Here is a 72,089-nt window from a genome sequence, read left to right on the forward strand (position 1 = left end):
ACAAACGCCTTCCTTTTTTTTTTAAAGTAAACGAGAACGTTTTGAGTTGACCATCCTCTATTCCGCCACTCTCCCGTTTCTCCACGTGCCGGTAGTCTCCTTTCTTTTTCCTCCGTTGCGGTTTCCCAGGTTACCGAGACGTGGCTCTGCGCTACCATATGGGTAACCGGTCGGTGCTGCTCCTCGCCTTTTTCCGACGGCCGCGCGCTGAATTTATCCGTCGTGGAATTGACATAGTTCCTAGAGTAACCGATCATTCACACTGGAAGCGGATCCGCGTTCGCAAAGCGGTTGCGAACGCGGTCGCGTGCAAATGTACTGGATCTTTATACAACCACGTTCGCAACCGCTTTGCGAACGCGGATCCGCTTCCAGTGTGAATGAGCGGTAAAGGAGGCTATGCCACCGCCTACGTGGACAGCCGATCACAGCGATTCGCGGTAAAAACCAAGAGCTGCCACTATCCGCAATAATTTACGTTAAGGTGTAACTTCGCCAAAAAAGATAAATTAAAAAAACATTGATCTATTAAAACAGCCCTATTTGAGTTGATCAACACCAGAAAATGACTTCATAAGAGTGTTTCTGGTTTCGGCTATTTTTTCAGTGTTTTTTGTTTTATATTTTAGTTAATCGATCGTTTCGTAATAGGACTATGCTCACTGACACCTTATAGGACACGCGAGGCCTGGCTCATTATGTCCACGCTTCTTGTATCGTAATTGATTCATCGGCGTTCCTATCGGCAAATGCAGCAATCTCATTGGCTGCGGAGCGGTAATGAGATGGTTGGCCAAGCCCTTTGCTTCTTTAACTCTCAGTGAACATAAAGAAAACAATATTTTTTGGTGTTGTTTTTCTAGACGGCAATATAATTCGGAATGTGCCTGTGGAATCGTTGTTTTACTCTATTGGCTTATTTAATAAATAAAAATATAGGAAGTGGTAAGAAGGCGTAAAACGAGTTTGACTTTGCGGAACAATGTTAATACAAAAATTAATTACTTTTTTCAAAATCCATTTCACATTCGCACTCCTCAAACATACTGTTTTGTGTCCGAAATAAAAAAAAAAACTGAACATTGGATTACTTTTTATCGATAGCTTGACAAAAGAGTGTCGTTGTGTCCCTGACCGGAAGTGTCATAACTTCCTTCACGATTATCGTACGGAGCAGAACATTCTTAGCTGCAATCTTTATCATAACTACCCTACTACACTGTTAATTTCAACCGTTTTAAGCCCCGGGTTTTGATAGCTGAGCTTTCTGGGTGGTCCTTAAGCCTTAAAACTATATCGTAGCATTCAACGTAGGAGCATGAAAAAAAAATCTTGGCGATATTAGTGGCAGGGAATATAGTGTTCAAACTTCAAAGAGATACGGCACTCACCGGTGGAATTCCCTCCGGTTAAAACAAAGCCCGAATGCATGACACTTTCCGTTTCCTTTCGCCGTTATTTATCTAGACCTATTTTATTCGCTTACATCCAATCCTGGATTCCCATGAGTTCGACGAACGACTGCTCAGCCCCGTAGCACAATCTGGGGCCGTCGCAGCACGGTTCAACTCCCAAGACAGCCTGAATCCCACCGAGTTCCTTCCCGTCGACATCGTCCTATGCAAATTCCCATTGTCTGGCATTCGAGCATCCGTGAATCAAACCAACCGAAACCCGAAGACGGGACTATTCGGATGCCGGCAGCACGCGGCTCTGTCCTCTGGCTCAAGCCGCGTCGAAATGGGATTGATATGCAGAGCAGGCCTTTACTCCGGCCTCTGCATGGTGCGAGGCACCTAGAGGGGCCGCCCTCTCGCTCGGCACCTCATCTTCCCCCGCCGCTGTGGCAATCGAGAAACTAGTGTCTTTCCGGCGGAAAAAAAGGATTTCGTACCCCTTCAGTAGGCAGAATAAGCCGGCACGGCCTCCGAAATTATTTTGTTCATATTTAGTTCTTCGCTATCGTCACGCATCTTCGAGCGCATTCAATCTTGCAGCGTTGTGGGTGTGAAGCGTTCGGAAAGCCGATTATAGCTGTCTATAGATCTTTCCAGAAAAGGGCTGCTGGCTGGTTTCATTTTCAGTGTTCGTGCGTATCGCGCGTGATTTGCTCGCTTTCCGAAGCGACGCACACGCGCGTGCTGAGCTGTGGAGATCGCACGCTGAGCTGTGGATTTGTAAGCATTGGAAAGATCTATACATCATTACAATGTTTACAAAGCCATAGCCCAGCGTGGCATCTGCACAGACCAGCTCGCGCGTGTTCTTTGCATCGGAAAGCGAGCAAATCCCGCGACATACGCACGAACGCAGAAAATAGACCGATCTCACCAGCCAGTTTGACTACGCCACCACTGCCGCAGTGCATCGAGGGAAGTTTAGTCTTTCTGTACGTGCGACAACCCCGCTGTAGCTCTGCGCGAGTGGAGCACGCGACGGCACGAGCCCTCGCATGCACGGCCGTCTGCCTCCTGTGGACTAAAGCTATGGCGGTGTCACGCATGTGCCGAACGCTCAGTGAGGTCGGTCTATTGAAACGGCCTGGAGTTGTGTCTTGAAAAGTTCTATGCGGGCAGCAACTGAGGGAGAGGGGGAGATGAGAACGCTCGAGGACGTCTGACCACCGAACACTTCATGTGGGAATGATTCGGACGCGTTTGAGGAGCGAGGAGAGACAAAGGCTCGGGGACAACTTTTCTCGGCATCTCCGAGGAGGCAAGGAGAGCGCGCGCGCGGCTTTAATCGGCGCTCGAAAGAAAGAGGGCACGCGTGCTCGTACCTTTCACTGCACTGCCAAAAAAAAGAAAACTTGTCCCCGGTATAGCTTTGCTTGTACTTACTAGTGCGTTTACCCATTAATGGGCATCTTGTACTTTTTGGTGGTAATTGACCTTTTTCCAGTAAGGAGTGCCTCATGACGGTTTCGCCGCCAACTACAAATGGAGGGCAACCGGACTCGCCTTCTCCCATAGGAACAGATTAGTGTCGCAAGAAAACAGTGCCCCCCAAGAATGGCGAAAGGGCGGTCAAGGTCAAGGGAAAAGGGTGTGCGCGTGCGCAGACGCTTACTGGAAAAAGGTTCATTGCTGGGGAGCCTTTAGCATCAAAAGTACAATATGTTGTAGATGCTCGTGAAGACGATTCACCGACTTGTTCGTAGGCCTCAGCGTCGAATGCGGTCTCCTCGAAGATATGGCAACGGCCTCTATTAGCGCCGAGATGTTTCAGTTTTGCTCTCCTATGGTTCCCTCTCGTGACGTCATTACCTTGCAAACAACAAGTGCGATGATGTTCATAATGAGCATGGTGGAAGCTTGCAATCATTGCGCTCTCCAGAGCACAACTGCCAACACAGTCAAAATGAAGTTCTTACATTACTCGTATTTCCGTCGACGAGAAATCCTTTGTTGACGTCGTAGTCAGCACTCGACCAATCGTGGCGTGCCGACCACTGCGACATTTTCGATTGCTTACGTCGCCAATAAAGAGTGGGATGTCCGCTCTGTTTCTGCTCGCACATCTATAGAGTGAAATCTTCGTGTTTTCCACTGAGTGTGTTCTATCAATAGCTTGTAAACGCTTGGTAACTCGTAGTGCGATGTGCATCTAAGCACTACGAGCAGTCGATGGAGCGAGCGGATCCCTAATGTCCGATCCTGAATTATGCTGCAGTACTTGAGCAATTATCACTACCGGCAAGAATGGGTTCCAAAATGCTTTTTTGGCGCTTCGGAACACAAGGGGTGGGGCACGCCAATCAAAAAATATCAAAGAGGACGGAAGAAAAAAAAACGCGGAATTACGGGGCAACCAAGCGCACGCCGTCATTTCTTGAGGTCGGGACGAAACAACAGCACGAGGGCGCATTTGGCGGGCATACAAACGCACGAATTTCGCAAAGAGGAGACGGCTTTTCACGCCGCATTACTACGTGAATACTACGTATAACTTTTCATCACGGTTCACGGTATACATTCCCCGAACAAACAGGTCGTTTAGCCTTTTCTATTGCTTGCTTTTGGCCTGGCGGTGGGCAAACGATCCCAAGCCCGAACATCTCGGCCTCGTTGGAAGGGCACTTAACGTGTTGACTGCACCTGAGGTACCGAGCTCGCCGCTGTTTCGTAACTTTCATTTGCTTGTTTTGTGATTGCTCAAATATTGAATCTGCAAACAGAGTATTATATATGATTTCTTTCCTTCGCACCGCTGCGACATTATTGAATGAAATTCTGCACCAAGTAAAAAAAGAAAAAGATAAAAACGACAAGCCTCCTGCAATTGATAGTGCCGCAAGCGCAGGTTCATATTACAACATAAAGTGACAGCGCAAGAAATATAGAGTGCCTAGATACAAGAGAGAGAGAGACCAACTTAAACCATGAAGAGTGTCTGCAATTTAGTGGCGGACGCTTTGGTTGCTAGTGCGCATGCGCTGCGTTATCGCGTGGCGCGGAGGAATGCGAGTGCAAAGGCGGGGACGCTCGCAGACGACCCAACGCTTTCGTCTGCTCCTCGCAGTCGTATTGCAGATAAACCACGTGACCCTGATCTAGCAATTGGAAGCACTCCGAAATCTCGGCGAACTAGAATAAATGCATTGTGGGATCCCACGCGGGTTGTTTGCGCTCATTTCCTTGAAAATTTCTTGGAAACTATAAGTAACGCTTAAGTGGGGAGAACAAGAGGACAAGCTTTGGAAATAATCCTTTGTCCGCGGATGAATACAAATGAGACGGCACCGCGGGAACAACGTCCAAGGCTCGAATGAGCGGGCACAGTCGCAAACGTCTTTCCGCCCACCAACACTGCGAACCTCAATCTTAAGAAATAAAGAAGCAAATAAATCGACTGAATGAGCGGAGCTAGCGACATAATCTTCTTGTGTTCTAGATTTCTATACGTTCTTTTTTTTTATTTTAAAGCTACACGTATACATGTGTGTGGATGCTTGTCGTTCAGCATTTCGGTTGCGCGATGCTTTCTTTGGGCGTTCATTACTCTGACGATGCTGCCCCGTTAACAATCGCAATATAGAATTCCTCGGAAACGCGCGGATAAAGAGTTTTCTCTTATGTGTGGGCTCTGGTTTGTGACAGCATGGGCGGTTTCTTTTTTGTTGTGTTGTTTAAGCACCGAACGAAAGAAGCAAAGAATGGCGAGTTGAGTTGCTTACTTTCGACTGCGATCATTTCCCCTCTTCCCCTTCCCACGAATGAATAACCCGCAAAAATATTTCTCGCTAACCCTTTCGCATGCACTTTTCTGAGTAATATCTTCTTTTTTTCTTTTTTTTTTTTAAGTGAGTGCCATGACGTTGATAATGTGGACTCCGGTTTCCGGTACCACAACGCTCATAGTTTCTTAACAATGCCAATTTATAAAATAACATATTTATGTTGCCGTTCATTATTTAATTTCGAAAGTAGCGTATTCGTAACCATTCGCAAGAACAGTATAATCAGGCACCGTGCAGCCTACGTCGGCTTGCTAAAAACCGCGGCTTAGCTTACACCACGGTGTAACATACACTCGTTGCTTCTGCTCGATGAAAGAAACACTGCCAAGCCTGGGGCGCGCGAGCGCTTACGTCTCGACTTGACGCGCCACTCCGCTCGTGCGCTAACTTCGGTAGTGCTTTCTTTTACACGGGATTAGCGAAAACGCTCATTCTATAGCAATCCGGCTCTGATTATAGTGTCTGGGCCGAGTTTTCAACCGGTGTTTTTACCGCGTCCAAAATAAAAAGTGCACCCTCGATTTCCGTTTGGCGACACGTCATTGAAGTTGCTCGCCGGCCGCGGCCCTGGCGGTGTTGCAGCAACGGTGATGGGCGCGGCGGACTCCCGTTCTGCTGCATGTCGCTCTCCAACTTGACAGACCACGAAACCTTCGGCACCCAGGAGTTGGGACGCCGCGACTACAGCAACACTCCCGTTCGCTCGTACTCTTTGCCGGGAATCCTATAGCACCAACCACCAGGATCGCGACATCCGACATCATGACAGGCCGGCTTCTATGACGCCATCTGAGGGAAACGGCGCTAAACACACCAGTCAAAGATGCGTCCCGTGCAACCTTTGACCAGTGGGATTTTTTTTTTTTTTTTCAGCACTGAATATTAGACGTTTGGACGTATAGATTTATGTTTCGTTGCGAGTTCCAGCGGAGCAAACAATTTTCATACATTGAGCGGGCCTGTGATGCACCCGCGGTCGTGATGTGCGTATACGCCTTTCAAAGCCAATATGCCCATGACTGTACCCCAAAGGCTCTGATTGAAAGGATTCGTGGGTAAAAGCAAAAGTTAGCTGTCTGTGTCTCTATCCCAGAGTCTCCCTCCAATCAGAGCGAACATGCTAGCGTCGTCCGCTCCTCGAACGGGGTGCGGCATTCGAAAGCCGAACGGGGACCGTATGCGTACGGCGTTCGAACGCGAGACACTGCGTGAGAAGCAAACGACGCTTTTGATCGTTCTGCTTGGAGGGTGTGGGTGAGACCAAGGCCAGCTAACTCTCGACTCTACCCTCTAATTCCTTCAATCGGAGCTCTACACTTTGACGTCACCGCACGCTCTCATCTCCTCCTCCTCTCCTTCAGTCTCTTTCCTTATACAGGGTGTCACCAAAAACAATTTACGGGGTTTCTTTCACCGGAAAAAATGAACTAATGTTCGCCGAACGCTCATTCTCCACCCAAAGTGTAGCGTTATCCGTCCGAACCAGACGTCAAAGTTTCAGAACTAACCGTTACCTTACCTAAAAGTTAAAAAAGGTTTTCTGAAAACTCTTAGTGGTAAAATGGCTGCCGACGGAGCTCATACTCGTACAAGCCGAATGGTGCCAGTTACCAAAAGCGAGCAAAACGGGGCCCCATTTTCCCCTTTGAAGTTTTCAGAAAATCGCTTATAACGTTTGCCTAAGATAACGGCTAGTTCTGAGACTTTGGGTCTGGTTCGAACCGTTAGCGCTACATTTAGACTGAAAATGGGCTTTCGGAAACGCGTAGTTTGTTTGCTGCAAGAATACACTGCACTTTTTTATTATGGGGGAGGGGGGGGGGGGGGGGGGTAGAAGACAGTCTGTGAAATTATTTGTTCAAAGGTAACAAACAAAACTTACCTTGGTCTTAATGTACCTGAGCCCCAATGAAAATGTGAAAAGGAGAACAAATACTGACATGTTAACGTGTATGCTGTAAAAGCGTCCCATTTATTGCACGTGATAGCGTCCCTTTAACGCAGATGACAATTGCCCGTTTGCTGCCGCAGTAGAAAACACCCTTGGCCGCGCTAACATGCGGAAGAGAAAAGTAGATAGGAGGAGGTTTCCTGAAGCGAAAGACGCATATCGATTTCTTTCTTTGTTACGCGTTAACAATACGACTGCTCATGACAACCAAATCGCGAACATAAAGAGCACGCTGTTGGAGCGCTTCTTGTTGTGCCTATGTACACAGCGTGTACTATGCATACTCTATCCTTCTTGCCTGTTGTTGTGTCCTTCGTATTTTTTTTTCTTATTTGGTGAGCTTCGTATATCATTCAAGTACCATTAAATAAAAAAGAAGATTCGAGTCGTGAGTACCAACTCTATCTACATTTATCGGGGAGCACAGACGCGCTCAAAGCCTTGAACCTCGGTTGCGGGAAATCATGCGAAGGCTTCGTAAAGAGTCGAAAAGGAAGGGTCGAAAGCATAAGGGAAATCCCGCGAAGGCTTCGAAGGAGTCGAAAGTGGCGACGGCAGTCTTGGATGTCGGGTGTGAAGAGTGAGGAAACGTTGTCACAATTCTGTCCGATATCGAGTTTACGCATCTGTTGTTTCGTTGCTAAACGAAGCTCGATTAGCTGTCGGTTCGACGAGCACGGGTGACGTCTACCACGAGCAGGTTGAGCCAACTGGTGTTTTCTGACAACCTGGACAACCTACGAGTGCATCGATTCGTTCTGTGGCATACATCTACGTCATTTTTTTCTATTAATTTTTTTCCGATATATGTCGCGAGCCTCGTTCCCTTTCTGTCGGTTATTTTTCGGGTCCCGGCAACGCCACCTATACTCGTATTCGCATTAAGAACCGTGGTATAAAAAAAAGTGCACGCGGCTTCCCGCGTAGGACTGCAGATTTCTCTTTTATGTCGCCTCCTAAACAATATGTAGGTGCATTATAAATTAGTTTTATGTTATTTTATCAAAACTTACACATTCCAAAGTTCAAAAGCATGCGTCGTTTCTTCCACCCGCGAGAATAAAACCGTGTAATAACTATACTTTCCGTGGCGCATGAACAACGAGCAAAACTTACTTTTTTTTCTTGATGTGACAACGAGTCTAGAATAGTCCAAGCCTGCCCACTAGAACTTTGACGCCATCAAAGTGAGAATGAATGAAGACATCGGAACGGACACGAGTGCTACGTCAGTGTTCGGCTGGGATTCGTGTCCAATCAACGTGTCCAGAGACGCTCCGCATCAGGCTCGTGTCCAATCGCCGAGTTGGCGCCATAAGGCTGTGATGACGTTCCATGTAAAACAAAAGGAGAGCGCTCGCAGGCCTTGTTTCTGGCCAGTCATTCTATGTGGAATTTCCTCGGTAGATTTGGAGCGATCCAAAGGCGCTCCACGCTCGCTCCTTTCTCTTCTCGCATGCAGCGAAGCGCTGATGTAGCGCTGCTCGCGTGTCGCCAGCTACTTATCGTCTGCCTTGAGCAACAGTTTTGACGGAGCGATACAAAGCTGGTGAACGCTCCCGTCAGCACGCGCTTATCGCGAGGTCAGCGCTATGCTTTTATAGCACGCCGCCGCTGCATGTGTAAAACGGGCATTTATTGGCGACGTGAGCTATCGAAAGCGTCGCTGTGGTCGGCCCACCACAATTGGTCGAATGCTGACTATGACGTCAGCAAAGGATGTCTCATCGACGGAAATAAGAGGAATGTAAGAACTTTAATTTTGACGGTGTTGGCAGTGTTGCTTTGAGATCGCTATGATTTCAGGCTTCCACCATGCTAATTACAAACACCATCGAACTTGTTGTTCACAAGGTAATGACGTCACGAAAGGTAACCGAACGAGGGCGCCACCGAAACATCTCGCCGCTAATAGTGCGGTATAGGGTGTTTCTATTGACGTCATTATGTCCACCATTTCGTTGAGATGAGCTGCGTGGAACGTGCCGAAGAGAAGCGTTTTCGAGGAACTCACCTGACACCGTCAAATATGTACTTTTCACCGCGCTGATGTCGGACAACAACATGTCGGACTGAAGACACAGGAAAACGGCCTCTATGCGAGCGCGCTTTGCCTGCCCAAGAAGGCGCCGACAAATAAGCGCTCCAAAACCGCTCCAAGTCCAACAAAGGAATTCCCCATTTGCATGGCGGACAATGCCCGCGAGAGCGAGCGCTGTTTGATCGACGGGTGAATCGAAACCCTGTCAACAATAAAGCCATTAGAGAAGTATATTTAGTTGCTCTGTTTCGTACGCATCTGTTCTAGGGGACTTGTGGAGGCAGCCTAGGCAGCAACCAGACGAGTCGGAGTTACACTGCAAACAGTTTATTTTCGAAGCAGGAAAAGAGAAGAAGCAAGCAAACAAAGAGTAAAGCGCGCACAGCCGAGCGCATGCCCTTGGCGCGTGCCGTTCGCCATGGCGTCGCAGTTGTTCGCAGAGTGATGCCACAGATGGCTAGAGTAGAAGGGCCAACACGAAGAGAAGAAAGTAAAATGGTAACTGAAATGAACATAACAGGACTAAAGGATTCACTGTCAGCATCAAGCGGTTTCGTCCGTCGAGCATTGAACCCAATATTCTCTATGTTAGAGATCCCGCGCTAAAACGTTATGCAACAACGCACCTTGATGGAATTTCGCCATGTCGAGGCTATTTTTCCCACAACATGTGAGATAGGAAATTAAATTTTATTTAACAAGAACCTCGATCTCACTCTTAAAATCTGTTTCTTTTGACCCAATTTAATGGAAGTACGAAAAATATATTGCAGTTTTCTTTTGGGTTTGTTTTGATTTCCGCGCCAAAAGAACTCGTCCTGAATCTTCCAAATATATGATTCCATATTTTGCAGCAGGGCTAGCTCCAAACTTTTTGACTCGGGGACCGGATTTGAAATATTTCGCGGTCTCGCGGGCCGGAATATAAATAAGTAAATCAAAACTCAAGAAAAACTAAATGAACAAACCTAAAGAGGGGTTCGAGTACCAAAATTTAAGATGGGGTGAAAACATATCTGAGACTTTGTTTTGAAATTCAATATTTAGTTAATTGTGACATTGTACAATAATTGTGAGCCGTGAAACCCACCGGACATAAATAAAAGTGCAACGGGCTACAGGGCAGAAGGCTAATGAGAATCGTACAACTGGCCATGACACAATGCAATAGTTCTGACGCATGACACTAAGTATGGATGCATGAGAACGGAAAGGAATTTTAACATTGTTACAAAGTCATGAAAAAGGATACTGGTGTTGGCAACGTGCAATATACGTACGCGGAGCCTCGTTGATACGTTCCCGGTATTCGAGTTTTCCCGGCTTTTACGTTCAGAAGCGCCGGTCCGAGCTCCCATAGGAACGCATGTATTAATTTCCCGCTTAGTGCGTTTGGTTTCCCGATTCTTACGTCGAAAATTCGCCGACATAGCGCCCTCGGCGCCGGCCGATTCACACGACAGACCGATTCGCGGACGGATTGATCACGTGACGACACTTCCGGGGATTGTCCGCCTCCCAAGCACATTAACACGAAGGAGGAGACGAGGTACAGCGACGATTGGCCAGTGGTACGCTCTTGGACGACAGTGGTACCGTCGCCCAAGAGCTAGTGCGATGTTAATTCGTCGCTACGCTCGCGGCGCTACCGGATTAATACGAAAAAGTTTCGTTGCATGCTGCTCTTACTTGCCGCGCGGTTCAGAACACCGTGAGATATTTAGCGCGAAGCGCCACTACTAACCCAAGGCGTAACACAAGTGTGCACGTCCTGCTAGAGGGGGGTCGGAGTAGAAGCGACGGAGTCCTGTGCGGCCCATGTCCTCGTCTTCCACGCACTGGCGCACAACTCTTCAATACACTATAGGTGCAGAAAGGTCTTGCCCAACCTCGTTGCGTGTTGAGGAGCCTAGACTCGTCAAGCACGAAGTCTGGGCGGAAAGTTCGTGGAGCGCGCCAATTGGACTTCAGCGACAACAGCGCGGTGTCATCGTCAAAAGAGTCCAATCGGCGCGATCCGTAAACTTCGGCCCCAACTTTGTGCTAGGTCTTGCCGAATGAGAGGCTGGATCGATGAACAGAACAGAGTGCGGCGTGTCAGACGAGTTTTGAGAGCAGCTTCTTGACACGGACGAGGAGTACCGGAACCTGCAGAGCATCAGCCGCGAGCAGTTCCTGCAGCTTTCTTCGCACGTGCAATCAAGAACCGCATGACAAAACGAACTAGCAAACGGACGGAACGTAAAAAAGGAAACAATGCACCGTATTTGTTTGCATCACTTGTCAAAAAAAGAAAACCGTGTTGTTTGTTGCCACACAAAACGCTTTTTGAGCCAACCCCGCCAACGATACGCGCAAAGTGCGGACTGAAAAGTCAGAGTGCTTTTTTACTCATGCATTTTTTTTTTACTTCAAACATATTTTTTCATGTAACCTTTTTTTTAACGAGTAACACAAAGGTGCTGCATCATTCCGCTTCTTTCTGTTTTTGTTAGTTTGCTGGTTGGTGTTGTCGCGGGGTTCTTGGTTCCACACATGAGAGAAGCTGGAAGAACTTCTCCCGGCTGGCGCACTGGAGGTTCTGGTCCTCCTCCGGGTCCGTGTGAAGAAACTTCTATCAAAACTCGTTCACCCCCGAGGCTAGGGTGCAGTGGGAGCTACGTGCCCGCCGGATCAATCAGCCGCCTCCCTCTTATCTCCTGACCCGGCTCTCTGCACGTGGGTAGGGGCGGGGGCGTGATGACGTCGCGAAAGAGAGGCGTATGACCGGCCCAACGACGACGTAGCTCCCACCGCAGTCTCATCTTAGGGCTGAACAGGCCGCGATCTCTCCTGCACATGCACTACAGCCTGTAATTCAGGAAGACCTCTTTTGAGGCTTTGATGTACTGAAGTATTGCGCACGACTGCGCGGGGCCGACCCGACGAGGGCATTGGCGAACGCCCCTCCGCAAACCCAGGACTCGGTCGCTTGCCCGCGGTTCAGTCACCCAAAGCACCAGGTAGAAGAGCTTTTACTCAACGTATTCGAGTTCACGCAAACGAATGTTTACAAACTCTTTCTGGGCGTATTTTAGGTCACGCCTACGAACTTTTACAGTACGTTTATTTCAGTTTACGCCTACCAATGATGTTTACAAACTTTTTCTGAGCCAATTTGAATCAAGTCCTACGAATGTTTGCGTGAAATAAATTGTTTCGTGACAGTTGCTTGTGTCCCACATCTAGCGCCCTTCGGATGGCGTTCTCGTTTCTTACGTGTTCCCAGATCTCTGGAAGAAACGTAAATCAACGAGGGTGTTGTTACCGTATAGCTCAGCAGTATCAGCTACGAATCAGAACGGATAATGTATGCGTTTGCTGAGCGTCGCCGCGCCGTTACTTTTCGTGCTCTCATTCTTGCGTCGGTAGCAGCGAAAAGGTTGGAAACTGCCGCGGGCCGAGTTTCATTGGGAGAACTGCAGGCACATCAGAAGGCCTCCGCAGGCCAGGTACTGGAGATTCCTGTTCTACACCTTCGAAGCAAGATGCAACGTGTTTAGATGAGGGTAAGCTGTTCCTGTGAATTATTGATTCCGGACGACGGAAATACGAAGGTCCACTCTCATTAGTGCGGATAACAGCGATAGCTTTCGACCAACAAAAAAATATCGAGCCCATTTTATTGACAACCAGAACAATCAGCAGTGCCGCCTACTCCCGAGTGAATTTTTTCGTAATCCGCTGCCGGCTCTCAGACGTAAACAAACTTTGCGAACAAAATGTGTTTTCAGGTGTAAAAACGCGAACTATTCTCCTTTCTATCGAAAGCCCCGTCTCTGTCTGTTTCGATCTTAATAAGCATCGTACCGGCGTGCGGACGTGTGTCGCCATAGCAGTGGTGCTGCACTGGTTAAATTTCTCATCTACAGCGTCGAGACCAAAGGCCTGTTCAGGCTGACTGACTTCGCCCTGTCTAAACATACACCCAACGCAATGGACCCTGTCCAAAAGCCCGTTAAGCAACACTGGCGGCCGCCAGATTTTGGGTATCGCTTCCTGCTCTAGGCGTGTGATTGAATCCGAGTGTACACTGAGCGCTTCCGCAGCATGCACTGGTGTCGAATAGATTTGCGCCCGAGTATAGAACTTTTCCATGTTTACAAAATCAGAACCAAGCGTGCAATTTTCACAGCCCAGCAAGTGCATGTTCGTCGCTTCGGAAAACGAGGAAAGCGCGCGCCATACGCACGAACACTCGAGATTCCGGCCACACTCGTTTTTTTATAAATGTTCATACACGCCGAACGCTGGCAGTAATGTGCAATGCATGCTCAAAGTGCGTGTCCACTGGCGTGTCCACAAAACATGGCGGCCTCGGAGGCAGCTATGGAGGGAGAGTACTTCTGAAAAGGGTATATTACTTTATCTAAAGCCCATAATTGAAGAATAACGTTCAATTTCAAAGCTGCGTCTATAGACAGATGTCGGCATGCGGCCGAAGAGAAAAACGGAGCACAATCTGCCTCGGTAATTGAGTTAGAGAGAATCGATATGTTTTCGGTTAACGGAGCGATAACAGAATCGCGACCGGAGGCGAGCAGGTTTCGTGCAGCTTCCAGAACATCTGCGCCCCCCCCCCCCCCCCCACACACACACACACAGACACACACATTTTTTTACGCGCTATGCAACTCAATACATGGAAACTTATAGCCCCTCTCTCCGGCGGTTCGCGAGCGCCCGGATATTTCGATCATCGAGCACCCGGCCTCTGCGCGCGAGTGCACAGAGCGAGCGCTGCCAACAACAGTCTGCGAACCGAGTCTCCGAAACTAACCGAACATATTACAAACGTCTGAAACCGATATAACCGAAAAAAAAAAAATAGAGCAAAGATAAACTTTTGGAAACCGAAACTACTTCAGAGTGAAATTACTGTAAACTGGAGGTACTACAAACATAAACTTTTGCAAACTGAAACTGCTGGAAAGCAAAGCTACTAGACATCTGAAACTACTGCAAGCGGAAACTACTGGAAACCGAAACTAATGTAAGCCCGAAACTACTGCAAACCGAAACTATTGAAAATTTAAACCACCTCAAAGGGACAACACTGAAAACAAGACAAAAAGAAATGAAAGGCGTTTATAACTCCCTGTAAAGCCGAATTAGAGCGCAGCTCTTGAGGAGGAGGAGGGAAGGGTACTGAGGGGAGAGTATACCCCTCCTCCCTCCTTCTTACCTCCTCACCCTGCCTGCTACTCCTCCCTCCGAGCGACGTCGCCGTCGCCTCACGAGGGTCACGTGACGTCACCGGGTTCACGTGACTTCACGGGGTTCACGTGACCCCTGTGAGGTCACGTGACGATGACATTGACGTAATCACGATGACGTCATCGTCATTGATGACGTTACCAGTGACGTCACGTGTGACGTCATCATCACTGGTGACGTCATCGACATCGTCGCTGCTGACGTCATCACCGATGACGGCATCGTCAGTGATGACGTCATCAGTGACGTCATTGATGACGTCATCGGCATTGGCATCGTCACTGATGACGACATCAGTGACGACATCAGTGACGTCACCAGTGACGTAACGCGTCCCATAATGCACCGCGCGGTTACGCCGACGGCGACGGCGACGCCGCTTAAGCCAGAAACGGGCGCCTAAGAGCTTCGCTCTAAAAACAACTGCGAACCGAACTCTTGGGGCGCCTAGATGTATGTCTGTCTCAGCGTCTACGCAGTACCAACTAGAAGACAATGACTGCGCATGACGTCATCGTTACTACGCACCCGACCCCCCCACCCCAAGCGGCAAACTCGGTGCAGCTCGACGAGAACACGCCGCAAAAGAGACAGATGCTTGCGTCCGGCGCCCCCATGTCTAGCGTCGCGCTCGTTCTGACCGAGACGCTGCAAGATGCGTTGCCGGCAACGCTGACGCGCAACCTAGGTGGCGCTGCGTGGATCGACTTCTGAGGATATTTGGCGAGGAAAGGCGGAAGCCTTGCCTTCTTAGTGACTAGTGTACACACTTTGGAGCGGGTGGCCTCGTGCGCGTGCCGCAGAAAACGCAGAAGTAAACTTTTAGGAGAGGGTAAAGTGGCATCGAGCACCTGGCAGATAGCATCCTCGATTATCCCCCCCGGTACGCCCCTTCGTCTTCGATAGAGTCCACCGGTGCGCACCGGACGTCCTCGATCAACGGAGCGCACCCTCCCGGTGCGGCGTTTCGTTGCCCCAACGCGCACGAAGAAAATCGACAGTGCGCCGGGGTGCAGTCCCATCAGGCATTGCGGCCAGGAGCCGGAATAGAGGAGCTGGCGGGAATAGCAGACACGCAGAGTGTCTAGATGGCGACCACGCGAAAACTAACTCAACACGCAGCGGCACTCGATGAACTCCTCAACTCTTCCAACAGCGAGGATAACGAGCTTCTTACCATCGCCGTGATTACCGCTGATTGCTGCGTTGGCAAGGAGCGCCCGGAAGTTAAGAACTTCGTGGAAAGCGTCGTGAGGTGTTTCGATGACACGTAAGGTAAAGTTATTATGTGGTGGTACTCTTCCTCAAACCAACAATGACGGGTGACAATTCCTCTAGAATTGTCACCCGCTTCGTGACCTCGTCGACAACTCCGTCCGCGATGTTCATTTGTGTGCGACCGCTAAATCCGCGAGTAAAAATACGGGAGAAATTGACAGCAGACGGGCACCGCGCGCGGATGTACGCGAGAAAAGAACGAACAAAACGCGACGTGGCGCATCGTCCGATCCGACGTCCGACCGCGCAATACGACGGTCGGAGGCGAGGGTTTTCAACGCTCTCCGATGCTACGAAAACCCTCTCCCCCCAAGGTCATTCCGGCCGTCCGCACGTCGGATCGGAAGGTTTCGTCGTACATGTGTTTCGCGCTTTAAGGCATGATGGCGGTCGCCGCGGTCCACCGACGCGGTGCAGTTTGTCCTCGATGTTGCACCGACTTCGCGCTGCACGACCGATGAGCGCTGTCCGCTGTCCTGTTTTTCAGGGCAGCTCCGGTGCGAGTTGATCGAAGACGCTAAAAGACACCTCCAAGAAACGCCAGAGCGCGTGCACTTTGCAATAGCGTAAAGCCGGGATCACACTGCTCATACATCATACAAAAGACAGTCTGCACACACGAGTCACCGCAATGTCCGTGATTCGAATGCCGCGTGCAAGGTTTTTTCCTCGGACTCGTAGCCATGCGGCATTCGAAGCAGTGATCTCGTGGTGATTCCCGTTAGAATCTGTATGCAGACTGTCTTTTGTGTGATGTATAAGCAGTGTGACCCCTGCTTAAAGTTTTCCTTCGGTGGGTATGCTCGACAATGACTCATAATGCGTCCCTTTTTTTTCTTTTTACATGCTTACAGTCCTCACGCACAAATTGTTTTTTTTTTCTTTTCATAAGGGCACCTAGCCCTTGCCGGTTTCATTGGGGGAGTTTAGCATAGGAAGCCCAGATAGGTCATCCAGGCATCTTAGCGCGTCGCACTGTGCATACGCTGCGACGCCCCAAGCTGCTCCACCACCATCTAATCTAGGAGGGCCTCCGAAAGGCTTACTCTTCGACGCGTTGATTGGATACGCAAAGCAATGCATGTAAAACAGCGCCCGTTGCGTTATGGAGCCCCTTTGGCCATGGAGAGGAGTGGCATGATTTCGGTTTCGATTGCACCACTGACGAAGACGAAAATAAAGTCAGCGCTAGCTCGCATTGCACCTTTTCATCTTCGTGAGAACCCCCGTTGATACACTATGCTTTTCGAGGAGTTCGGCCGCGTCCCACATCTTTCTCGCGGCCCGGCTAACACACCAGAGTGCAGCACGACCCTCCTTGCTCACGGATGATTTAGGAAGCTCAGAGCATTGAGGAATCAAGAGAACAGGATGATCGATTCAGTATACTTCTTCTTTTATCTGCTATTGTAGTTCGTAAACGCGGGTGATAAGCGACAGAAAAAACGCGCGGGAGCGTTGAAGTCGGATGCATTTCCGGGAACCAGGAAAACGCAGCACGCGCACCAAATCTTGCATTTGTCCATAGCATCCTCTATACTCGCAAAGCCTGGCAGTTCGATGACGGAGTCATAGAGTGCCCGGTCGCAGATTTGGAACGCGAGGATATGGTATCACAGAGCGTTTCTCGGAGAGTCCGGTACTCAGCGCACAGCTTTTGCAGCGGCGAGAACCCGAAACATGATTGTTAAACCCAATGAGAAAGCAAGCGGTAGCCAAAGGAACGCGACAAACACGAGCGGACATTCCATAGCTCGGGACAAGTGTGCTTCGGCGACTCGCCGCAGCGGGGCGCCCGTTACGTGCCTCTTGTAAAGTCCCTTGATAAAAGCGTTTTTTACAAGTACCGCCAACCATTGTTGCAGAAGCGCTCGAGACACGTGCCATGAGCGGGTGCTCCGCCGCCATTCGCTTCCAAGGCCCGCTCATTTCAGTGCTGCGCCGCCATTTGCTTCCAAGGGTCGCTCGAGACATGGGCCTCGTGCACTCGCGCATTTGACGCTACTTGCGAGACAAGCGCAAACACATCGAGGGGCTTTAGCCTCTTGTAGGGTGCCTGCATGTCTGTCTGTCTCAGGGTGAAGACATCCATTGTTGACCTGAATGTGACAGCGCGTGACGCTCTCGCGCACTCGGTGCTAGACTTGGGCTGTAAAATGGCGTCTATGCATTAGCCAAAGCTACGCGCTCGAGCTGAGTGACACCGTATTGCGTGCACTTCAAAATGCATAAAAAACGATTGGGCGGAAAAATGGCTGAGATGTCACCACTCAAGCAAAAGCGCGCGTGTGTATGAAGGCACTCTAGCCTCTTGTAGGGTGCCTACATGTCTGTCTGTCTCAGGGTGAAGACATCCATTGTTGCCCTGAATGTGCCAGCGCGTGACGCTCTCGCGCACTCGGTGCGTGATTTGGGCGGTAAAATGGCGTCTATGCATTAGCCAAAGCTACGCGCTCGAGCTGAGTGACACCGTATTGCGTGCACTTCAAAATGCATAAAAAACGATTGGGCGGAAAAATGGCTGAGATGTCACCACTCAAGCAAAAGCGCGCGTGTGTATGAAGGCACTCTAGCCTCTTGTAGGGTGCCTACATGTCTGTCTGTCTCAGGGTGAAGACATCCATTGTTGCCCTGAATGTGCCAGCGCGTGACGCTCTCGCGCACTCGGTGCGTGATTTGGGCGGTAAAATGGCGTCTATGCATTAGCCAAAGCTACGCGCTCGAGCTGAGTGACACCGTATTGCGTGCACTTCAAAATGCATAAAAAACGATTGGGCGGAAAAATGGCTGAGATGTCACCACTCAAGCAAAAGCGCGCGTGTGTATGAAGGCACTCTAGCCTCTTGTAGGGTGCCTACATGTCTGTCTGTCTCAGGGTGAAGACATCCATTGTTGCCCTGAATGTGCCAGCGCGTGACGCTCTCGCGCACTCGGTGCGTGATTTGGGCGGTAAAATGGCGTCTATGCATTAGCCAAAGCTACGCGCTCGAGCGGAGTGACACCGGATTGCGCGCACTTCAAGACGCGTAAAAAAAAACGACTGGGCGGAAAAATGGCTGAGATGTCACCACTCAAGCAAAAGCGCGCGTGTGTATGAAGGCACTCTAGCCTCTTGTCTGCCGCTCTACCTTTTCACTTTCGGCGGCCGCGTCACGTGACGATCTCCCAGGCTTTCTCAGTATAGAGGAGGCAATGATTTGCCTGCGGGTGCCTTCATGTGCGCTTTGCTTAGGGTGGTGGCATGTCGCCATTTTGTCCCACACGTTTATTTTTATTTTTTGTTCTCAAGCGCGTGAAAGAGCGTGTCCCTGCACGCGTTTGTGGCGCTGACTGTGCTATGGCGACATTTTGTTTTCGTCGATTTCTTTGTATTTTCCCCGTGAGCGCGTGATGTCGGCATCCGGTACTACAAAGGGTGGCATCACCCTAAACAGAAGGACACTGAGGCACCCTAATTTGCCTTAATTAATGTTTTGCAAAGCCTAAAACGGGGGACCGGTGACCGAGTGGGCTAGCGCACGCCAGCTCGGAGCACGTGGAGCGAAAGCTCGCGCTGCAGAACCCAGGGATCCTGGGTTCACTCCTCACCCCTGCCCGTTTCAATCTGGATGAGCATTGTACCGGCGTGTGGTCGTGTATGCTACTGCGTGATGCACGTTAAAGACCCCAGGCTCGGTTGTACTGCACTGGTTAAATCTCACATCTACAGCTGGGAGACTCGTCTCCCGTTGAGGCAGACCAAGTTCCAGGCTGTGTAAACATACAAGTGCGAAGAACGCGATAAAATACTAGCGAGCAAGCAGCATACGTCCATATCTTGCGGATTGGGCAGAAACGTACTTTCTGACTCTATTCGCCTCGAGATTCGATCGACGCGGCTCATGTGACGAAAAGCAGAACTACTCTTTGTTTTACACTTCTTGGAGCAAGAAGAATGTTACGCACGCGAGGCCGGAGCCATGGGAGGCGCCACTGCAGCGCTCGCTCTCTGGAATCAACTGCTAAAGGTACGTTTATATTCCAACGTAACGTCGACGGGCGCGGCGCGGCACAGCGCGCACAGATACTGATTGGTCGCAGATATCGCTTTCGTGGTTGCCGGCCAATGAAAGGCGCGCGTTCTGCGCTACGCTGCGTTCACTGCGCTCAACGTCGGAGTATAAACAGCCCTTAAAGGGGTACGGAAGCCAAATTCTAGAGCCCATCTCTTTGCTTGAACATAAATAGGGTTAAAATAGGACTTCACCGATACCAATATTCCGTAGGATAACGCGAGAAAACGAATTTTAAACTGAATAAAACGATAACCAAAAGCCACCTCGTGGATGTCTGTGAAGCTTCGATGGAATGTCGTGTAGACAACATGCCCGTAAGAGCAGCGCCACAACGGGAAGTACGGTCACTCATAGGCATTACTTAGGCCTGAACGTAGTACCGAGGCGCTTTGGTGAAGAAAGCAACAGCAGAGTTGGCCACCGTTCGTTTTAGTATCGGGTGGTCTTTCCGGCAAAGCTTCTTTGGGGTGGTTTGGAGATTGTGTACGTGCGATGCAATATTCACGCTACAAAATGTCTGTTTAAACGGGCCCGCATGCCCTCCTTTCCTGATCACCAGATAGCCGCCTTCGTCGACCGCAACTAATAACGAACTCGATCGCTAAGAAGCCAACACAACTACCGTCGTTGCTGAAAGGCGACGGCCCGTACGGCTCTACAAAGCGGCGCGCATGTAAACAAATCCCTGCGGCGCTTTTTGGGGATGCGGGAGGGAGCCAACGTCCAGGAAGATGTGTTTGAAGTAAAAGAGTGTCAGCAAGATCCACGTAAATACCTGTTCGCACTAGGAGCAGAACCGCACTGGCATTGCGTTCTTGGTAACCGCTTCGGGAACGGTCTTTTACAACCAATTTTATGAAGCACTGGGCCTCTAGACAATCGCAACTCGATGCTGACGAGACACTCGACAGAGAAAGATTGGACCGGGATTGAATCGCTCCCAAAAACTCCTCTAACTCGACATGTGTTGGCGTATCATGTCGAAATAAAATGGACATCTAAAAAAAGTGTACGTACCCAAGTTGCGAAGGCAATTCATATGCCATTTATTTGAGCTCTATAACACACACACAAAAAAAGGAGATTGAATCGAGGGGTGTCCTTCCTCGACGAGATCGTTCGTCACCGCTGCATCTGAAAACAAGCTAGGTACGACGAGGGTAAAGACTGGCCTTTTTACCCCAAATTAGAGGTCAGGGTTCAAACTATTCATTTGAGGAGAGTCCACAGAGGTCGCGTGGGCGTAGTCCATTCATCAAGCCAGCCGAGCCTGTGCAGATGGTCTTGCCCCGGATCGTCGAAGTGTTTTGCTAAGCCTAGCGTCTGTGGTGGTCGCTTGGTCGGTGGGTCCTTGTCAGCTTTGTAGCTGTCGTAGGCGTGGTCCGATCTCATTGTGCGAAAAACTTGCGATAATTTCGCTTCCTGATTACGGCACTTTTCTTAGGTTTTGCTGTAAGATCGTTTTGTAAATAAGCTCTGTTACCTGTTGCGGACGACGAAGACAAGACAGACGGGTCGTACAAATACGACTCTAGGCCATCATGGCCTGGTGATGTAGCGGCGTGGCGGCATCTTCGTCCTTATTAACGTCATCTACCCACCGCTCTCGTCGCGTTGGTCGGCGACCATTTCACTCGAAGCCGCTCCGCCAGCTCCGCAATATGCTACTACAGCCCTCGGGTACTTCGACTGTGCGAGATTGTAACACGCTGACGCCACCAAGTGGCAAGACTCGTAACTATGGTGCGCTTGGCCCTCCGAGGCATGATGACGTCAAGACCGCGCCGGATCTCCCGAGATGCATCGCGCTCTTCGACGGCTGATTTTGAAGCGCTCGCCGAAATCCAGGCATTTAGAACGAAAAATACAGCCATCCGCTTGAAATATGCCTATGCGATTATAAATTACAGGTTAATCTGATTCCATTTGACTTATCTCTAGGTGTTTCCTGTATATTTTAAGTTTCGATTCAGTATCCCTTTAAGAGCTCGTGCTCTGTACCCTTGCCCGTGCTCTGTGCCGTTAGTGTCGATGATTTGTCTCCACCCATATTGTGGACAGATGGCATCACGACGAGCCTCATAGAGAACTATGAATAAATAAAAGCACGCTTCCACACAATTCAATCTGGGTCTCGTGGTCAATACGTGAGATTGAAGTGTTTACAGTATTTTTTTGTTTTCTTCTTCTTACAGCGCCGAGTTGGCTGTGTCAATCCTGGCAAGAGTTGGGACAGCATCGACCCCGGCCACCCAAGATCGTCGACCTGCCGCGGTAAGTCCGGTGGATAGCAGTCGTTAATACCTTTTATATAAGTTGCGCTCCCGGATGCGTCGGCGAGCCAATCTGGTTGGGTGAAGGGCATCGGGGATTGCTTTCCGTAGACTGCTTCCCCTTTTGCGTTGCACGCGTACTGCAGTGCCTCTCGATGCAAGTAGCAAAACGTCCGCCAGTGCACGAGGCGCATAGCCCTATGCAGTCATTGGAAGAAGGTGGGGAGACAGCACTGAACGGACCGATCGTTTACGTATCGCTCGTGAGATAGGTTTCACAACCCAACGTGCGATCTCCGCAGCTCATCCCCTGCCTGTTCGTCGCTTAGGAAAGCGAATAAATCGCGCACCATATTAACACCACATAGAATAAATAATCAAGGCGCGTTAACATCCTGCTTTATCTCGACGTAACGTCATCAGTGCATCCGCGAGCAGTCTGTGTCCGCGTTCGATCATCTCCGTCCTGGCGTCGAAATGCAAGTGCACGCTGGCTTTGAATATTTGATGTGTTAGAATTTACTGTCCTGGTGCATGAGCCGTCTTTGATTTGGACCACTGATCTCTATGACAATTTCCTGGATCGCGTCCCCCCCCCCCCCCCCCCCCCCCCCGGTTCGGTTGCTGCAGCGCGGTTGCGGCCCCCGGAAGTTCGATATCGGCCATCTTGTGCCCACAGGAAGTCCACCTTTTCGAGCGCTGCTGCAGAGGCTGGGCTCTGCAGCAATGCTCCAAATGCCTTGATCACGCCGCAAGTCCTGCGTTCCACGGGTTGTGTCTTTTTCCTGCGGTGCTCCGCTTTCGTAAAAATGTTCACGTATTCTCGAAGGCAACTACGACCGTTTAAAAAAATTACCGCATCTCCACGTGGTGAATAATGTTGATTGGGGCGAAGCTCTGCTGGTGCTGATGATACTGATTTTGTTCTTAGGTGGTGCTGATGCAAAGTTTAACGTGATTATATACGCATTTGACCGCAGTGCCCTCTCCTGTATAGACGTTGAGCGGCTGCATGCAACGTTCCATCCATGACATCTCCAGCTCTTGAGTTATTACCACATCTCAGAGCCCCCTACTCGTCCCGCAGTCGTGGCCGAGTGGTTAAGGCGATGGACTAGACATCCATTGGGGTCTCCCCGCACAGGTTCGAACCCTGTGGACTTCGCAAACATTTTTTTCTTTTTCTAAGAAGACAGATGGGATGGCAATCGCTGTGAGCACGGAAGCCGGACCAGGCTAGACCCTGAGGAGCCCTAAAAAGGTTTTAAAACAAACTTGTTCGGCGAATGACGGCAAACGAGCAGAAAACGTGTCTTCTAGTACAGTGTACTAGAATGCGGGATAGTGTTGGGACCGGAGCGGCTCACATGAGGCGTGTGGTATAGATCAGAGATAGCAGTAATGATACCGTAATGGCAATCACATTTATTCAATTTATTTTTGTGGTAAGGAGTAATCTAATTAATTACTCTTCTAGGCTGGTAATTCAGTAATCTAATGAATTACGTGCAGGCAGTAATTTCGAGAAAATTACTCATTACTTTTGAAATTACTTTTGTCTCAAGTGATAAAGTTTGTTTGCGAGCTTTAAAAAAAAAACGAGAAAAAATATTTTTTTATGATAAATTGTTTTGAAAGAGACATCAGAGCAAATAAACGACGGCTATCTGAGCGCAAGACCTCGTAAGGAGAACTCGACAGACACAAAGGCGGACTGAAAGGGCGAAGGAGGAATTCCTACGTGTAAAGATATCGCTGGAAGGCCACGGCTCATGAACTCCAGCAAGACAGATTCACTGCGTCACGTCATCACGACGATACTATACTTTGTTCAGCCCTAAGCTGACAGTGTGGTGGAAGCTATTAGCTCACCAGAACCAATCAGCCGCTTTCCTTCGAGCACCTGGCCTGTCCCTTTCTCTGCGCGTGGGTATGAACGAGAGCGTGGTTACGTGGCGGTAAATACACGTGTGATTGTTGCAACGAGCACGTGGCTTTCACCGCACTGTCGGCTTAGGGATGAACCGCTTATCAGCTACAAGGCGAAGGTACATCACCAGTAAGTTCACAAATCTTTAAACCGAAGAGGACAGGACCAAACTGACCCCAGCCTTCCCGCTTTTTTGTCAAACAAAAGACAAACAATAAACTTCGATCACTGCGAACAACAAGCGATCGAAATAAAAAGTCAATCCCAAATGCCTTGTCAAGGCCCCAGTACGTTTCGTGCGTATCCCTGACCCTGTTAAGTAAAGGTGCTTTTTTAGTCGGAAAAGGGGGGAATCGAGCAAAGCCGGCGCCGTTCGCGGTATGCCTCACTGCCTTTCCTTGGGTTGTTTATTCGGGAATAAGCCTACGAGCAGATATCGCTACCCGTTTGTTGCGAAAATACATATTTCAAGAAGCTCGCGCCATCCCTTTCGTCAACTGGCGACGCTATTAGTAGATATCTGGCCCCCTTGTGTAACAACGCGCCATAACTTGGCCTCTTTGAGTGTTTGGGATCAATACTCCTTGAGAGGAGTTACCGGGAATACACTGACTATACTGCTCTTTAGAGAATAGGATTATATTGCGTCCGAGGCCGAAGGGAAACGTTTCCCATGATGATTCCTTGTAAGAACGAGCTCTCACGGCCAGACTTAACATACTGTGACGGACTCTAACTTCTTCTAAATCAGGAAGACGGAAACATATCAGCCTTGAACTAAGGACCTTCACTGTTGAATTAAGAGCGAAACCGGTGAGTCGACTGTCTTTGGGTAACATCTAAAGAAGTTGTTCATCATGTTTATTACCTGTGTTGTGTGCGCCAGCAGAACAAGTGTTCAGTATGGTTCTCTTTGAGGCGCACAAGGCTGTTGCGGTGTTAACAGAAAGATCTTAGTTTTGGTACATGCATATACCATAAATAAAATTAGCACGAATTACTCCCCCAAGGCATTGAAAAGTAATGTCTAAGTAATTTAATTACTTTTGGAAAGTAATTGTAATATAATGTCATTAATTTGAGCCTGCTGTAATTTCTAGTGTAATTTAATCACATTTTGAAAGTAATTTTGCTATCTTGTCTGGTCCATTCCGTCCCCATACCCTGGACCCTATCAGCTCTTTTTAGCAAAGACCGGGAACATAGCCGGGAAGGCTTTTCGGAGATTATATCAACAGAAATAATCCTCGAAGGATGTCGAACGGTCTTCGTCGCGGGCTGCTTGACGTTTGCTTTTTTCGTTCGTTTCCTGCGAAGACTGAGCAGGCTGCGAGCTCTGGTATTTTCTGGTTCTCACAGTGGAAGCTAACACAGAAAGGGTAAGCATCCCGGACAGGCAAATAAAGTAAAACCTTTCAAGAAAAGCCGGCCAACTCCGAATGCACAATTCAGGGCGGGAGTCGCGCTGACCGGGTTTCCACAGCTCAGGCGGGTGCCAGAAATTTCTGGCTGATAAGGGTCGCCCCAGTCGCAAGACGGCTGCGGCCAGAGAGCTGTTTTCGCAAAGGTCTATAGGTGGCAATCGAGGGAAGCTGTGGTGGATGTATCCCAAACCGCTGACGCCCGGGGAGAACAGACTGGTTCTCCAAAGACGAAGTTTTACGTTGCATACGCGGGCCGTTGAGAAGTTGGAATTTGCAATCTTCGCTGAATTGGAACCCCTACGCTAAATGCTGACGCATTTCGTCGAGTAGCGAGAGCGGCAATTTGGGCTTTCTTTTTTCTAAGTTTGATTGACCATATGCACGAATGCCGAAAACGGCACTGACAAAAGCGCGTTTTTTCATCTGTCTATACAGCAAAGTTTTAACTGATCATCTTCCGTAAAGCCGACAACACTCCTCCAGCCGCACGCTTCACTTCGTTTCTAAGAAACGCCAAGGGTGCGTGTCAAGAAGCTTTAACGCAGCGAAGTATTGATAGTAAGAAATGCGCACCGAAGCCCCTTTCCTTAGTTTTCGAAAATGCAAGCTTCTCGGTCTAAAAAGAAGTGAGAAACGTGCATTCTTGTAGTCTTGTCGACATATATGTATATATATATATATATATATATATATATATATATATATATATATATATATATATATATATATATATATATATATAAACGCCGAAGAATAAATCGTCCGTTGTTGCTGTTTTCACTAAGGGTTTTTTCTTCTCACTTATATACCCACGCCTTCGGCCTCCCGCCACCCATGCCCGTTATATATATGTATATATATATATATATATACTCGTAAATGTTATGTTGTGTGGATTCTAAACTATACAGCCATAACAAAAACAGCATATTTTTACGTTGACCAACTCTCTGGCTTTTCGCCAAAGGCTGGGTATGTCCAAAGTATTTCCAATGTAGTTATTTTTTTAGTACACGGGAACAATTGTTTTAGAAAAAAACGTTTGCATAAGTTATACTTAAGTATAACTAAAACGAATTGCAGTTAGAAACATAAGCGGCGCATATCGTAATTTGTCACCATTTCCTAAGCGCCAGACTTTCCCGAAAAAACAAAAAACTTAAATACTCATTAACTGACTAAACACGACGTTAAACCCACAGCTCTGTTCTCTACCTTCACATAAAAAATACGCCGTCCTGTATACTGTGCCCGCAATATTCAAAGCGTTCCAAAAAGTAAAAATAAAACTAAAAAATGTGGTATACATAACGGCACTTGTGCAACGTATCCAGAAAGTATTTTCTTCGACAAAATCTGCGATGACCGACATTAAGCCGGGGTTTGTCTCGCACGCATGAAAAGGGGTCCACGTAGTATACGGCACCGTTTCCAGAGTAATCCAATTGTCCGGTCCACCCGACAACAAGCTTTGGCGGTAAAGCACGCTCCGAGAAACCCGTCCAGAAAGCCTAAGTGAGCTCAAGTGGACCACGAACACTCCGGCGTACACAACAAAAAACAAAGCAAAAAGAGAAAGAACATGCTCGCTCCCATCTTCTGCAAACGCTATACACGTGCGTGCAATCTTAAGCTTTTCCATTTGCATGCGGGTAGCAGTCAGATTGCACTTTTGCGTACGCGGGGCTGCACGTTTACGATGTGCGCGGCCGCCCACGCGTTCAGTTTACGCTCGTCCCGCGGTCTTCTGAACCCTATACACGATGTGCCCTCTTCGTTCTACGCCTCATCCAAGGAGTTTGGTTGCACCTAATGGCCCTTGCCAAAACGTGCTATTTTCCCTCCTAAGATTGCGTTCCCAAAAAACGTATTTGAGGATTAAAACAGCGCCGAGGACGAGGGACCAGATGAAGAAAGACACAGACAGCGCTGTGTCTGGTCTTTATCTGGTCTGGTCCCCTTGCGCTGTTCTAATTCTCAAATATTTCATACCCAACCAGCCCTAACTTCAACTTTATCAAAAAACGTGCGCTCCTTGTTTGTTTTTTATTTTGTTTTTATAACGGCAGTTAGTGTTTTTTTGTTTCTTTCGGCGAACTCCAGCGGCCTCCGTACGCAAAAACCACGTGATGGCCCCATCATCACTCTCTTCCCATTGCTGTCGCCCCTTGCATAACCACGTCATCCATGACGAGACGCTCTATCTCGCTCGCTACTTAGCTCCCCCTCCCCCTTGCCCCCTCCCCTTTTCTCTCAGAACGCTTGCGCTTGCTATCACAATGGCGGAAGTTGGTAACCATGCTGGTGACAAACATTCCGCCATTGGTTGCGTGCAAAGAATTCTTTAATAATAATTGGGTTGTGTGTGTGTTTATACAGCCTAGAACTTGGTCTGCCTCACAGGGGCGACGAGTCTCCCAGCTGTAGATGAGAAATTTAGCCAGTGCGGTACAGCCGCTAGCCTGGGGTCTTTAACGTGCATCACGCAGTAGTGATACACGACCGCACGCCGGTACGATGCTCATCCAGATCGAAACGGGCAGGGGTGGGGCTCGAACCCAGGATCCCTGGGTTCTGCAGCGCGAGCTTTCGCTACACGTGCTCCGAGCTGGTGTGCGCTAGACCACTCGGCCACCGATCCCCCAAGAATTCTTTATTAACGCCGGTCTTAATGTCGGTAAGGCGCACGAACATGGCGAGTGGTATCAAAGTTCAGAAAGTGCGATCGGTGGTGTTTTTCTAGTCGCATAAACCCACTCTGTTTGTTTTGCCTTCGGAGTCGCCCTGCGGCATCCGCCGGGACGATTCGGGCCGCCGACGAGGCGACTTCTGGAAACCCGTCTCGTCGTAACTCCGAATAAAGGCTGATACTTACAAAGATTGAGAACCGACCGATGCTTATTTATGTCGCCGACGACTCCGGCTTGCGCGGTCGATCGCGACGGAAAAGAACTCGAGCGACCTGGAAGAGATTGGCTCCGCGCATGGAAAGGGCAAAAGTTCACCAACATGGATTCCGGCAAGATTTCAAGCCGGAAGTGTGTCACGTGAAACCGCCCCAGAGTGGAACAAACCGCTTGACCGTCGTGCGTATTTACGCGCTATGATTTTGTCAGGTATTACGAAAGTGCTCCGCAAGTTTTCATTTCTAGAAAGGCTTCAACGTAAAACTTGGACGCCGTGATTTTTAATGTAGAATACGCTTGAATGCAAGTTGCCCCGTGACGGTACGCGTTGAGCCCTTAGGCTTGACCGACCTTTCCCCGTAAAATTAGCGGGAAAACACTCTCTCTTAATTTAAACGCTTGGAAAGAGACTTGCCTTCTTCCAGCTTTTTTTCAATATCACGAAGCGTTTTTTTTTTTTTTTTTTCTTAGATAGTCCATGATTTTGTTCGTCGTCGTGGTTTCCTCCATCAGGACACGAAAAGCTAGGGAATATTCCCACATTTCCAATATCTGGAAACGAAATTCATCATCTGGCAACACTGTTATTATGCTGTTAGAAAAGTTTTAATAGGGTTCAGTGCTCTAGAGGGGTTCAGTTTGCTCAGTACCGTACATAGTGCTGGTTATCTTACGTGCATCAAGCGAAAATGATCACGCGACAGGACGCCGGATACGACGCCGGTTCATATCACAGTATAGACGAAGGAGCTTACGAAAGCAGTCGATCATTAGCGAGTTTTTAATGGTTTGATGTTACCCAAAATAACTTGTTATAAAACAAGTCTGCGAGTTTGCATTCCTGAACATGGAGTCGGTCAATTACTGTGAACGATATAGGGATGATAAAGTTAATAAGCATGCGAGCTGGTTCAGGTTACACATAGTTGAACATAGTTACAACCCTTTATTTTCGTCCCCTCCACTTTTTAACTATGTGATATAAGGATCCCCGCGAATGGCAAACCTTGGAATACGAGAATAGATGGTAGCGCTCGAAGCCAAGGACAAAAGGAGAACTGCACTGTGGAGCGTCCGCTCACCCGCAATGCGAGAGCGAATCGCCGCAATCTACGGAGGAAGCTCGACCAATGGCGGGGCGCGTGATTCACACCTAATCATATTCTGAGCTTCGTCATTGATTGAGGATCCTAGTGTCCTTCACTGTGATTGACAGTCTCCGTGTTCTGCGGGACAGTGAGTAAACTCAATGACCTTTTTTAGTGCGCAGCTCTTGGGCGCCCGTTTCCGGCTTGAGCGGCGTCGGCGTCGCCGTCGGCGCAACCGCGAGGTCTCGTGACCCCCCAAGGTCACCCGAAGGGCACGTGACCCACCAAGGTCCCCCGAGGTCACGTGACCGCTCCCCCAGGGTCATGTGACTCCCCAAGTCACGTGACACCCCTTCGAGTTCACGTGACCCCCCTTTCGAAGTCACGTGACCCCCCCTTCGAAGTCACGTGATACCCCCCTCCACCGAGGTCACGTGACCCCCTCCCCCTGAGGTCAGATGGTCTTCCCGGAGCATATTCAAGAATAAGGGGAGGAGGAGGAGAAGGAGGAGGAGGGGTCTACCCTCCCCTCAGTACCTTCCCTTTTCCTCCTCAAGAGCTGCGCTCCAATTTGGCGTTACAGGGAGTTGTAAACGGCTTCCACTTTCTTTCTTTCTTTTTTTAAGTGAAGAACGTGTAATAACAGGCAGCCCAAGCGCTCGATGTCATTGGTTGAGATTGGGGAGGAAACAAAAGCACGTGGGCGGATTTGGCGGGAAAGCAAACGCACGAACGGAGCACAAAGAGCGGACTAACTTGCACGCCGTATATCCAGCCAGTCCGCCCCGTGTATGGTGGGATCGGTGGCCGAGTGCAATAGAGAAAAAAAAAAAAAAAAAAAAGATCGGTGGCCGAGTGGCCTAGCGCACACCAGCTCGGAGCACGTGAAGCGAAAGCTCGCGCTGCAGAACTCAGGATCCTGGTTTCAATCCCCAACCCTGCCCGTTTCAATCTGGATGAGCATCGCACCGGCGTGCGGTCCTGCGTCACTACTGCGTGGTGCATGGTAAAGACTAGGGATGCCGCGAACTTTCTTCGAATCGAAGTTTCGATGATCGCATCAAGCGGTTCGAAAGGTTCGACAGATTTCGATTTTTTCAAACTTTCCATATCGAGAAATTTGACGGAAGTCAAATTTTCGAACTTATTAAACTAAGAAGTTCGACGCTTTTCAAATTTTTGAACTTATTACGCTGCAAAATTCGATGCTTGTCGAACTTTCGAACTTGATAAACTAAAAAATTTAATGATTTTCGAACTTTCGTATTTCTCGCACTAAAGTTCGAAGCTTTTCGTACTTTTGAACTTCCTACGCCAAGAAATTCGATAATTTTCGAGCTTTTGAATGTATTAATCTAAAGAATTTGATATTTGTCGAACTCTCGATACCTGAAAAGTCAAAGCTTCGACGAACTTCGAACTTTTAGAGTAAAAGTACGAAGTTAGTCGAACTTCGAAAGGCCGGCGGGTAGTTTCATTTGGATTCAAGCAGTGAGGTGCATTCGTAATTTTTTTTCTTTCGCAATTTTACATGGGGTGCCGCATTCCTTGCGAAAGACAATGCCGTTTATTTCAATCATCTGGCATGCTTGGTTTTAGAAGAATAGATTCCCGAAGGAGCGAGGAAGGACGACGGGTTTTTGACAATTGTCGTTTGTGCCATATATTTGAAGCGCGCTATAGCCGAAGCTATTTATGGTAGAGATGTTAAACTTTTGAAGAATTATCTATATATAGCCTAAGTGAGTGTCGTCTTAAGATTATTGTTGTTCAAGACGAGTTTCGAATAAATATCCAAACATGTACCTACGAACAATTATGCCCTGAACTTGGTAATTTTTTTCGCCTACAATGTTTGGGTATCGCATTTAAATTAACACCAAAGACAGTACATATCATTACCATCTGCAGAATACAAGATAATGTATTTATTGTTTTTTTTTCACGTTGAGGAATAAATTAACCCATGGGGGAAGATTTCTAAAATTGTTCAAATTCAGCGGGTCATAAAAAAAATATTATTTTTTCTCATTTTACGTTTTTGGTATGGGTTTCTTTTGGCCTGTACACATTTTGGTAGGAGAAACTTGTTTCCTAGTTCTGGGCCTCTGAATATGCAAGGATACAACACTTCCGGCGCGTTCTTGATAGTGTTTTTTTTTTCTCTCCAGCTTTTTTATATTTGAATTTATTGTTATGTTTATTTATTGATTATTTTTTACCAATGGCACAGGTATTTAGGTCGAAAAGACATAGCTTTGAACTTTCGAGCAACCGAGCATGCGACGAGTAGTGCCTCTTGACAACAAGTTTCTAAGGGTTTGTTCACACATGCAGCGGAGCGCTACAAGCATAGCGCTGACCTCGTGCTAAGCACGTGCCGACGGGAGCGTTCACCAGCTTTGTATCGCCCCGTCAAAGCTGTTGCTCATGGCATACGATAGGTACCTGACGGCACGTGAGCAGCGTTACATCAGCACTTCGCTGCATGTGAGAACCGGCCTTAACAATGACCCTCTACGCGATCTTTTATGCATTGAAGAGCGACACTAGCTATACATATGCATAAATAATTTCAGATTAAAATAAGCTCGGCCATGCCCTCTTTCCCCGTATTGTTTTCTCTAACAGTCCGAAATATCTGGGAAGGGGGGGGGGAGAGAGACTGGAGCTCCCCCCCCCCCGTTTTTCCTCTTCCGACGCCACTGGTATGGTAGAACGCTCCTCGACCTCAAGTTGCGTCAGCTTCTGTGCTTCTGCTCGGCGTTTCTTCCGCCTCAAAAAATAAACCTCCAAAGCAATTACAAACAAAAAAATTGTCAAGGTGCAGGCGAGCTTGTGTATGTTGATCATGATGCAAAATCCCGAGACTGGGAATGAAATTCGCAAGAAATAGTGTAAGAAGAAAGAAAAAGAAGGGGACAGGACAACGTCTCAAACTCAGCTGAGTTGAGTTTGAGACGTTGTCCTGAGCTGAGTTTTCAGCTGAGTTGAGTTTGAGACGTTGTCCTGTCCCCTTTTTTCTGTCTCCTTACACTTTTTCCTTCAAAATTCATTCCCAGTCTCAGGATTTTTCATCATGTACAAACTAAACTTACTGTATGCCAGCGTCACTCGGGCGGCGTTCGATTGGATTACTACCAGCGTGCAATAGGGTAGGGGGACAGTTCGCCAGATCACTTCAAAGTTATTCTGAACCTCAACCACTTGCCTGCCCCTGGCCGTTTCGAACTGGATGAGTATCGTTAAACAGTGCGTTCGTAGGATCACTACTTCGTAATGCACGTTAATCACCACCCCGGGCTGGCGGTCCCAATTACTGATCTATTGTTAGCCGTCACTGCACTGGCAAATATTCCAGCACATCCGGTGCACTCGTCGTCTCATTTAATTGCCTGACCAACTTCGCGCAGTCTAAATATCACACCCGAACTTTTCTAAACCTGATTTCGTGAAAACCAGTGAGGCGTGAAAACGTTATTTGAAACTGAAACTGAGGCGGAATATGAGAACCGGAAAAAAATCAAAAACCTTCGAAGTTTTTTTTTTTTTTTTTCGAATTTAGCATTAAAAGAGAATCGAACCTTCGAACTTTATGTAGAAAGAAATTCGAAATCTTCGAATTTATTGAACTGTATGTCTTTAAAAATTCGAAACGTTCGAACTTTTCGACTTTTAGATCCAAAGAAATTCGAAACATTCGAATTTCAAATTAAGGAAGGTCGAAATCTTTGAATTTATCGAACCTCAAGTAAACAAATATTCGAAATAATCGACCCCAACTTTTAGAAACCGTGAAGGCTTCGAACTTTTCGAATTCGAAACTTCATGATTTTAAAAAGTTGCGAATTTTTGGATTTCAAACCTCCCTACGGTCGAAAATATCGAAACTTTTTGAAATCGAACATCAGTTCGGTTCGAAAATATCTAAACCTTTCGAATTGGAACCTAGGGTGGTTCGCGCCATCCCTAGTAAAGACCCAAGGCTAGCGGTTGTACTGCGCTGGCTTAATTTCTCATCCACAGCTGGGAGACTCGTCGCCCCTTGAGGCAGACTACGTTCTAGGCTCTATAAACATCCACACACTCCATTTTTTTCCGCCTGGTGTAATGTTTGTAGTAATGAAACAACGTTGACGCATGTGCCGTATTAAAGAGTCCGTGATTTGAAGGAGGTAATATATTAGATGTGATGAAAACGCCATAATGCGAGTCATTTATTTGATAGAAGGATATAATTGTAGTAAAAAGTGACATAGCGCTTGTGATGTATCTCGCTACTGGCACTCAGCGTCGCATAAAAATTAAGAAAATGAAGATGGTACTTGATATTTTTACGACATCGTTGTGCTCTCTTGAGTCTCGTCGAAAAGGAACACTTTGTGCTTGCACATCACAAAAGAGAGAGGTTCTTTGTTTTGCTTCTTTTTTTTTTTCCTTTTGCGAAAAATGTTTTAAGGGCTAAACCATATGCTTTACGTTTCCACTTCTTTCAGTGACAAAAAAAAAAGAATCCTGAGCAGATTTGTTTTTAATATAAATAAGAATAGTTGGAACGTTCGTGAACAAAACAGCGACATTGTTTCGTAACTTTCAGTCTTTTTTTTTTTTTTATCGCGTCAGTCGAGCCGTATTTTCTCATAAATTTATGACACGAGGAGTTCAAACTATACTTTTATATGCGTAAAAAGTTTTCACACACAAAAAAAAGTTTGTTCTTTTTTTTTTCAGACGAACTTAGTTGAAAGTAGCGCAACCGAAAGTGTGTACCAACCAGCACAATAGACCCCGTATCAAAAAACATATCAAGCAACATTGACGGTCGCCATTTCTCGGGTACATAGTTTTCAATTGGATCTGAGTCTTCGTCGAACGCTGACGCCGCACTCGTTCCGGATATGGACTGTGCCGAGCTCGAATGCAAACGCAGCCCTCGTGACCAACGGATATTCCCAGTGCTTTCCCAAATAATGGCAGACTGGCAATTGGTGGAGCGGCTGCTTGAAGGCGCTCACTTTTGAAAAAGGTATAATTTTTCCTCGCTTTCATCTTGCTCTACTGCGCCACCATGTGTATATATACTGCTAGTGTTTCCGTGCCAAGCTTATGCAACCCGGTAATACATTTCGTATATGTTTTCGAGCGATAGCGTGGATACCACCTAAGGGAGAGAGGCAGTCTTCTATATTTATGACGCGAAGCTAGCGCGGCATCTATCAATAGGGGCAGGAATTATATAAGCCCTTAGCGATTCCGGCTGAAAAAGCTTTCACGGCAGTACAGTACCCGAATAGGAATACTGCAAATCCCACGACAACCCCTTTCGAAATTTTCACTTTGCTAGAACGAAACACGAAGATGCTCAAGTAAAAGGGGCATAGAAACACGAGGTTCGATGTGTGGAGGGAAGCCCTAAGAAGGAGTGATTGAAAAGGCGGCGGATTCTGACGAAGAAAAAACACAAAACAAAACAAAAACAAGGTTGCGGCGATAGGCACAGCGAAGCCTCCCAAGCGCTTTTCGTGCCTGACGAAAGCGTTTTCGCCGAACACGCCATAGGTTACGCCAAAGAATGGATGAAAGGCTCCAAATCCCCGTCTGTTTTCCCCTTGGAGCGGCGGTAGCAAAATTGCTTACGGTAGACCTGCTGAAAAATTCAGCGCCGCTCTGGGAAATCGAGGGGGTGCATATTCTATATACTTGCTGAGGAAACCGTAAATGTGAGCGGAAAAAATAACCGTGCGTGCATGCGGGCATAAGTTTAGAATGACGTAATAAATTCTAGTGAATTCCAACACTGTGGGACTACCTTTCGAAAGCCCTCGTCCATCTTTTTTTTTAAATTTATTTCTAATTCAGAATTGCATTCTTACTGAAGCTGACCCTGATTTAGCCTTCAAAAGGAAAGCGTGCCACAGTCGAGCGACCAGCTGCTGAACACCGGCCCCACGAGCTCTGCCAACCAAAAAACGCAAAAAAACAACAACAAAAAACAACAACAGTAAATTGGAGAAGCATGAAAGATGACTCTGACACGCTTCTAGAAGACTTGGCCGTCTGCGAAAACTTTGAACCCCAAGAAAAACAAATTACATAAGGAGGACTTGGCGACGCTGACATGGCGTCCCCTACCTGGGATGCTGAGACAGGAGTTAGCGTTCACTACGTTCCTCATAAACACAATTCTGCATTTGACTGTTTATTCAACACGTCAACTACTTTTTTTTTTTTTGCGGTTGGGGATTTTCTTTTTTGGGCTACGTCACTTCAAACACCCCATCCATACAGATCGTAACAACAAGCACGTCTCTGCTAGTTTCTGATCGCCCATATAGACCTCTCCAGCAAGGTATTATTACCCAGGCGAAAGTGACAGGGCGTGGAAGCGTGCGCGGTGTCTGATAATCCGCAGAACGTACCGCTAATGCGCATGTGCAGAACGCGTTTCACGGCTTGGCAGACAAAATTGTCAGCGCGCAAGGTCGATTATTGAAATAGCCTACTTATAGTATACTGTAATCTCAGGGGCGGTATACTCTCTTTTCCTGTTCTTCTTCCAACTTTCCTCGACCCTGATATAGACCACTCAAACAGACTGTTTTTTTTTTTGTTTTTTTTTTTGTGACGGTCGCCATGTTGAATTTTGACATAGCTGAGTTGGGAAAAAATAGCCAATCTCTTTATTTGCCGATTGGAAGGCGCTAGAATTCAGGAGATTCGTCCCAATAGTTCTTTTTTTCTTGAATATACTTTTCAATTGTAGTTACGCTTATACTATTTACATTATTTTTGGCGCCCGATCGCCCCATAAGTTACAACTTCACAACATAAGGCTGTGCTGCAAACAAACCATTGTTAGGGCCGTTGTTATGGACAAACGCATAGAGACTCTGCGTGAGATTACAAATGGCTTGATCACTAAGCAGATAATTTTGTTTAAGCATTGTGTCTTCTCGATATCTAATCATGAAGTATTTTACTGTCGTCTCAGGGCTTGCTCTGTTTACATCGTGTTCCCGTTATTGTTGTTTTTGCGCTATTTTACATGTTTAACTGCGATGATAAAAGCCCGTAATAAAGTTTCACAAGAGGTTTAGCCTTGCTAGCAGACGACACGATGGCTTTGCGGGTTCAGTGGTTCTTTCTAAAGGGTACGCGACTGCATTAAATGGAGTTTGTGACGAGCGACGAAACTTGATTTTTCGGGGTCAACTTTCTGGGAAATTTTGGTAGCGAAGAGTGTCCATGCACAGCTTTGATCGACACTCGAGGTGCGCCAGCGCACGCGAATCACGTACGACGACGACGTGAATTGTTTTGACGTCGAAGGGCAGGCCAGCATACGTTGCAAAGAGTTCTGACGCCACAGAAGCTGCTTCAGTGCACATTTGTGTGATGAAACAAACTGTCCATAACATATATATATATACATACATACATATATAAATATATATATATATATATATATATATATATATATATATATATATATGTGTGTGTGTGTGTGTGTGTGTGTGTGTGTGTGTGTGTGTGTGTGTGTGTGTGTGTGTGTGTGTGTGTGTGTGTGTGTGTGCGTGGTCCCCGCTCGAAGCGTCGTAATAAACTTCGAATTAGTAACTCCGACAATACGCATCTTTGACTTATTAACTTTTCCCGGTCCATTGTATTTATATTTACCTTACTTCACCTATATATCCAGTTTCTTCGCTATTTCGAGTCTTACTGAAAACGGAAGAATCAGTAGGTTTATTTTCTCAATGTGATTATTACAAGGAGGTACGAAACACAGGCCCACATTGCGAGCCTGCAAAACGAAATTTGGAGTCTCGAACCGGTCATGTTGCTCAAAATAATTGCTGCATAGATAATTGCGAAATAATTGCTACGTCAAAATGATTGCGACATCCATTACAATGCACGTCAACTGCACAATCAGAAGGAAGGCCTGATGATACTTTGATATCATGTTCTAAACCGATGCTTCTCTCGCTGTATTTTTAGCAGATCTATACGTGGGATGATCGTTTCCAGACAGTATCCCAAATCGCACACAAATGCAATTCTTTTTTTTTTCATAAACCTGACGAGTTTCCTTAGACGTCCCATGTTCCCAATAAATGCAAGATTAAAATTAAAATTGCATCGTTATGCGAACGATCCAACCTGTTGCAGACGGCAAGGCTTCAGTCATTCAGCGTGCGTTCTTCGTCCCCCAGAAGGCATCTCGAGATGTCTCGAGGACAGGAAGTTGCCGTTTTTCAGGAACAGCCGATTCTGGGCAAACTTGTGTCGTGGTTAAGTGTGAAATCTAGGCTTCCGATATATATATTTATATATATAAAGTCGGTATTGTAAGTCAGCGCCTTCATCGTGTACCTTTCCGTTCTTGCCCGTGTCTTTGCGCTTTTTTTAATTTGTATTAATGAAATATCAGCTAGCAAAAAACTTCTGCGTTGGTATAGACCAACTGATGTTTACAAACAAACCGGAGCGCCCTGTACGGACGACGCGCCGCTGCGCATATGCGCGATGAAGTGTGGAGAAAAAGCTCGCCATCGCCCATAAACAAACCATTGGAATGAGATGTTGTCGGCATCGGTGTGAGTCCCCGTGCTCTTTTTCGTGTTGCAATTGTTGATTCTACATCTTCCTGGCAATGTTTGACTATGGTAGCTGCCTCAGTGAAATTAACGAGGCTCGTTACACCACAGAACTTCGCGTCAATAATGTGACATGCGGCGATTCATTCCGCGTGGACGCCGCAGAATGGGCCTAAAGCTTGACTCGCATGATGAGATTCTACTCGCTTTGTTTAGTCATGACGTCGCTCGGGCTACGAAAGCGTGAAGCGTAGCTTAGATGGTTGACGTTGATACTGAAAATCACAAGTGAATCATGCATAACAAGATGGTGATGGCCACTGGTAACAATTATCAACATCTGGTATCTACTGTTTACGCCAAGCCTACTTCTTATCCCAACCAACCACCAAACTTGAAAGTTTGTTGACGCGTGCACTTACTTCTTATCGCAATTACCAAGACATAGTTTGCTCTACGGGCAAATGTCATTTGAACTTTGAACGAGCAGATGACAACAAGCAGAAGCGTTTGAAAGAGCAGACGACAGTTCGAACGATCAGGCGGCCGTTTGAACTTGAAGACGCACTGAACGTAGTTTGAACGTGGTCGGTACAACTTGCGGTTTTTCTTTGTTAATATTAGAACAAATAAATCTGACGACCACAGATGTCCCTGAATTTAACCCGAAGTGCTTCCCACACAAGAAATCGTGGTCCGAAGGCAAATGCACGTCCCGCAAGGTGACTTCTGCAGGCCCAGACCGGAAGTACGCCCGACATGCCAACCCCGCGCCGTGAAGTAAAGGAGCCGAGGTTTTGTAGAATTTCGACAAAAATCCGAGATTTTAAAAATAAATCTGGTGGCATCTTCCTAGGACCACTGAGCCTGTGCGCTGATCAATTTGTAAAATACCGCGTTTGCTTCTTTTTTTTTTTTTTTCTTTTCGGGGCGGGGTGGGTGGGGGGAGGGGGGGGGGGGGGGGGCGTTGGCACGTCACAATAAGAGTTTATCGGATAAATCTGAATTGACCAAACTTTTACCGGCGGGTGTTTTTCGGAGTTTTTTTCTTTCGGATTTATCCCACAATACGGAACCCTAGCGATAACTTACGTGGACGTCAGAGCTGCATCAGTGCCGTTTTTAAGCGGCGATTCAGCGGTGCGCCGTGTGTGTGAACTGGCCTTGAAACTCTGCTGCCACTACTTTTTTTCCGATTGGAAGTTCTGTGGAAGCTACGCGTTCGCCGGACCAACCAACCGTCTCCCTTTCAACTCACCCCGTTCTGCACGCGAGCATAGGCTGGAACGCAATCACGTGGCGGGAGATAGATGTTGGACTGGTTCAACGAGAGCGTAAACGTATGCATCGCTTTATCAGCGGAGTATAACTAAAAGCTCCGGCGAAATGTTTATAGTCACTGATTCGCCTCAAAGTTGTCTCTGCACATTAGTAGACACATCTGGACTAAATAACCCAAATTAAAAGTCGCATTTTTTTTCTCCTTTTTGCACAGTGCGGATTAACGAGGTTTTCTTCATTTCCTATCACTATCTGGTGCAGTGTCATTGCAAATTCTTCCTAGTTCGTCAGAAAAATACGAATTTATTCCTTACCCGAAGACGTGTATTGCTCGTGCATCACAGTAGGCGCTTTTCACGCAGAATGCTCCTCTGAAGACCACTGGGCAGCCTGATTCCAAAGTAGAAATGAAATCATTGATCAGTCAACCGTGATTCGCGACCGAAATGTTCGGGAAGCTTACACACTGCACCCAGAGCTCTGACATTTGGAGACACAGAAGCTACCATAGAGCATTACTATGTATAGGGTTGTTCTTTTTGCGTTCGTACCGTCAGTGTGGCTCTTGGAGCACGGACCAAGAACGCACTGGATGCGCTGAAGCGCCCGCCAGCCTTAGCATGGTATCGCAAGATCTACGATGATCCCCGACACACCGCGGGCAACCTGGTGTGTATTGCAATAACCCAGAAAATAAAAAAAAACAAAACTCATCGAATTTCGGTTAATATCAAGCTTTAGAGTCTTTAAACCAAGGAGGTTATAAATACTAGGAGGAGGCACGTTGCAATATGTGTGAAGCCTAGCCAGAAAAAGTTTAAACGATGTTGTGGCCAACGTGACCGTAGATCTCTCTGGCAATTGGTGCGCGTGACATGTCACGTGCGAGATGAATGGTTGATTGTAGAACGATCCCTTGCAGGCTTGCACGCGCTTCGTTAGGTATGTTTTAGCAGATCGAAGGCTAGACTTGAAGCAAGCAAGCAAGCGGTTGAGGTGGATCACCAGCAGACGACACACCGCTGCTGGTACACGGGACGGTCAGGACAATCGCCGCAATCGAAACCGTGAACACAAAAGCCTGGCGTCGCCGGGACGCTAATTTCCTCCGGCTACGGGATCGGCGCTTGCAGCGTGGTCGGCTGCCGCAATAGGACTGGCTTTTCTTCAGCTGGGGTTACGAGCTGGTTCAATTTGTCACGACAGCAATAAAACGTCCCAGTGAACGACCAGCATAGCGTACGCAACGAAAAGAAATATGCCAAACGTATTGTAGCGTGATATAACATGAGAGGCGATGAGAGCGCAGCTATCAAATTTGCCGGCGGGCGCAAAAATCATCGCTGTGAAAGTGCCTAAGTATTGGTCCAACCTGCCGGGTCGACATAGTTACGCAATCATGTGTGTATATAATTTGTTCTTGCTTTGGCTGCTTTAGTAATTAGTGGCCAGGAGATAAATAGAAAACTCCCCGCTGATGCACGCAGATGCAGGGTACATTACCCAAAACACGCCAACAGGCAATCGTTACAGCGCTGACGTTCCACGTTGAATACTATCGTTTTCGGGATAGTAACACCGCTCTCCGGCATAAACGATGAAACAAAATATAACTCTGAGTTACAGCTGTTATGAACCGAGGCGTGGTCATTACTCACGATTACACGAAGTCCCGGTTGCGTGACACAGACTATGGCGGTTCGAGTTTCCCGCGCGGCCGAGACGACGTGGTGACTGTGGGGCACGTCGCGACGTGCCGTGCTACCTTAGAAGGGCTCGAAACGTACGTAGGTCTAGGCCCTCTGGGGAAATCTGTCTCCGGCGCCGGGAACAGGGGGACGTGACCGCAGCTCATCCTCCGGGCTGCGAGCCGCAGACCGATGAGGCAAGTCTCGCTGGAGACACGTAGGGGACATTCTCGTTCCACTCTGCAAGTCCGCTGGAGATAAAACGGGTACGCTACTTATACTTCGTCTAGACTTTGCGATGGATTGCAGCGGGCGCTGCGACCCACCTTAACCAATCCGGCACTTCACCGCGTACCACGTGACCACACGCTCCGCGGGTCCACTGCTCCCAACCGGAAGGTCTCTCCGAGCTACGGTCCCCCGCTGCTCGTGGCGTTCGGTGCGGTCCACCACAAGGTGAAGCGTAGTGTAGACTGGAAGCAAATGAATGGACGGAGGGGAGCGCAGCCATAAGATTGTGGCTAAATTTCACCGGTTTCTTTTTCCTTTAGATGACCTTCTTATTCTGCGGTCTAGCTGTCACGCCAGTCCATAAAGTAGGGCAAGCCATTACTGAGTGTAAATCTGCCGACCTATTTCCTTGACAGAATGACTACGCGATGCTCTTCTGTATGTGCCCGCGTAAACTTTCTTCGTATATTTGTGTAATCTTTACAACAATCTTTCGTGCTGTATCTTTGAACCAACCGTGTTCTTTTCCGACATTTTCTGGTGTTGCGCTTTCGTATCTTCAGCAGTGTTGCCAATTTAGCGGTTTTCCCACTAAACTTAGCGGTTTCGGGTTCAGTTTAGCGGAACAAATTATTGTTTTGCGGCCGGCGGGATTTTTAGCCGGTTTTATATAATCTGGGCAGGTGTTTAGAGATATAGAAGTTTTATATCGATTTACTGTCGACTATGCACCTGTCATATCCATAATCAGTCACAGTGGTCTTCTCCTACTCTCAGTAATGTTCTGGTTTGTGAAAGTAACGCCTGTGACGTCATCAAAACATTAAGGCGTCGAATATCGGAACATGCCTCCCTGTTTTGTGCTCGCACGTTTGAACAGCATGAATGTTCCAATGTTCCTTTGACGTTTTTGCCGCTGCTTCGTGAAATGGGCCCGGTGAAGTACGCTCAAAATTTTAGAAAAGACTGGCTACAAGACCCGAAACTTACAGACTGGCTACTGGAGCTTTCTCGTGATAGCAGACGAGCCAGGTGCCGCCATTTCAGAACGAAACTATCTGCGAAGCACGTGGATTTGGTCGCGCACGCTGCAACGAAGAAGGATGTTTTGGCCGCTGCACTTTTCTCCTCTGGCAGGCAGTCGACTTTACGAGTTGAACGGAAGTCTGACCAGTCACGCACTGCTGAAGGGTCCCTTACCATGTTCGTATGCGCTGTCTGCAATTTTGGCTTCGGATCACCTGGGTGAACTGTGGCGTAGCGTGACAGATTTCTAGTAAAAAAAAGCAAAGCTTCCTTTTCAGATGGCATTGATATGATTTATACTGTTATTGTACCTTTGGGCAAGAATTAAAAAAAAACAACTAAAAAGTCATTTTGCGTTGTGTTTTAGATTTAGCGGTTTTTAGCGGTTTTCGGGATTCCGACTGCAGGTTTTCAATTTTTTCAGTTGGCAACACTGATCTTCAGAGCCGTACACCGTCCCAATACTTACAGAATCATAGTCCAGCATGCGATCTTTGGAGCCCATGCACGCGCATGTTCGATCGCTTCGGGAAGCGAGAAGGGAGGATGAGGCTGAAGCAGCAAAGATCTTACAACTTGACAGGAACATACTCGCCGCATTGAAAAGCCATGGTCTTGCTACTCCAAATCTTGAACACAGCCTCGGGATTCAAGGCGTTACAAGTGACGTCCTTGAAAGAGAGCAGTTGAAAGACATGTCATTAGATATCTGCCGCGGAAGGATTGCCGACGATCGCGTGACAAAAAGGGGTAGCACCTACGGTGTTTATTTATGCACGAACGCTAAAAATGGTACCAGCCGGAGGTCCGTTTCTGGAATGGTCACGGCCGAGACAAGAACGGGAGGGCGTGTAATTCCGATGCCTCCTGCACCACATACTCGTTGCCTTCCGTCGTGCTTTCGATGCGTGTGCACGCTCGATGGCCACGAAACGTCGAAAAGTTATCAAAAAGAGGAAGCTTGCACCAGAGGTGGTACAACGGACTACCGTTAAAATTCTGCCCTGGCGCTCTCAACGTACCGAACGGACAGATCGAATGGAATGCCACGAAAGGTTAACAGCACCAGCCTACCAATCTCTGCCGTAACCTTCCGGGGTTTTACAGTGGAGCTGTTAAAGGCTAGTTTCCCCAAGATCGTGTCCGTCCTCAAATGACCTGATGACACGGAACTCTGGACAGCTACAGCCATCTATGGGCGACGGCGGCAACCAGACAACCGGATTGCCGGTTGTCTGGTTGTTACCGTCACTCATAGATGTCGCCAATCTTTCGAGTTTTTCCACTCTAGCTTGCCGACTTGCGGTCGGCCATCACTTCATTCCCACCATAGTACAGCTTCGCTGGTCTTTCTTCACCGAAATTGAAAGAGTGAAAGATTTTTTCTGTTCTATTTTTTACTGTCTTAACTGTGGAACTAAAAGTATTGTGAAACAAATAGATAGAAAAGAAACAAATGTTCCTTTTACAAGCAAATCTTGTAATAACTACTCCGCAAAACGTACGGACTGCTTTTTTTTTTTTTTCTTGAAGTGGCAGCGAGTATACATTGTTTCATAGATAATAACTTTTTCTCCCTGCTTTTTGGCAGGTCATTTATTCATTTGTTCGTTTTCACGTGTCAGCGCGTTTAATTCGCAATAAATGAAATATTGTCAGAAAGAAAAACGGTTTCCAATAAATCCCCGATCGAACATAAAAATATAGGTAGTTTTCTTTTTTTATTCCTAGTTTCTTTTGGTTAACTTCGTTCGAACAGTGCACAAATAAACAACAAAAAAAAGAGATTCGCAAGGGAGGCACAATTACTACTTGTCACGCTATCACATAGTTAAGTGCGGATCTGAACAACCGTAAGCTACCATGTTGTTTCCTGTCGATCGAAACTGCGAGTTCCGGTGAGTTAACCCAGACTCTTTTTTTCTTTCCTTTTTTTTTTTCGGCAAAAGCACTTTTTTGTTGAAGTGGCATTTAACGGCAAAGCACCGCGTTTAGCTGTCCGATGCGCCGGCGCTATGGCCAACCTGGGAGTACCGCAATATCCCCAGACGTCGATGCAGCCTCAATCGTCTATCGCAACACCACATTTCCCGTATGCGTGTACACTCGAGTATTTGCTCTCGGCGCCGTGTGGGGGTCAGCAAACTCTCTTAGAACGAGAACTTTCAGGACAAATATTGCCTTCCTCGACGTGCGAAGAATGAACGCCGTAAATATAAATTGTTTCTTCCCTTCGTAAATGCGCCGCTCCTCGGTTACGCCCAGAGGGAATAGTTTGCTTTGCACAAACCCAGCCGTCGTATACGGTTTTGCGGATAGCTCCCAGGGGCACGGTACTGATTAATGCTCGCTAATCTCCCTCGCGCTTGGGACGTATTGTAGTGGATTTTGCTGGTGCGTTGCATGTCTGGAAAGTTGGAGGATTACTGAAACCGCTACGTCTGCAGTGGATCGGGTCATCAGGGACTTTTAGCGAGTCGTTTTTCGAGCACACGGCTCCGAAATCACGAACGGTACAGCTGGTCCGTTCCGTGAAACCGTACGTGAAATTTGACATATTTTACCAAATCGTGAAACTGGCACAAACGAGTAAATAACGATGATGATTGTGTTTAAAGGTGGCGCCATCTTCTAGTAAACATGCGAAACATTCTGCAACGTGTAAATCCGTGGCAGCTCGTGTTTCCGGCGTACGACTGATGTAAACAAGACGGCCGACGTAACATTTGCCGGTCAGAATTTCAAGAACTGCGAAGCTAGATGGAGTAAAAAGTATCTGAACGACCGTAAAGGTATGTGGTGTGTCTCAGTCATCTTGAACTTGAACGGTCACTCACGTTGTGTGCCGTGGAACCAAATCATTTCGTCTGCTCGCGGTCGCCGCGGCATGCAGCTAGTCTTCCCGCAGATCGCAAACATTTACTAGCATGAGCAGTTTACAGCATTCACGATCGCTTACCATTGTGAGCAGTCCTCGAAATGATTTGGTTCAACCTCTCAAATGATGCCGACTAACAGGACGGCGAATCGCCTCCCGGTGTACTAAGCCTAACGCCGGGCTGGGTCGGCGAAGTCGGGAGGCACTCACTTGATCGAATGACGTTTTAGCGAACGCCCACGTTTCACCCAATAACACTTTAGCGAATAGTCGGACGCCGCGAAGCGGCGTTTTCGGGTGGGCCAAATGGGTTCGTGCACATTTTTGTATCCGCCGCAGACCGTCGCCGCGAAGCGGCGTAAGCGCAGCGCGGCGGATGGGTTAACGCGCGCCCCCGTTAGTCGCTAAAACGTCGATTCGCTCAAATGTCGCTGTTCGCTAAAACGTCATTCGCCCATGTGATATGGACCCGGCAAAGTCAGTCGCCGAACCGACCGCCATATTTTTTTTACCCGAGTCGTGAACGGTGCTGGCTGCGTTGCGGTGACGGCTCCAGCGGCCCGAATGGGAGAAACGAACGAGAAGAGCTTCCCGACACCCCGAATGACTCGCGCGCGCATGCGCAGTGGCGTCACCGACGCGTTTGAGGGCGAACCGTTCGTGTGGGAATGACCTGCTAAAACTCCCTATCGTTTCTGTCTGCCAACCGTTTCTAGTTTCCCTTTTCTTCTGGTTTGCTTGGTTTGGGGGGTGCGCAAAATAATACCAGCAACTGTTTTGCAAAATGCGCATATTCGGACAGGCGCAACACAAAGCGACGCTCCCTGTGTATGCGTTTTAATTATAAAACATGTCTGCGGGACATTCCAAAGGCTCAGAATCAGACTAAAAGAAATTTGCGAGCCTTTTTAATGTTTTATTATTATTAGCGAGTTTTAGTAGACCGAGTTTCCCCCTCCTCTAAGCCCCTCCGCTACCCGGAACTCTACAGTCAAGACCATCGGCACGCAGGCGCAGTGGCGGCTTCTTCGTAGTGGAGGGTTAGCGGAGGGGGAAGCACGGTCTACTAAAACTCCCTATTATTTTGTTATAAAAGTGTACCTCATTTAGCAAGCTAGCTCCTCCGAATAAAAGTAGCCGTCAGTGAGCAATATAAGAAAAAGACAATCGATAAAACAAATGGAACGAAATATTTGTCAAATGTTTCTTTCTTCCTTTTTAAATACTTCAAATTTCAGTTATTAAGAGTTGTACCTCATTTAAGAGCTATTCCCTTTTGTTATAGGAGCACTGTTAATCACTGTTAAGTCTGACTGCAGGTCAGACTTTAACTGCGGTTAAAGGTGTCTGATGGGCATCCTAAACTGCAGTTACGCTTAAGTTTGGTTAGCAGTCAGTGTCCGCTATTCCCTAGTTACACGCGCACCCTTAAATGCAGTTAAGTGTGACCTCAGTCACACTTAACTGTCAAGCGTTTGGCCGTGTTGTTTGTATCATTTTATGCCCCTGTTTTATCTGTGCTTTAAATTATAATACACCCGCGAAAAAGTAAGGCTTGTCGATAAAAGCTATAGTATCTCTAGCCTTCGTTGTAAAGCTTGGTGTTTGGTATGTCTCCCTTAAAGGGGCACTAGACTGTTTCCTGCAATGGTCTATTTATGGTAATAACTCAATCTATGGGCTCTAGTCGTCCTAAAGAAACAAGAATTACATTCATGCGAGGCCAATTTCTCTATTGAAATCGGTATCCAAGATCGAATATCTCGGAACAATCGCAGACGCCAGAGAGCGCTGGCGGTCGAGGAATTAAGGGTAAAGTCCTCAGATAAGAGATTCCTGCAAGTAGCGGCATTCTTTGAAGCGCCGACTGCGTGACGGTGCAGGAAGCGAATGGCGACGCAAAGCAGAAGACTGTACTGAATGACGCCAGTTCGTTCCAGCGGAATGTGCTTTGTCATTTGTATCGGTTGTGGTTACTTCTAAAACGAAGTATCTAGGAGCTTTAAGGAAGGGCACATAGTTCGTTTCATCACATGTTCGAGCCCAGTTGAAGAAAGGAAGGCATACAACCACGCACACACGCATACTAAAAGTGAAAGTCACTTGTCCATCCCTGTACATGATGAGTTTAGCGATAATACAACGTGTGCGGACACGTGGCGAACAGCATGACGTTGCGTTTTCGGCGCTATTTGACTGGTCCCATCGGCTTGAAGCGTCGGCGGCGCCCAGACCAAACGTGAAATGAAGTGAAGGCGTTCGTACCGAGACATGCGCATAGAAGCACAACTCGACGGGCCACTTATTCCGGACGACTGTCTAAGTAGACTGCTGATCATCCCTTGTTTGTCTAACCCGACTCCGACGAGAGCGCCAATGATTGCATGCCGCCACCTCTGCAACGTGGGCACTTCATCTCTCGGACAGCCGGCCTCGGTTACGTGCCTCGTCATCGTCCCTGTTGTCCTAACGTCTTAACGTTTCTTGGCGCCGTCAGACATAAACACGACGACGGCCTGCCCTTTCTTTTTCCTGCATTTGGCATTTGCTTTCTTCCTTCTCCTTTCTTATATATTCGTCTCGCGTTTGTCCATTATTTTTCCTTCTGCTTCTCTCCGCAGAAGTGATACGAGTGTTTCTGACGGGAAGGTGATGGTCCCGTCGGACTGAACTGCCCGTGTACAGAAGCAATGCCACCTGAAAACCAAAGCCTTCGGCATCGCCCCCTTTCTAGTTGGCAATTCCTGCGCCATCCTCCGGGGTCGGGGGGGGGGGGATGATGATGATGATGCAGGTGAACGGGGCACTAACACCCCAAAGGTCATATGTTTCCTTGTTGTCTAAAACAATGCAAGTTGCAGTCATAGACACAAAAAATAAAAATGCCACAACGCCAAAAAACTATGCTTTTCCCGCGCGCGCGCACCTTTTTTATCTTTGGCGTTTTTCTCTCCCCCTTCCCACCTCATTGCTTCTCTTTATTTTGTGACGTTATCGACTACGAAATTTAGAAGCTTTCTAAGCGACATTTCTATAATCTTTAGTAAGAGCATTCGCAAAACATGCTTTTTAACGCATTTGCGAGCGCACTACGGCTCTTCTTTTTGAAATACCGAAACTCGGAGTCGTCCTCAGTGATGTCGCCTCCTGGCTTTTTTATCCTCCCTCGAAAAGCCTGGCGGCGCTCGACGTACGTAGCACCGAAGATGATCGGTAAATCGGGGAGTCGGACGAAGTTCTCTTTTTTTAGGCGCCCGATGACCTCACACAATTCGAAAAGGAATTCGTCAAACGGACAAAACAACTGGGTTTGGTGTCTGTGTGCCGTAGTTTCGGCTGTAACTCCTCCGAGGAAGCCTTTCACGCAGAACCGGCGCGACGTGGCCCCTCAAGTCGCTCGCAAAAGTCTACTGCGCGTTCTCTTCGACCTCACACCGTTGAAAACAGCAAAAATTGAGATCGCTGAAAGGGCCTTAAAAGAACTTCAAATTCCAAAGTGAAGCGTCGTCTACTCGCAGCGATAGGCGGCACGCAGGGAGGAGAGCGGTTGTTCGCGGGACACGGGCGAACACGACACTTTGGGTCGCGGCAATTTGGAGGCGAGAAACTTGAATTGCAGGACGACTCAATCTTTTACGTCACTTCGCCGGCGCGGATCGCGCGGGAACCTCAAATTCAGCTTTTGGAAATTGTTTTTTTCACTTCACAAATACCGAATTCTCAAGTTTCAAGTTTTGTGGGTAATGTCCAGGCATCGTTTTCGATCGTTCGGATAATGAAAGAAAAAAAAGAAAAAGATTTTGACCTGTCAAAACAAGCTGCCCCCCCCCCCCCCCCCCCCCCCTCCGCAAGTTCCTCCTCCCTTTCCACTTAAAGCAGAGCGAGCGCTGGAAAGGAGCCGACTTGACTCGCCTCCTTTTTCTTCTTTTCCCCAGCATTCGTTCTGCTAAAGTGGAAAGAGTGGAGGGTTCTGCGAAAGGAACTTTGTCCGCTTTCCTTAACCTGCAACGTCCACAGAGTACCGCGCAGGAGGCGTCAACGTCGCCGCCAGCGCGCAGCGAGCCTAGATTTCGGAGAGTTTGCAACTGCTCGATCGGGTCACGTAGTTTATGGACAACGTCTGCAGTACGAAAGTGCTATGCGGAGCGCGAGTTCGTCTGCTTCTTTTGTAGGCGTTGTGGTGAAGTCAGAATGCCGAGCTCTGATTGGCTCCGATAGGAAGGATAGTGGACAGACCTCAAAGCAAGCTGCCTCGAGGTCTACCCGCTGTCCTTCAATCAGAGCCCATCAGAGCTAAGCTTTCTGGCGTCAGCACAACGCCTGCAAAAGAAGCAGACGAACTCGCGCTCCGCATACTCCGTTTCCCTTATTTTGTACCGCAGCGAAGGCTAGACGAGCCAGCTCATAACGTTGACAGCTGTCATTTAACTCACGAGAGCTTGTGCCGCCGAGATGTTAACACGTTTGCAAGTCCGGCTTGAGGGCGCTGCCATCTTGCTCGCTGGGGTGCGCTTGGACGCGTCCTAATCCAACTACGAAGCCTTGCTAAGGCGTCATATTCGGATTATGGCCGCGCCCAAGAGCACCCCACTGGGCAACATGGCGGCGCCCTGAGACCGCACTTACAAACGTGTATAGAGCAAGCAGCTCGCGCTTGTAGCCGGCACATCATAAGGTGAAATAAAGTGTACGAGGGGACGAAAACGCTGATCGTCTGCAAGCGTTTCCGCCTTTCCGCCCGCTTTTCTCGTTGCTACGCGACAACGCAACGTATGCGAACTTGCGACCCATCTGGGGGAGAGAGGGGAAATCTTTACTGTGGTTCAAAAACCTTGTCCGATGCTCGAGGTCCTCACGGTTTCAGCTGCTTTCCCCTATGAAATCTATAGCTTCGTACCAGCGCGTCTTGCGGCGTCAAAGAACGAGCGCGATCATAGCAGACGGCGACGCCAAGACGGTATGCGTCTGCCTCTTTGCCGCGTGCTCTCGTGGAGCTTCAGCGTGTTTGTCACTCAGGATGGGTTGGGAAGCCATGCGGAGGCCTGGTCTTCTATATGGTGTCGACAGAGCGCTCTTGCCCCAAATCACGGCTCAGCAAACTTTCTGTTCTTTCTGGTTATTTTTTTTTCTTTTCTTTTTTTTTTTTATTTTCTTTTGTGAGTCTGACCGAGCGGGAGCGATGACTGGGGCCCTTGCCCTCTCTGAAGTGAGCAAGCGCAGCAACAAAAAAAACGCACTGTCCTCCTTTGGGAGGACAATGGACGTTTCCGTCAGTGGCGCCGATGTCGTGACCGGAGACGCTCACGCGTGACCTGGTAGGCGGACGTCGTCTGCCCCCGCCGTCTCCTTTGTGTGCGACCGTCAGTCTCGGTTGTCGCGCAATGTCTCGTCGTCCGTGCGCTTTCGTCTTTTCCTCCCCCACCCGATTACAACTTGCAGACGGGGGCGGACGTGAACGGAGACATTTGAGTTGGGCTAAGATCGACACACCCTTCTCGCGCTGGGTGTTTGCCGCTCATAGGTCAGAGCCAGTTAAAGGAATGGGCTAAACAGTGCGTTTATACTCCGCCGACTCTACGATTCATGAAGACAAGCAAGCAAAGCCAAGCGTATTTTTCACGCGTACGGGGCACACAGCGAAAGCTGATCCGTTACGTCGGAGCCCCTAAGGTGTCATTTCGGAGCAGATGGACCGAACGAACGCTAAAGGTACGAGCGGGCACCATAGAGTCCGCATAGGCGTTTCGTATTAAACCGAGTAACACACCGATTGAAAATTCCACAGCGTTTTGGAACCGTTAGGGAGTTTTCGTAGACCGTGTTTCCCCGTCCGCTAAGCCCTCCGCAATGAAGAAGCCGCTACTGAGCCTGCGCGCCCATGGCCTTGAATAGGGAGTTTTCGTAGATCGTTTCTGCTGTCCCGCAACGCTCTCCGCAACGAGCTACGCTAGCCGGAACTCTACAGTCAAGGCCATCGGCGCGCCGGCGCAGTAGCGGCTGCTTCGTTGCGGAAGGCTTAGCGGAGTGGGAAACGCGGTCTACGAAAACTCCCTACTGTAGAGTTCTGGGTATCGTAGCGGGTGGCGGAGAGCTTTGCGGAACGGCAAAAACCATCTAGGAAAACTCCCTATTGAGGGTGTTTTAAGTAGGGAGCATTTCAGCTGTCTGCGTAAGAGGGGAGCGTGTTTTCGTGCGTCATTTCGGAACAAATAGTCACACATGCTAAACGAAAAACGCCGAATAAGCAGGGTCAAGGAAGTAAACACGACAAACTTCGCTCTCTAATGAAGGTTTACTGAAACAAACACGCACTATTAATATCATCATTCGGGCTACATGTTTAGCCCGAATGATGTATCTGTCAGGTGCGTTGAGGGGGCACTAACGCATTTGCATTTCCCTCGCTTTCTCACACAGAGTGCATCGTAAAATTTTATGAGACAGTTTTAGCTGAGCATACCCCGAGAATCGTTGTCCGCGCTTATTATGGGTCACGCGGGCACCTATGTCCCTCGGCGCACTGCCGCCTTGCCCGGCGGGGACTGTTTCTACTGGCCGTCCATGTAATCTCGCTACCGTGCGTGACCAGGCGTGTTATCTTGCTCGCTCGTTATCTCCTCATCAGCGGACCGTGGAATGTTTTGACAGAGTGCCGAAAATGGCCGGCGTCGATATGGAGCGCGTTCGACGTCGCGGAACCGCGATGAGTGTCCCACTAACAGCTATCGCTCTAATATCGCCGTAAAAAAGCTCAGCATGCGCGATTAGTCTAGTCCGCGATAGAAAATGCACAAAGGGGATGGACACCGTAACGACACACTTTTGACGCGGCTCGATCGGCTCTATTGGATCGTACAACACGTGCACTTCAAGCTACTATAGATACCGGCATTCACGAAAGGTCGTCGCTTTCTTTATAAAAGTTTCAACGAGAAAGTTTTAGGGAGTAAAATTTGGTACAGGAAACTGATAGCGACAAAGGGCTAGCTTATACATATGTATGTATGTACATATGTATGTATGTATGTATGTGTGTGTATGTATGTGTGTGCGTGTCTGTGTGTGTCGACTGGCGGTGTACCCGTTTAGTTGCGTGCAGATAAATCATGAAGTGTTCAGTTCGTCAGTGCGTGACTACTGGATTGTTTGTACTCAAGTGTCGCAGGTACGCCTAGGCGCATCTAGATGGTAAAGCCAGAAGAGACAGAGGTGGCACATATCATTCGCTGGTAAATTCGCATTTAGAATTCGCAAGCGCCCTGTGAAACCCTCACCAAAACTATTTCATGGATAAGATTCAAAGAACACAAAATCCTGCGGAAAGCTTTATTTTCAACGAATATTCTCGAGGTGCGAGTGTCATTCAAATGAAATCTAGCTATGGTGTAGAAACTCTGGTAAAAAGGCGTAAAATAGTAGACTGAAACTTGTTTATTCCCTATATAACTATTTAACCGAAATTAATAGAGCTGAATACCTTAAATCCCCTCATTACATTTTGAACAAGGCGGACCATAGTAATAAAATACGTAAAATAGAGTGTACGACCAACTATAAAAGGTTTTCGTTCTTTCCAGGAACCATATCTGAGTGGAATGACCCGCCTGCAGATATCGTATCGTTCGATAGTGATTGATTTTCGTTTAGGATGATCAATGCCGCATAGACGTTTTCTGTTTCCCGTCGTTCTCAGTCACGTGGGTTCCGTATCTGGTATTGCGGGACGAAAAAATAACAAAACATTTCAACCTGGAATATCCGAGAAAATATGGATGAGGCAAAACGAGGATGTGACGATCACGCATGTTTCCTAAGCACCTTCCAGCGGCGTGGAGAAATCAAAACGATGTTTTAGCGCATACCAGAAGTGACGACATTCAAGATGGCTGCGCCCTTGTGGAAAAGTTGTGTAAACTTGCTTTCTTCGCGGTTCCGTGTCGATCTATGTATGTTATTTTTGATTTATATATTTATATTTTGCTGGTGTATGCTGATAACGTGTGAAACTTGTTTGCTTGCATTTCTATCACTCTTTGTAATTTGCTGTGTGGATCATGCGTGCTATTTCTGATTTTTCTTATCTACTTTCCTGTTGCAATGCCTCGTTTTCTAAAAATCTAATCGAATCAAATGAAGTAAACACATAAATAAAAAAAGGGGGAGGGGGGGGGGTCTTTTCCTGTCTTGCTCTCTTCCACCGCAAACTCAGTGTTTATACCGTCCTGCCCAGTACAACACAAGCTCGCCTTAATCTTAAGGATATCTTTTTGTTCAATCGCACCCGTGGCTGAATATGCTTACAGACTCAAGACGAAAACAGAGACCTCGCACGCTCCGCCCCACCGTTAGCGTGAGCGAGGCATCGCCGGTTTTTCTCGGTTTTTCTGTCAGTATTGAAGGACTGTCATCAAAATTACCGTAGTGGTAAAAAGTGCTCACTCAGTAGGGGAACTACAAACCTAGGTGGTAAATTGTGATTCCCGGCAGTCCCCTCTCGAAGTAAAATGCAAAAAAGCGCAAAAGTCGCCTTCGCGCTAACAGCGTCGCGCAGTGTACATTGATGCATCGCGCACACTGTCGGGAATAACTGTTCGCGCGCTTGTGTGTCGAGCGTGTTTGCCATCAATCATGGAAGGAGCTTAGACCTTCGCGCGGCGGCTCCGATTACTGGCTGCCGTCAAAGTGGGCGCACCGAGCTGCCTTCGACTCCGACCCTGGCGGTGGGGTGGGAGGTATACGCCCGATCGCCGGACCATTCAACCGCCTCCCTTTTTTATCACCTCACCCGCCATCTCTCTGCGCGTGGCGTATGAACGGGAAGAGCCTGATCACGTGGCGAAAGACGGGCGTGTGGCTGGCCCACCGAGCACGCGTAGCCTCCGCCCCACTGTCGGCGTAGGGGGTCGGTGTCTCCGAAAATGGCTCCGATTTACGACAGCCATAGCATAGCATAGCAGCGCGGCCTCGCTGTTAGCCGAGCTTTTTGCATAGATCGTTAGGGCTGACAGGACATCTGGGCTCCGCGCGTTTCCGTCGTCATTAGGGAACTCTTCGTATGCGGTATTTTTGAGGACGCGCTGACGTTTCCCGGGGGGACCCTTTGCCACTTCACGGGGACACGTTGCGGCTGATGAAACTTTTTTTTTTTTTTTTTTATCTTCTGTAATAGATTTTTCAGACAGCGCGGTGGGAACAGAACAACAGTTTATTTCCGTATGAGCGTTTATATACACTGCGCATGTTATGATAAGCGAACGCGGCTTGCGTTGGTGATAGGCGCTGACAGCGATAACAACAAATATACCTTGTCACTACATGACACTCCTTTCTCCTACGATTAGATGCACAAAACAATAAAGAGCTTGGTTAATCATTAATGCCATAGCGTACAACAGGATGTCGATTGCGTGTTGATCTTCGTGGTGGAGCCGGAGCTTGCGTTGCTGACTCCGTGCTCGCCTCCGGCCGCTGCGACGTTCCCGCTGTAGGTGGGAGCCTGAAGTGATAGTCCATCCTTGTGCTGGCATCCCCTTGAGGCGCCGTCCAGGCTCGTCTCAGCTGGTTCCGGTGTCTGTGATGGCGCTCCCCGTTGTCCAGTTGGACCGTGTACGACACCGGGCCTCGCACTTCCACCACGGTAGCTGCTTTCCACCGGGGTCCTGGATTGAAACTCTTTGCGTAGACTGCGTCACCCACAGCAAAACACTTTGTTGGCGACACCTGAACCTCAGGTTCACGCTGACGATCTGGGTGAAGTCTGTCCAAGGCTGTCCTCAACCTCCGCCCCATCATCAATTCTGCCGGTGACTTTCCCGTGACAGAATGCTGCATGGTGTGTTGTTTAAACAAGAACCGCGCAATCTTGCACTGAGTTGTGCCTTCCTGTTGTTTCTTCAAAGCTTCCTTGACTTCTCTTACCATCCGTTCGGCCCTGCCATTACTGGCGGGAAGATAAGGTGCTGCGAACACTGTACGAACACCGTTCAATTTCAAGAACGTTTGCAATTCAGCACCAATGAACGCTGTGCCATTATCAGAGACGATTACGTCTGGCACCCCGTGAGTCGCAAACATTTTCCTTAAGCTGGTGACGACAGCTGAAGATTTCATTGATGGCATGATTTCTACCTCTGCCCAGTTGCTGTACGCATCAACTACAATTAGAAACACTTCTCCCTTGACTGGCCCCGCGAAGTCTATGTGTAGACGACTCCATGGTTGATCTGGCTTGACCCAGAAATGCACTGGAGCCTTGGGGTCGCTTTGGCGGTTACTTTGACACGGCTGACAGTACCGCACAAATTCTTCAATCTGGCTGTCCATCTTTGGCCACCACATAAGCCCTCTTGCTGAAGCTTTCATGGCACTCATTCCCGCGTGGTTTGCATGCAGCAACTGAAGTACCCTCTCTCTTGCCACTTGCGGGATGACCACACGGTTTCCCCACAGTATGCAATCACGATGCAACGACAACTCGGACTTCCTTACCTCGTAAGGCGCGAACGTATTGTCCGGTTGCCTCGACGGCCAGCCACTGAGGATCCAATCCTTGACCTTGGATAAGATGCAGTCTTCCTTGGTCATCCTTGCGATGTCTGCCGCCTGGAGTGGAGCATACTCGACAGCTTCAAGCAGGAGCACGTCCCCCGGTGGCTGTGGCTCGTCTTCGTCTCCCACGATTGGCAGACGACTAAGCGCATCAGCGTTGGAGCTGTCTTCGCCCCGCCTGTACTGAATGCGATAATTATACGCCCCTAACAACAAAATCCAGCGAAGCATCCTGGGCGACAGCACTTCTGGCACCCGCTTCTCTGTGTTGAACAACCCCAACAGCGGCTTATGATCCGTTACTACGGTAAAGTCTCTTCCGGCCAGGTACTGGTGAAATCTTTTCACTCCAAAGACGACTGCTAAACCTTCTTTGTCAATCTGGGCATAGTTGCGTTCACTAGCACCGAGAGTTCGTGAGGCGTATGCTATAGGTTGCTCTTTCCTGTCATCGGCCCTATGCGCCAGCACGGCCCCTACCCCGACAGGCGACGCGTCGCAGCACAAAACCAACGGCCGCTTGGGGTCATAGGGAACAAGTACTGCATCCGAGCTAAGCAACTTCTTCAGCTTTTCAAACGCCCGCTGGTGCTCACCTGTCCATTTCCATTCTTGCTCGTGGTCCAAAAGCCGATGAACGGGTTCCGCCACTTCTGTCTTCCCCTTGAGGAAACTGGCGTAGAAATTTAACAACCCCAAGAAAGCTTGAAGCTGCTTCCTGCTTGTCGGCGGTGGCGCTTGCTGAATGGCGTCCGTCTTGGCCTGGCTCGGGTGGATACCTGCGGCATCAATTCTATGTCCCAGGAATTCAATGCTTGCTTGACTGAATTCACACTTTTCTTTGTTTACTCTTAGCTGCGCTCTTTGCAGACGCGCCAGCATGGCTGCAAGCCTTTCCGAGTGTTCGTCTGCGTTGCTTCCCGATATCAAGATATCATCGAGACAAGCCTTCACCCCCGGAATCCCTGCCAATAACGTGTCGATGACTCGCTGAAACACCCACGGAGCCACCGAGATTCCAAACGGCAGCCGCCGGACCTTGCATAGCCCTTTAATCGTGTTGACGGTCAGCATTTCTGCTGATTCATCATCTAGGCTGAGCTGTTGATACGCCTGAGTTAAGTCGAGCTTGGTAAAAATTTTACTCGACCCCAAGGTCGCTAGCATTTCCGCGGTCGTGGGCAAAGGATACCCGCTGCTTTTAATAGCCTTGTTTACGGTACTACGGTAATCCCCACATAAACGCAAGGTTCCGTTTTTTTTTTTTCTCACCACTACCAGCGGTGTCGCCCAGTTTGAGTACTCAACCGGTTCCCAGACGCCTTGTTGCACCAGGCGATCCACTTCCTTGGCCACGTCGTCCTTGAGGGCCAGCGGGACAGGACGACTCTTGAGAAACACCGGGCGGGCGTCCTCTTGAAGCTCTATGTGAACTGGCGGTCCGTTGAATCCAGGCAGGTCACTGCCGAAAACCTCAGCAAAACGCGATGTCACGTCCTCCACCTTGATCTGCTGAATTCCACTCAAACGGATGCCCAGCGACTCAAACCAGCTACGTCCGAGTAAACTGTTACCACGCTTCTTTATTACTAACAAAGGTAGCTCTGCTCTACAGCCTTTGAATTTCACTTCCACGTTTGCCCGACCCACCACGGACAATGATTCATTCGACCAGGTTACAAGCTTTGTGCCGGCTTCTTGCAGCGGTATCTGGCCTCGATTCTTCTCGATCAACCGAAACGTCTCTTCACTCACAATCGAGCAAGATGCTCCTGAATCGACTTCCATCGGAACTTTCTCTCCTTGAATGTGCACTTCTACCATGAACTTTTCAGCCTGTTCACGCACTTCGCATACAGAAAACAATGCGCTCATTTCATAGACGCCCTTGTTTTTTTCCTCCCGCTTGCGCAGGTCAGTTGGCTTCCGCGGCGTCCGATTCTCGTCTTTTGAACGACAAGCTTTTGCCACGTGTTCAACCTTTTTGCATTTGAAACAAGCAGCCTTTCTAAAACGGCATACATGCGGAGCGTGCTTACCGTTGCAGCGGAAGCAGCTGACGTCGTCCGCCTTGGTGTCCAGTTTCATGCGTGTCGCTTGAACCAGACCCTCGCTTTCTTTGGTTCCGTCTTGAGCTTGCTTGCGTATATCGCGCTGCTGCTTCTCCGTTGCCTCCGCCGTCAGCGTCATGTCGTACGCCACCTCGAACGTCAGGTCGCGTTCTGCGAGCAGCCGCTGTTGAACCGCTTCATTCTTGATGCCGCATACGAACCGGTCCCTCATCATGACGTCCAGTGGAAGCTGTTTGTCACCGAAACCGCAGTCTTCAGCCAGCTTACGGAGTGCCGTAACATACTCCGACGCCGCCTCACCCTGAGCTTGGTTTCTTAGGTAGAATAAGAGTCTTGCGTACAGCTCCGAAGGCCTTGGATGCATGTGCTTCCGCACCGCCCCCTTGATGTCGTCGTAGCTCGCCGCCGTCGGTCTTGCTGGCTTGACCAAGGTCACGATCAGCCCGTAAGTGTCCTCGCCGCAACAACTCAGCAGAACCGCTCGTTTTTGCTCGTCCGTGGTTATCTTGTTTGCAGCGCAGAACATCTCTAGCCGTTCGACGTATTCATCCCAGGACGCATTCGTGCCGAGACGATATTCGCCGATCCTGCCGACCGACATCTTGCCTTATTCGACCGGGACTCGCCCGTCCGTCGATTCGCCTCGTCGCCAATGTAATAGATCCTTCAGACAGCGCGGTGGGAACAGAACAACAGTTTATTTCCGTATGAGCGTTTATATACACTGCGCATGTTATGATAAGCGAACGCGGCTTGCGTTGGTGATAGGCGCTGACAGCGATAACAACAAATATACCTTGTCACTACATGACATCTTCCTTTTTTAAAACATTGATCGGTTAGATGTATAGTCAATGACAAGGTGAGGACGGCAGCGAGGAGCTTCAGCTCTCCTTCGTCAGGAACGGCGCCAGGCTTTCCTTAGTGGAGAGGCAATGGGGAGGCAAACAACATTTTCGGGGAGACGAGGGCTTTTGACACTGGTTTCCAAAAAGCAATGCCAACTGAACGAGAGACAATGGCTGTGAGAGACAATGGCGTCGCTCACAGCGTTTATGACCGATTGGAGACTCTACATCGCATTATCGAAGGCAGGCTCCGATAGTCACATATGGTTTGACGACAAACGGACAATAAGAAATCCGTGGAGAGAGGCGTTAGAGGCTTTTTGGTGGCGGGTTGTAAATCATTGGTGCTGTGGTGAAGGGTCAAAATAAAATACCTAAACAACTGCCTGGACGAGGGTGATCACTGTTAGCTATCACAGATTTGTGGTTACGACTCTGCTTGACCTCTGTCGAACATGGCAATTGTCTACAGGAAGCCCATGATGCCACTCACAAATTTTGCCCCTCACTCTTGTCATGGGGTTTGTGAATATTGTTTTTCAGTTGCATTAATTGTCGTGGGGTCTGCAGTCTTTGTGGATATGTTTTCAGATGCATTACTTCTCTACCGCAAACACAGCACTTCCACTTTTTGTGCGTTACCAGTGAAAATGAAAGCAATAAAAAGAGAGAGTTTGCAGAGTCCTACTCCAATCAAAAGAACCCAGTGCACCAGTTTGACCTGAAGGCCCTGCGATCGCATTCATATTTGGTATCAGGAAAGGACTGTGATGCTGGGCTGCGTTGGAAACCATAAGCTGTTCTGGCTACGTCCTGCACTAGTATATGTCTCTTAATATCAGCAGGATGGTATTAAGTTCGTCGTTTCCAATGTTCATATCATCACTGTTACAAAAGCTCGCCATTTTATTGTTCCCCGACGCTTATGTTGAACAACGAACCGTTATGCCGTGAAGTAAGATTTTATGGAACTTTTCGTTTTGCGCCTTTCTGTTGAAAAGAGGCACTAATCAAAGCATCGGACGTCATTGCGTACCCGAGCGAATGCATCGGGTTTTCCCGACTTTCCAGCTGAGCCTACACAACCAGGGTACTGACCTCAGAAAACTGCCCAGAATTGGTCCTTTCCTGGCTAAAACTTCTGAAAGTTGTCTGCTAAAGCTAGCAAGATTGAAAGGTTCGAGAAAGATGCGGAGACCAGAAAACCTGCCGCAGGGTCGGCTTGCACAAAAAGAGGGAATTATCCTTACTCTCACTACGTATGGACATTTACCCCCTTTTCCCGTATCTTAACACTCCCCCCCCCCCCTCCCCCTCAGGTTCTCGTTTTTTACTATTTTTCTTCTTGCTCTACTTGCCTTTATGTCCCACCCTTTCCACCCATAGGTTTACCGCGTTTCAACTTTCCCAGTATTTTCTTAGAAATAGAAAACGCGTGCAGCTCTAGGATGAAGGCTCGCAGTACGCTGCATGCGCTACGGCGTCGGGTGAGTATATCGGGCATCGTTATCGAAGTTAATCAAGCGATCTACTAAAACTCTCTAGTGGGCTATGGACCTTTCCATCGCTGCTCACCAAGGCGAAAAATGCCAAGCCACTGGGTTGTGGACGCGTGCGCGGGGTCTCACATTTTATGAAACAGAGCTATAGTGCGCACGCTCAGAGCACTCTAAAAAAAAGGGTGTCATGGGGTACACCCATAGGGGGTGCAAGTGCTTGTCACATATACTACACCCTTTGTGGGAATACAAGTGCACCCCAAATATGGGAGTTCGTGTACACTAGTTGGTGTGGTGCACATGTACACCTTTTTCTACAGAAATCTCACTCGAAGTGAACAGAGGTGCACCCCATTCAATGGTGTACGGCTACACCTCTTTCTGTACCCGATGAAATGAAAGGGAACACAGATGCACCCCATTCGATGGTGTACTATTGCACCGCTTCATACACCCGCCTCACTCAAAGGGAACACAGAGGCACTTCGCTCAATAGTGTACCATTACTCCCCTTTCTGCACCTACTGCTCTCAAAGGGAACACAGGAGCACCCCGTTCAATAGTGTACTGTTACACCTCTTTCTACACTCACTGAATTCGGAGAGAACGCAGATGCACCCGATGCAAAGGTGCATGGTCACACCACTTTATGCACCCGTTTCATAACCTCATAAACCTATTTAAGACATCAAGGAAAACAGAAAAAATGTATGCGCCCAGGTGATTCCAAAAAGGCAGGTAAACGGACGCATGGTATTGTTTTCAAATATCATAGAAGTTTATTAGACAGCCTATTCCGTAAACAAGTACAAACTTGCAAGCAATCCGTCATATCTGAAGACGTACAAAGAAGCTGTTACACAACTGAAATGATTACTAAGCCAACAAGAACCGGAGTGAGTCCTAGCTAGTGTCCAATCTGCCAGCAGCCGGTAGAATTATTTCCACAAAATTCCACCGGCAGTCGCCTTTAATTCATCGAACGACGTTTTATCGACAGCTCAGATTAGCTTTTCTATATTAGCTTCTCTCTCTTTTTTTTTTTTTTTGCTTGTAATGAGCCGCCCCAGAATGCATCCGCGAAATGACGTGTATGGGTGGGACAGGTGGGTTAACATTTTTGTAATGAGCCGCCGCAGACTGTCGCCACGAAGTGGCGCGAACGGGTGGGCTGGGTCGGTGAGCACGCGCCTCAGAGATACACGCGCGACAAAATGTCCGTACAGCGTGCATTTTGCGTAACGAGTGACGTTGGAATGTTAGTGTCGATGAAACGTGTCTACAAAACGTGTATCGACAAAAACGTGTTTTTACAAAACGCCAGGAGAATAAGAAAGTCATTATTCCACCTAAGTTGTCACATGATTGTAGACAGCCAATGGCTGGCGATTGCCGATAGAATTTCGGGGAAATTATTCTCGCGGCTGCTAGAAAATAGACACTGCCTAATTCTAGAGGTAATCCGGAACAAAACGGTCAATTGATGCAAAGGAGTAGGTTGCAGTGCACTTACGATAAAAATACCGGACTTGAATTATGTAACCCGATATATATGTCGACAGGGGCACTGCAGAACCACACAAACACAAAAACGAAAAGAAAGGGGTCCGTAAAGATTCAACACGATGTGGCAAAAGCAGTAATTTGCCGAACCGAACACTGAACACATCACATGAATTCCTTGGGCTTTTTTGAAGAAATCCCCTGTTGCCGATATACACGTAGGACTTTTCAAACACTGGAAATCTCGGTACACTCGAATACGTTGTCGCGGGCGAAATCTACGGCAGCCCGGTGGTCGCAGCACAGCACACAAGCAACTAGGCCGAGAAGCAGACATTCCGAGGTCGAAAAAAGCTACTACGTCATCCGTGAAATCCCTACCAGATGATCACGCTCCTGCCGTTATCCGCGCTCAGACAGAGGAGTCGAGGCATAAAAAAAGCCTCCGGTTCATTGGTTCGGCAACTGCGCGCCTTCTTCTATGCTTTCAGCTTAGGGAGAGAAAGAAAAAGAAATGAGTATGAAAAATGCAGCTCCTTCAAGGCCAAAAGGGGGCGCCCTCGCAAAGGCTTATCTTCAGGGGCAACCCAACAATGAAAGGATTTGTCGCTTATACCCTCTTGAAAGTTCGACCCAAAGTTAATAGTGCAGTGGATGCTATCCGTGGCCTTGGCCTTCAGGCAGGTGCCGTGCTCTGCCTTATCTCTAGCTTGGAGACTGTAGTCAAGTGATCCTACCCGGAGACCCAATTGGCCTAAAACAAGCATTGCGTCCACTCTACTGTCAATACCGAGGGAACAGGATAGCTCCATACTTCCTAAGAAACTGCCCAACCCAAAAAGTGACCTCCATGGGGGAATCCAAGCACAAGCTGATCGGGGCGCGTGGCTAGCGTGGCGGTGCATTGGTACACCTAGATGTTTTAAGGGAGAGGGGGATGCTCATTGTCGGTGTACAAGCACACTGGCTGCGCAACGGAGGGTGCGTCTCTCAGGCAAAGGGTGCATGAGCGCCTGATGCACCCGACTACACCCTTTTCTTCTTAGAGTGAGGGCGTTCTTGGAGCATGTCATCGGCACGCTCTGCTTTATGCATGTTTGTATACTATCCCACTAGAAAAGGACGTGGGCCCACGTGCTTACACTCGCATTCACCTCAAAAACCGCTGTCAAAATAGCCCCTCGCTGAGCATTCCCTTCGCGCGTTGGTAGCTTCGGTGTTATTTGATTGATCCGTACATGTTTCAAATGTCAAAAGCCTTGTTTCTTCCTTCGACAACCAAATCTTTCAAGAACCACCTCGCGCAGCGCGTGAATATTGCTCAAAACGTGCTAAATTTTCCATTCCACCTAAAGGGACAAACGGAAGGCGCGGAGGCATTCGGCTGAGACACGCATTTTCACTGATTGAAGACGAGTTCCCGCCAAGCGCTGAGTCGTGCATGCATGTTTTTTTTTTGTTTTGTTTTTTGTTTTTTTTTTCTAGGTGACGATGAAAGTACAGTCCTAAGGTCTTGTCATCATAGAAGGTTTCGCGTGGGTTCGATACGTGACGTTACTAAGTAATCGTTCCGCCATTTTGTTCTTCGTGGAATACGTTGATGACGTGAACTTGGCAAGTTTCAGCGCGACGCTACACGACAAGGTGTTACGCTTGACCTTTCCCGCAAGGTTTAACGTTGGTTGCACAGTGACGTTCACTGAAAGTATAACAAAGGAACAGACAAAGCTAATTTTGTCTCTCCTTTGTGTTTATATGATTTCAGTAACGTCCGTTTTAAGACATTCAAGAGCGTCGTCCGCTCATCGCGCAATGTCTAGCGTTTGAACGTCGAACGCTGGCATTCGTCGTTTGAACGCCAGGCCTTCCGCCAGGGGCAGACAACGCTCTTCACTCTGTACCCAAAAGAGACAATGGGTGGAGAAAGGCAAATATCCTTTGCACCACCCGCTAACTTTCCATCCAAGGCCCCGCGTTCTGACGTCACGCACGCTCTCGTCTCTTCCTCTCCTCGGTTTATCTCCGTATACACCAGCTCATGTTTACAAACGAACCGGAGCGCCCCTAGCGGGACGCCACCGGCGTCGTGCATGCGCGATGGAGTGAAGGCAAGAAGGGCCGCGTCCCTCATCAACAAAAAATTGGAATATGTCACGTTGTCGGCGTGAAGGCCTGTCCACTCAGGATACTTAAAAAAGTCGTGAAGCGATACGACTCCGACATAAATCGTGCAACGCACCGCTTCCGTCCTTTTTTCTTTTTTTTACCGGGGGAGAGTTTTTTTTAGTAATATTTCGCCCATGTTTTCCATGGGGACCTTGAGCTTGGTCATCATGTTGGTCCGGACAGTCCCTCACAAGCTCAGTTGGCTGTCGGTCAATCGCTCAAGGCCACCGCTGCTCTTCAGGTCCCGAAAACAAGAAAGGGAAGGACTCTGTCCGAAATCTTACCCAAATAGATCCGAGCTACTCTCCGGCGTGTCGTGCCACGTGATAATACAGATAGAGTAACGCTGGACGCGGGTAGGTTTTCGAACACAAAGGTACAAAACAATTACCTTGGAGTAAGATCGAGTAAATTTTGGAACACGACCAAGAATACGAGAGCCCGGCAGAACAAATGGACAGCATTGGCAAGTGGCGTACGTGTGACGTCCAGTCTGACGAGCACTAAGGTCGCCATAAAGCGGAGGAAGCGAGGTGGAAAATCTTGATTTTTGCTTGGTGCTGTTCAAAAAGACATCGGACTGCCGAACGCTTCAACTTCCACGATTTTTGACGGAGTCGTGTCGCCTCACGATTTCTGAAGTGCCCTGTCTGGACAGGCCTTGAGTCTCCGTGCTCTTTTTCGCGTTGAAAGTTTTGATTCTACGTCTTCCTAGCAATGTCCTGGGTGACATTGACAAGATTCGTTACACCGCAAAACTTCGCGTAATTTAGGTGACGCGCGGCTATTTATCCGAGAGAACGCAGCAGAATCATCGCTAAAACCTTGCTAAGATTTTGCTCGCTATTTTCAATTTTCAGTCGCAACATCGCTCGGGCTGCAAAAAGCGTGGACCGCTTCTCTCATGCTTGACGTCGATACTGAAAATCGCAAGCAGAATCGGACCAAGTGAATCAGGCATTACAAATGGGTGATGGCCACTGCTAACAATGATCAGCATATCCTGGTATCTACTGTTGACACCGAGCCTACTTACCCTAAACAACCTTTAACCTTAAAATACTTTTAAGGCCTTACTTCATATCGCAATTGCCGGGTTAGCGCTGTCATCCGGACGAGTAGACGACAACAGGCAGACAAGTTCGAAAGAGCAGACGATAGTTCGAACGATCAGGCGGCCGTTTGAACTTGAAGACGCACTGCACGTAGTCCGCGGATGGTCCGCATAACTTGGCGGTTTTCCCGCATTTATGTTGGAAGAACAAATAAATCTGACGACCACAAGTATCCGTGAATTCAGCCCAAAGTGCTTCCCGCACAACCAGTCGTGGTCTAACGGCGTCTGATTCACGTTTTAAAACAAGCCGAACAGGCAGACTCTAAAAATAAAAATATAAATAAATAAATCTGGTCGTAAAAGAAATTTTAGCGATTCTTTGGCTTGTCCATATTTTGCACCCTAAAAAGCTCTTCTAAGCACCCCCTCAAAGGGTTCTTTGTGAGAAACCAAAGGGGCTTCTGTTCATTTTTTTATGCAAAAGAGTTCTTTGTCGCCCAGCTGCCTTTCTCTTGCGCCAGGGGGCGATAGTGACGAAGACCACAACCGCGAAGAATGCTATTAGGCCTAACGCACATACCTAATCATAAGCACTCTCATCTTGTATATTACATCATCATATAATCCCCTTCACTAGACGCGGCACCGCGGGCCTCCTTGGTACGGGCTGTAGCCTTTCTGCGGTGCCGCGGCTCTCCTGAGCAAATAAAGATTATTATTATTATTATTATTAGTGCCTGAGGCCAAACCGTTATTCACGAGCTGAAAGTGTTCTTGGGGCGTCGAAGTCCCTTTCAAGAACGGATTTTTTTTAGCGTGAAGAAAACACAAGAAAGGCTTTTCTTCAAACCTTTTTCCCGACACTTTTGGTACAGCCCCAGTCACGGCGTTTAGATGAGAATGCAGATTTTTTTCCGGTTTATTCCAAAACAACAGAGGAATCTGCACGTCCCGCTGGGTGACTTCCGCCCAAAGACCCAGAGCGGAAGTGCGCCTGACGCGCCACCACCGCGGCCTGACTTAACAAGCATGGAGCCCCGACTGGTGTCCCGTGCGTGCTAGCACATCCAGCGTGCGCGTTAACGCAGCTTTGACGAGCTTGAGATTGCACGGGCGTGCCCGCATGAGCAGAGACATGGCTGCGGCCAATCGTCCTGCTTGCATACGTTTATTGGCGACGTGAGCGATCGAAAGCGTCGCTGTGGTCGGCCCACCACAATTGGCCGAATGCTGACTATGACGTCAGGAAAGTATTTCTCATCGACGGAAATAAGAGGAATATAAGAACTTCAATTTTGACGGTGTTGGCAGTGTTGCTTTGAGAGCACAGTGATTTCAGGCTTCCACCATGCCCATTACAAACACCATAGAACTTGTTGTTCACAAAGTAATGACGTCACGAAAGGTAACTGAACGAGGGCGCCACCGAAACATCTCGCCGCTAATAGACGATTGCAAGCAAGGCGACTGGCCGCAGCCATGTCTCTGCTCGTGCTAGCAAGTGCGTGCATTTACAAGCTGGCCAGTGCTACGTTCACGCGCACGCTTCACATGCTTGCACGCATGGGACACCACTAAGGCGCTATGCTAGCAAGATATACAGCGCCCTCACCAGCAAGTTTGGCTACGCCGCCGCTGCCGCGATGCGTCGTAAAAGACAGTCTGCACAAAGATTCCAACGCGAATCACCGCGAGATTCATGCTGGGAATGCCGCATGGCAATGAGTTCAACGAAGACAACTTGGCAAGCGGTATTTAAACCATAGATATTGCGGCGACTCGTGTTCACAGATTGCTTTTTGCTTAAGTATGTGCAGTGTGACCCCAGCTTTAGTTTTTCTGCTCGTACGACAACCTCGCTGCAGCTCTGAGCATCAAAGAGCCATTTCTCGGGGAACTTGGACAGCAGCGCACAGCTTTTCCATCGGCGAGGACCCGAAACACACTTTCGGGTTCTCGTGTCTCGCCGCAGCTGGGCGCCAGTCACGTGGCTCTCCTCTCATCCTTTGTCTGCCGCTCCACCTTTTCCATTTCGGCGGCCGTTTTTGGTGGCGATCTGCCAGGCTTTGTTAGTATATAGGAGGGCTTGTGACTACACTTATGGCGGCACCACGCATGCGCCGAACGCTTGGCGTTCATTTGGTTTACGTGCGTACGTGAGCGTTCTTGATCTTCTCCATTAAAGCGTTTCATAAATATCTGCTGCGAATATGGCATTTTCTTCTCGGAAAAAGAAAGCCTCTAGTGGGTGAAATTCCTTTGGTGGGATTGGAGCGATCCAAAAGCACTTTATGCACCCGTTCTTAGTGCAGCAAAAGCGAGCGCACGCTTGCTCACGCAAGAAGATACAGACAACACAGTTACCAACAATAAAAACGCTCCGAATCTGCTCCAAATTCACCTAGAGAATTCCTCACCATAACACGCACCGCCTAAGTAGAGTACTACAGATCAATGCGATCGAATGGGGCGGGCTACGAAAGAAATTGGTTGGGAGATTGACTGTCTGGGCGATCTTTTTTTCCCTCGTTCGAGCTTTCTCGATGTAAGCCTGTCGGATTAGCGCTGAAATTGGCCCACCGATAGAAATCGATATCGACTGGCGCGTTCTTCTTGCACCGTTGGACGGAGCTTTAAAGTGATTGCGCGTTAAATGGACGCTGCAAATCTGTTCCCCTGCCGTACTAAAATCCATGCGGGCGCCGACAAAATAGACGTCAAGAAAAAAAGAAAAAGTAAATAGGTGTGTGCGGTACGGTATCTTCTTTTTTTCTTTTTTAAGACAATTTTGTTGTGAAATTCTGTATAGCTTATACAGAACTTTGATGGTGGCAATATTGTTTGCGTTAACTTAGGTTTTTGAAAACTTCACCAAGTTTTGTCGTCTCGTATGTATTATTCCGGCTGCCGCGGGCGTATCCATCGTTTCGCTTTTTTTGTTTTATATCACGCTAACATGTATCGAGAATTGCAGGTATTCAAAGAATTCAATTTTCTGTTGTTTATTCTTTGTTCATGGAGCTGTCCGTCCGTCAAATTCCTCGCCTGCCTCGGAAATTCTGCTTCCGCTTTCGCATTCCTGAGCCGACGTCCAATGTTTGGTATTCGCCCAAACGCGAAAGCTTCTTCAAATATCTCCTGCCTGAGCGTTGATCAGTGATGTTTTTTTTTTATTTCTTTTGGCCGAAAGCCCCCTTTTTGTGTATTGTGACCAAGCTATTCTGTTTCATGTGCCGAAAAAAAAAAAAAAAAAATATATATATATATATATATATATATATATATATATATATATATATATATATATATATATATATATTCTGCTTGCGTCTAAGACATTCGTGTGTCAGAAACCCGCTTCAGCGTCTAGTAAACACTTTGGGCATTTCTGGCTACATTCTTTGTTGCGTCTGCGATTGTTTTCAGTCATTTATTGTACAATATTTGTGATGCTTTTTTTCTAAACGTCACTGAAACAAACAGACGGAATGCTTTGCCGATATTTCGACGCGCAGTATTCGCGTGGCAGTGTCACTTTTCCGCGTGTCTACGGAAAGCACTCTGGATAGGCTATACCAAATAAGAGCCTGGTTTATACTTTGTTTTATTGAAACATTAAGGCTCCGGACCCACGGCGGTCATCTCAAATGACTACAAAACGGTGCTTATAAAAATAAATCCAAGAAAACATACTTAAAAGTGGCTTTTTCTGACATATCCCCGTGTTCTTGGGGAAACTATTATTGTCACGGGTTAGATATTTCATCGGATAATTACTAAATAAACATTTCCACTGGCTTCTCATTTTTCTCATCTAACACGGAAGTTAGGAGGGCGATTTACATTAAAAACGAGCGTGTTGGTTAATATGCTTAAACAACCGGACGGAACAAACACGAAAACGGGACGAAAACTGACGCATGCGTGAGGTTTCGTCCTGTTTTCGTGTTTATTCTTTCCGGTTGTTTGAGGGTGATTTCTCTTATATCGCCTACTGAGTATTAATATTGCGGAAATGAACAAGAGCTTTGCTGAAAATGTTCTTTCAAGGTTCGTTATAAAATAAGTAATTTGTAACACAACACAATTTATTGAAAAGAAAAATTTTGAAACTAACAGTTTAAGAATGCTATTCTTCACATTGGAGTAGGCGGGGTAAAATTATGACCTTGTTAATATTAATACCGGAGAGAGAAAAAAAAACTCCCGTGGTCATTAAGGCAATGACCAATACACCAACACCCGGCACTGACGTCATTCCGCTGCGGTGGTGCTGCTAAGGGCAGGGCGCATGCGCAGACGGATTACGGTTCTTGCACATGCGCATTTGTTTGTTAGCTTTTCTTTTCTTTTAGTATATATATATATATATATATATATAAACGTTTTTTGTACTCATTAAAAATAACTGCCCTAAGAATGGAGCTTTGAACGGTTCATAAATTAAACCTGGTTACAGTTACGGGTACATATTAGCCGCGTTGGAAGTGTTCCACCATATTGAAAGCGTTTCACGCCTGAAATGGCCTCCCCCCGCCCCCCGCCCCCTTTTTTTTTCTCTCTGGTGCACTTAAAAGCAAATGTGCGAACTGCCTTTCGTTTACGTAGTTTTCGTAAAGTGACTTGGAGACTGAAGACTTACGTGGTTTACGTAAAGTGACTTGGAGAATGAAGACTTCCGTCGCAGTCAAGTCGATCTGAGCAGCAAAAGCGTGTCTGAAACCTCGGGTGTGCCGACGGCGTCCATCCATTTGCATATTTTTCTTGGGCCGCTTTCGAGCGTCAGTGCCATCTGGTGGCTCAAAAAGCGGCTGCGCTTTCGACAAACTAATGGCGGCCATGAAACTGTATTTCGTTGGGAACGGTAACTTTCTCATGTTAAGGGCAAATGAAAATTGGTTTTTCGATCGCTTTATAATTATTTATTGATTTTTTTTCAGTTTTGATGGTGTGAGAACATAAGAATTGGCTAGTACAAAGCAGCGGCCCATAAACGCCTTGATTAAATGTCCGCTATAAAAAGGCTTTAGAGCCAAACTTGTGCCAAGAAATGGATTGGGCTACACTCCAAAATAAGCGCTTACGCAGGCCTTGTATCCAATTCGTGCGTCGTGTTATGCTGACGTCTCGAACGTAGGCCTCATGTATCCTGCTTTTGGTGGTATCTTCAACTTCTTCATCCATCAGCCTCAAGAAGACCGCCATTAGTTTGGCACAGACGCCATGCTCTGAGATGATAATAGTGATCACAGTTGCCAGACTGAATATTGAAAAAGGGTCGATTGTATAGGTTCACCGATTATTTTTCTTGGTTCCAAGTAAATGAATAAGACGGCGTAATGAATACTTGCTCTACTGCTGTTATATTTTGGGAGCGTGATGCAAGTCAAGCCGTATCTGACTTTTTTTTTTTTTCCCTCGTATCCACCATTGTTGATTTTGGTGAAAAAAAGGAAGAAATTATTATCCTCGGAACTTCGTAATTTAATGCTTCCATTTTCGGAGTGGTCAGCCGAATCTTGTCTTTCTCGGACAACACCACCGCCTGTTGTCACCACTTCAATAAACGCACTTTTCCTTATGACTTTTGGAATATTACGGGAGCCCGATACGTAGTTGGGGTTTAGCACAGTCTTCCTTCTTGAAGTTGTGTGTCAGCTGCTGCCTAAAATGGTAAATCTTTTTTTTTTCATCTATTTTAAATTTATGAGGTGAAACCTCGAACGTAATAGACACTAGTCAAAACCCCATCAAGTAACATTGGCGGTCTCCATTTTGTGGGCACGAAGCGTGTGGTGATTGGATCCGAGTCCTCGCCGAACACTGACGCAACGCTCGTGTCTAATACATGCTCAGAGTACGTTACCAAATTATAGCGGTCTCGGACAATTTGTGCAACAGTTACTAAAATGTGGCGCATATGAAAAAAAAAAAACGTATATATTGGGGTCCGGCTTTTTACAGCGCAGCTGTTAAGGGCTAGTTTCCTCAGTTTCGTGTCCGATACCAAACAAATGTCGAAACAAAACTACACAAACCTCTGGACAGCTACCGCCATATATGAGCGATGGCGGGAACAAGACAACCAGCCTGGTTGCCGCCGTCGCTCATAGATGGCGGCAACCTTTGCAGCTGTCTAGGGTACCTCCATCTGCCGGAGGCACCAATGGAGCCAATGAAGTGCCACAATATGGCGCCTGAGGTCAGTATTAGCTCCACATTGGGTGTGGGCCCCCTATAGTGTGTCTGACAAAGCCGTGGTGCAAAAACGTTGTGTTTAGCAAAAGTTCTGGAAAGATAGACACAATATGACGCCGGTGAGAGCATCGCAAAGTTCGCCACAAAATGGCGGGTGTCTCCACCCTGTCAGCGGAGCGGCCGGCAAACGGAGGCACCCTACAGCAAAGCAAATTGTTGTGTGTATGTTGATACAGCCGGAAGTAGTCTGCCTCGGGGGGCGTCTGATGTCTCAGCTGTAGATGAGCAATTTAGCCAGTGCAGTGTATGACTGCTAGCCTGGGGTCTTTAGCGTGCACCACGCAGTAGTGATACACGACCGCACGCCGGTACGATGCTCACCCAGATCGAAACGGGCAGGGGCGGGGATTGAGCCCAGGATCCCCGGGTTCAGCAGCGCGAGCTTTCGCTCCACGTGTCCCGAGCTGTGTGCGCTAGACCACTCGGCCACCGAACCCCCCCTACAGCTACCATAGAAGAATGGATAGTTGGGTGAGTTGGTGGGAAATAATAATTGGGTTGTGTGTGTGTTTATACAGCCTAGAACTTGGTCTGCCTCACAGGGGCGACGAGTCTCCCAGCTGTAGATGAGAAATTTAGCCAGTGCGGTACAGCCGCTAGCCTGGGGTCTTTAACGTGCACCACGCAGTAGTGATACACGACCGCACGCCGGTACGATGCTCATCCAGATCGAAACGGGCAGGGGTGGGGCTCGAACCCAGGATCCCTGGGTTCTGCAGCGCGAGCTTTCGCTCCACGTGCTCCGAGCTGGTGTGCGCTAGACCACTCGGCCACCGATCCCCCCAGTTGGTGGGAATTCATCGCAGGAAACAGCGCGCAAAAGATACGAGGACGAAGAAGAAACAGGGACGAACGTAAAACTTCAATGGTCTTCCTTCTTCACCAAAGTAAAAACTAAAAGGTTTTTTTTGTTTTTTTTCTAATGGCATTGTTGTTGAGTCGCGCTTTGAAGTATGCTCCGTTTATTTAAGAAGTCAAAAGAAATAGGCCGTG

The 72,089-nt window shown here is 48.0% G+C and overlaps 1 protein-coding gene across 1 annotated transcript; it reads right to left on the reverse strand.

Moving 5' to 3' along the window:
* Window positions 1–42,836: 42,836 nt before the first annotated feature.
* LOC121835824 lies at window positions 42,837–58,366 on the reverse strand. The gene is made up of 2 exons (XM_042290330.1): window positions 57,449–58,366; window positions 42,837–42,938 (listed from the first exon to the last, which is right to left on the reverse strand). Exons 1-2 carry the CDS (start codon window positions 58,364–58,366, stop codon window positions 42,837–42,839), a joined length of 1,020 nt encoding a protein of 339 aa, XP_042146264.1.
* Between the last annotated feature and the right edge of the window lie 13,723 nt (window positions 58,367–72,089).

Source organism: Ixodes scapularis, unplaced genomic scaffold (genome assembly GCF_016920785.2).
Source record: "Ixodes scapularis isolate PalLabHiFi unplaced genomic scaffold, ASM1692078v2 PGA_scaffold1__304_contigs__length_218370807, whole genome shotgun sequence".
NCBI lineage: Eukaryota > Metazoa > Arthropoda > Arachnida > Ixodida > Ixodidae > Ixodes > Ixodes scapularis.

Excerpts from the sequence above, each read along its gene's own strand:
- LOC121835824 (XM_042290330.1), bottom strand. The coding sequence starts at position 58,366 with ATGTCGGTCGGCAGGATCGGCGAATATCGTCTCGGCACGAATGCGTCC. Across the intron at positions 42,939-57,448 it reads CAGGAGCATCTTGCTCGATT|GACGTCACTTGTAACGCCTT; the intron begins GTGAGTGAAGAG and ends CTCTCTTTCAAG.